General features: G+C 42.3%; 2 protein-coding genes across 2 annotated transcripts in view; one reads left to right on the forward strand and one right to left on the reverse strand.

The window, feature by feature from the left end:
* The window catches only part of apba1a (amyloid beta (A4) precursor protein-binding, family A, member 1a), a gene marked incomplete in the record, with an annotated part of 144,079 nt that extends 135,372 nt beyond the window's left edge, over window positions 1-8,707 (forward strand). Inside the window, 4 exon segments of the mRNA XM_034199257.1 lie at window positions 243-455; window positions 1,761-1,880; window positions 1,964-2,104; window positions 3,588-8,707. Coding sequence (XP_034055148.1) covers window positions 243-455; window positions 1,761-1,880; window positions 1,964-2,104; window positions 3,588-3,659 — 546 coding nt within the window.
* Window positions 8,708-13,472: 4,765 nt separating this feature from the next.
* On the reverse strand, window positions 13,473-43,126 carry fam189a2 (family with sequence similarity 189 member A2). The gene is made up of 12 exons (XM_034199275.1): window positions 42,577-43,126; window positions 37,822-37,878; window positions 35,239-35,349; window positions 23,335-23,454; window positions 21,590-21,697; window positions 20,840-20,973; window positions 20,611-20,746; window positions 19,929-19,998; window positions 17,183-17,337; window positions 16,725-17,139; window positions 14,443-14,774; window positions 13,473-13,975 (listed from the first exon to the last, which is right to left on the reverse strand). Exons 1-12 carry the CDS (start codon window positions 42,853-42,855, stop codon window positions 13,691-13,693), a joined length of 2,202 nt encoding a protein of 733 aa, XP_034055166.1. The 5' UTR covers window positions 42,856-43,126; the 3' UTR covers window positions 13,473-13,690.
* Between the last annotated feature and the right edge of the window lie 28,963 nt (window positions 43,127-72,089).

Here is a 72,089-nt window from a genome sequence, read left to right on the forward strand (position 1 = left end):
CGACGAACACAGGCCACTCGATTCACAACATTACCCTAACCCTAACCCTACCCCTATACATGTACCTTTTTTGTAATCTGATTACATAATGTAATTTATTACTCCCTAATCCTGAATAAAGTAACCTCTTACACTAAACTATTTGATATTGCTGCATTATGATGTGGGCAAATGTTTTGCGGTGAATAGTCATCATTTATTTCACTCTAACTTCAAATGGTTTTGCGGTTTTGTTCCCTCAGGTGTTCGTAGAGAAATCAAAGGGGGAGATTCTGGGTGTGGTCATTGTGGAGAGTGGGTGGGGCTCCATCCTGCCCACCGTCATCATCGCCAACATGATGCATGCTGGGCCAGCTGAGAGGTCTGGCAAACTGAATATAGGAGACCAGATAATGTCCCTCAATGGGACCAGTCTGGTGGGACTGCCACTGTCCACCTGCCAGAGCATCATCAAGGTATTTATGGCCCTTCTACACCTGCACTCTACCTCCAGCCTGGTTGTGTTTCCACAAAACACAATTTAACTTAAAGGTCATTTCTACTGATCATAATTCCATTGTTGAGGTCTACTAGAATAGATTTACATTGTGCAATTTTCCAAACTCACATTGGTTTCTCATACAGCATCTCTGTATAGTATGTGTATTCACTCTCTGAACAAGCGAAACTCATCCTGAGCACACCCAAACACTCACAGCCGAAGTAAAAACAATAAGTGTGGCTTGATATTAAGAAAGAAAAAGGTTTATAACGCTGTGAGAATGGGTCTGCGGAGAGCATTTCTCCGCCATCCCAACTCGTCTATTACCAGCGTTCAGGGAGCTCTATGCAAATCAATGGGGACTCCCTGTTAGTTAGCCAAGGGATCCCGGTATGTGAGGTGCTCCGCGGATTGGTCCATTTGGGCCAATCCGGTCATTTGTTGTTGATTTGGGTGTTCACACGTCACAGAACCCAGGAAGAAAACAATGGAAAAAGAGAAATCTCCAACGAGGCGTTCTGGGGCAGCACAGACAGGTCTTCTCTGTGTTAGAGTTTTACTCGCTACAGGGTGTACTTTGAGGGTTTGTGACTGCAGACCGTTTACATGCAGAAAAACCTTCATAACACACAAGGGGACGGGTAATAACCGGAAAAGCATGACATGGGGCCTTTAATTAATATACTACTTATTACCGAAGCTCATTAGGTTTAGTTGGATGCAGTTTTGGCTTTATTTAATCAAAAAAGTAGAAATACATTAAACGACATGCCATCGCAAATATATATATATATATAGAGAATTTTTTTTATCATCGACCAATTTCCTTTGAAATATGAATAGACAATTTTGACTCATAATATCCCCCTGCCAAACACAATGCAATTGTTTACTGCGTCAAGCATGAGAGTGATTGTTAAATAAATAATAATTGAATACTAATGCTGATGAAAGCTATATTCAAACTTTTCAAGTGTTATCAAAGACCTCAAGTTGTTGCCTGGCAACGACTTTGTCCAGATATTTAGTAATTAAGGAGAAATGAACATTTTGAGAAAGAGAAAAAACACGTTGAGACTTTTTTGTCCCAAGCAGTGAAATCTTTTTATTCTGCTGTGAGGTTTGGCACTTTAACATGAGGGTCTGTGGAAATATATTTGGTTCCGTCCTGTGAACTGCAGCTTCTGTCTTTCTGTTCTGCTGCTGGGATCTGATCTGTGTTTGCAGTGATGTGAACCCTGTGATGTTTCGCTGATACCATGTGCATTTCTTTATGTAGGGTCTGAAGAACCAGTGTGGGATCAAGCTGAACATCGTCAGATGTCCCCCAGTGACCACTGTGCTCATCAGACGGCCAGACCTGCGCTACCAGCTGGGGTTCAGCGTCCAGAACGGCATTGTGGGTGATACTGAACTGTGTCTGTATTCTGTTAAATCACTTTTTTATTTGTGATCAAAATTAACTCATCTGTCGATAAACAGATCTGCAGCCTTATGCGTGGGGGCATCGCTGAGAGGGGCGGGGTCAGAGTGGGACACCGCATCATCGAGATCAACAGCCAGAGCGTGGTGGCCACGCCCCATGAGAAGATCGTCCACATCCTGTCCAACGCTGTGGGAGAGGTGAGACGTCCCTCTGCATTCTGACATCACCAACACTGAGCTATCGATCCTCTGCCAGACTTATTCAAGAACATAGTTACACACAGAGGTGGAGGATGTACTCAGTTGTTGTACTTATATGTCAAAGTAGCAATACTACAGTATAGGAATACCGAAATACTCTGTTACAAGTAAGTAACCTGCATTCAAAATGTTACTCAAGTAATAGTACAAAACCATTAGCATTAAACATGACTTACCAACGTAAAAATACTCTCTATGCAGAGGTCAGAAAGATATTTCATGTTTTTGGATTATATTTACTGATGAATTATTGTGTTTGTTGCAGCTGGTGAGCGGGAGCTAAGTAAATGACTGTATACTGCAGGGTAGCTTGTGAACTTATTTCAGGTGTAATCAAAGTATTATGTATGTGTTGATTATGTTTCATATCATTAATCCAAATCTGCAAAGGAACTAAAGTAATTAAAAAATATGGAGTTGTGTAAAAAGTATGGTATTTTCTTCTTAATTGTAGTGGCCTGGAAGTATAAAATATGAGAAAATAGAAATAATCAAGTAGAGTAAAAGTGTCAAAATAGTAATTAAGTTCATGACTTGAGTACATTTACACCACTGGTAACCAAAGCGCTTCTGCCACCTAACACTTGAAAGAACTAAGGGTTAAAAATATCACATGACTTCGGCTTGGCCATATGATTATGAGAGTTATTAGCAGGGAGTGACAGAGCTGGGTTGCTGAGCAGAAGCATCAGATGTCTCCGGACGGGCTGCATCTCGCTGTGTGCTCGGCTATAAACAGCAGCAGCAGCTACATGACACCCAAAGGTGAATGCCAGTGCACGCAGTGTAAGCAGCACAACACTTATTGCAAGCTTTAAATCACCAGCCTGACCTCCCAGTGTAGAGTTCATACGTTTTATTTAAAGGGACCATATTCTTCTCACTTTCAGGTTCATATCAGTATGTAGTGTCTCTACTGTGACATGTCTCCATGTTCAAAAAGCTCTTTATTTTTCTCATGCTCCCTGTGCTGCAGCACCTCTTTTCACCCTCTGTCTGAAACCAGAGCCCAGTCTGATCTGATTGGTTAGCTGGTCAGCTCTGTTGTGATTAGTCAACTGCATGTCCTGCCCTTTAGCCTATCACGTACAATGTGTTGGAGCGCTAGCCAATAGAAGTGTTTCATAGTGAGTCCGATGGAGGAGTTGGAGGGAACACAGGGATGTTAGCCTTTGCAGACCATTGCACAACAACCTATATAACACACTACAGGAGAGGGAGACCCGCCAAAAAGCAGAATAAGGCCTCTTAAATAGTGCTTAGTATGACACAATTAGTTTCATCGTGACTGTGTTTTTTCTTAAACTTGGGGATGTCTGGGATGGCAATGACTGCTACCCTTTGGCACTTGACATTCAAAGGCATTTACCTTCAATAAGTCCATCAATGAAATGCTTTGCTCTGTTTTTGACTGTCTCAGATCCACATGAAGACAATGCCTGCAGCCATGTACCGCCTGCTGACCGCCCAGGAGCAGCCTGTTTACATCTAAGAAGACCGAGCCCTGACCTCACACACCTCTAACTCCCCCCCCCCCCCCCACCCGCTCACCCTGCACCCTTCTGGTCCCAGCTGGTGGACTGTAGTGAGTTGTTAGTGGGATTGTTCTGTTGCTCTGCCTCATCTTCAAGTGACAACATAGAAACCCAGAGTATCTGTCGTCACTAAAGGATTTGTTTTCTTACTTTGGCTAAATGTACAAAGGGTGATAGATGTTTACACCTGTTGCTATTTCTGCGCCTAGTAGTGCCCCGCAATCCTCAACACATTTCACACTTTCAAACTTGGGAGCAGTTCCTCAGCGCATCTCTAATGTTCAGTTTAGGCAACTTTTAACTATATGGTCATTGTTTAATCAGAAAAATTTGAACTTCTCACACACTATAAACCTTATATTTAATGAGCAATCTGCACATCTAACCCTGACTGTCCTTTCTGCCATGCTGCTATTTCATTGGCAGACCACTGCCTGTGTCTTTATATACGTAGTTCCTCCACCAACTTATGTGTTTTTATCTTCAGTTTTCATGTTTTAGCTACATTTCATGGGACCAAGCTGGAGCCTGCTACTGTAACTCAGTGCGAACCATGCTGACAGATGAGTGTGAGCACACACTTCCCCTTGGCACATTCCATATGTCCGCTGCTTTGGAAGAGTTGACGCTGCACATTTCCAACAGATACGTTTCTGACTCCATTGTCACAGTCAGTGTTGGCTGATCATTTATTACATTTTTGTATCCTCTGTACAGAGCACAAGCTGTAGCTCCGTCAGGTTGGTGTTGTCATGTGACAACACCAACTAAAGTAATGCTGTCCAAACATGGGGGCGTAACATCACACCTGCACCACCATGTCCCTGTGTCAAGGTGTTGGAACACAACAGGGAGGGAATGATTCAAAAATAATCCCAGGCAGTTTTTCTCAAACAAAGTGAACCATATACTGTATGAAGTTCTATCGCTTCACTCCCCTAAAACCTTAAAAAGAAAAACTCTGCCTATTCTATAGAGCGTGATGTACTTTTGTTGGCCGACTCTGAAGTTAGAAAAAAAACAATGGGATTTTGGATTAAAATGTGCGTTGGTAAACACATGTTCATGATACTTTCACCTTCTGTTCAGCAGGGTAATCTCCAAATCTGAACACCACTTTTCTTATCTTTGAAGCCAAAATGCAATCCCCAGAAGTAAAAAACTAACATAATGCTATAATCGGACTACATCAGGGTCACATGACTGAGCCAAACATTAAGCAAGGTGGCTAATGTTTGGCTAATGATGTTAAGCAGTCTTATTTAGACTCTGGACATTCACCAGTAGGTTTTTTACTATATATGTATTTTATGTCTTAGAACAAAACATGAAAATCTTGTAAGCTTGTGTTAACCATATACCTTATTTCAGGCTTCTAATCAAAGCATTTACAAAGAAACAGCACCGGAAATGGTAATACATTAATAAACTCATTTTTGGGTTTTTTAGCTCATTCCTGCACCTCTCTTTTGAACGCAAACAGTTCCAGGAAATCAAGCCTTTATAATTTGGCCTCTATAGAAATGTGATTTATTCATTGCTGGTTTGATAATGTAGTAATAGGTAGGTAATGGAGTGTGCTCGGGACTACGTCATACCATTGTATGTGGATGCACAAAGCACTGTACATGTATATAGTCTGTTTCCTTAACATTGTACAGGGTTTACTGATCTCTGTACACAGGACACTGCTCGTAGTGCATACAAGCCACTTTAAATGGTCTAGCTATAGGCGAGTATGGCACCAACAAACAAAGGCTGGCCCCTAATTATTATTCCGCAGCTCAACAAGAGTCGTGGCATCATGTCACTGACTTTCGCTTTCTCTTGCCAACAACAGTCTTATTCAGTAAATCATTCCAGTGGCTTCTACTTGCTTTTGTTTCTTTTGTTAACTACTGCTTATGAAACTTGGCTGCAGTTTTCACATTAAAAGTCTACATTTTATGGCTTTATTCCCTTTAAGCCACCGGTTTTTAGCCAAGGTTTTTAATGTTAACTGTGGGTTCAGGAGGTGTTTCGTGTAAGTGACAGCAGCTGAAAGTTTCAATCCCAAAGATCTCTCTCTGTGTTTCTGTGTTTTGTAGATTTCACTTCCCACGAGATCCTGCAAATACCCAGTTTGTAATACTGCAAATATATACATTTTGCAACACATTTATCAGGGTTTAGTCTGCATTGACAGAACATTAAAAGAGGAGCAAATAAGAACATATTAAGGCTTCTTATATGATGACTAATAACAAAAAATACAATCCTCCTTCAGGAAAGGCCTGATTCATTTGAGGGAGAGAATGGCCTCCAACAGTCCAACAGAGAATGTACAATGACAAGAAAAATGCTGCCTTTATTCAATTGGAAATAAGAAACAGTGAATTGTTTTTGTTAATACGCTTTCCATTAATATAATTATGAATAATGCCAGGGAGACATTTATCAGCATCATATCAGCGAAGATATCCCATATACAGCTTTCTATATGTAGCACTGTTTGATTACCCAATTTGTGTTATTTCTATTATGAGTTTAACTGTGTAACTGTCTATTTGCTTTTAAATGTGATGAAGGACAAAACATGTTTAAGGGGAAGAAAGAGTAGGAAGGAGGGGGAGACATCAGGATTATTAGCATATTTTGAGTTATGAATACCTATAACCCAGCAGAGTACAGATCCCTGAAGTGTTAACGGCAATGAGATGCGTAGTATTATGGCATGCGGTAGTTTCTCTCACGTTCCTGAAGGAATACAGACTTTCTGTTCCTGCACTGCAGACAGTTCACGGGTTATCCAAAGTGCAATGCTTTATTTTGTTAACTTGAAATATGATTATTTTCATTACCTTTTTCTTATTTAAATGTTCTCTGATAATTTGATACTTTTATGTTGTATTAATACACAAAATGAGACTGTCCATTAGGATTTTTTTCAAATGTAAGTGGTGCCTCTTAAATGACTCAACTGGTATTTTATCCCATTCGATTTTAAATCACTGGAAATCAGTGTCTGCCTCCTAAAACTAGAATTTAAAAACAAAGGTTCAGCTGTGGAACGTGGCATATAGGTAACAGACATACCGGCATGTTATCTTCAAAATGCTGTGGATGATCTTGACTATCTGCTTTTCAATTTGAAGTAATTTTTTATAGTAAAGGTGCTGATATCACATGAGACAAGGTAAGGGACTAAAGTGAGCAGGTCTTTGCTGCCGGTCTTCTGGGTAAAATATTTGACTCTTCAGTGATTAGAAGGATTTGTGTTACAACTGAAACAGATATAAGCACCTTTAAAACGGCTTTACTGACAGAAGAGGGTTCTCTACATCATTTGTGTTATGTTCCAGGAGGTAATGAACCAACAGGATAATGAACCTGAAATATAAGTGACTCTCAGACTGCGACTCACATATACAGTAGCAGATTCAAAAAACGTTTCTTTTTTCACACTGCCTTCTATGCCATTTATTTAACACGATGATTGTCATTGGCTACGAATGTTCATGTGGCTCAGGTTCTGCACATGTATTATAATCACAACATATTTAGTGTCAAAAGACTAAGCTTTAAACATTATTTAAAAAGGGAAAATAAATGGTTCATGTTATTGCAGCCTCTTACAATGTTGCAGAGCCATTGTGCTCCATTTCAAACTAACTCAATTCAAAAAGGAAATAATGTGTAAGATGTAATTTTTATTTATTTATAAGATACAAATCAAATTTCTGAATTCAATTCAATTGAATTCTCTCTTTTTCAAGTGTTCCTTTAAACAGAACACATCCCCTTGACTGCAATAAGACTGTCCTTTAAAATGTAGCACACCAAGAAGGTCTTATTGTTGTCTCTCTCCAGTCCAAATTGAGGTTTTACGGGGAGGGAGGGGGCGGTGGGGGTGGGGGTGGGGGTGGGGGTGGGTGTGGACTAATGATGGACTCTAAGGTTTACTAAGGATTGCGGGTTAATCATTGAGGTTAAAACTAATGTTCCAAGTGATAAACAACTCGGAAACAAGAACCTTTTAAAGGCCAGTCAATTTGGACTTTCAATCTTTTCGATCTTATCAGTGTAGACTTTTTTCCTCCACATCCTAAAGCGCTATTAACTCAAAACCTACTCCTCTGCATCTCTGGGAATGTACCTGACTACACCAGCCCAACTGTTTTGCTTTGAACAGCTTTATTTCCACTGTTGGACGACGATGTTTACATCCCTCTTGAGTTTAAGGCTCAACCACATGTACCCCACTGTATATTCGATCTTTAAAAGCCAATGCTTATTCCATATGTATGACCTCATTGATGAAGCTCATCTTGGCCTTACTGCTACTACTGGACTCTTTATGATGGTAAAACGGACCCTGAAGAGGAATAGGGGCAAGGGCAGCCATTTCTGGATTTACAGAGATTACGCTGTACTGTTCTTACATCTAGTGTGTGTGTGTGTGTGTAGTGTGATTTAAACCAATGTACTCCATGTTCAAACAAAAACCAGCTGGATATATAAAATACACATATAAAGTAAATATATAGAAAACTATGTAAAGGTATATACTTCTAATGGTTTTGTTTGTTTGGTCTAAAGGCAAGCTTCATTAGAGAGCAATGTGAACGGAATGTACACAACTAATATGTTAAAAGACATAAAGCTAGAGCACGAGATAATGTAAGGTGTGAGTGATAATTTCCCTCCATGGACTGTCAGGCTAGCGTGACACGATGTAGCTAACAGAGGAAACAAGCACTTGAAGCTAGCACAGGCAGTAGGGTTGGCTAACAAGTATTTTTAAGTGCACTCATTTTGAATGTAACTGAAACATTAACTCTCAATGTGTCGGAAGATTAAAAAAATATATACATATAAGGAAAATACAATTTCTGTAAAGCAGCAGCAATGTTTTATTTATTTGCTAGCTTTTTTCTGTGATGTTCTAGCTAATGGAGCTACATTCCTGTACCAGAGCCAGAATGTTTGTAACAGTATTTACCACAATAAATGACTTGCAGAAGCACTTTGGTTTGGACTGGAATATCATTTAGCACTGCATGAACACCAGTGGCGGCGCCAGGGTATGGCTGGGGTAGGCTACAGCCATACCAAGAAATGGCTTAGCCCCACCATGAAAAATGATGTTAAAGTAAGCAAATTAAATTGAATAATAAGCAAAATGCTAAATGTTGAGAACACGGCTAACGAAAATATACGGGTCGTGTCCACAACACACAAACTGATCCTGCTGTAACAACAATGAAGTGCACGTTACTGATGCAATATGGTTGACACCATTCAGGGTTATGCTAGAAGAGGGGTGCGTGCAAGGAATAGTCTAAGTCAGTGGTTCCCAAACTTGTTGTGCCCAAGGCACACCAAAGGACAAGTAAAAATCTCAAGGCACACCTATTGTGCAAAATAGCCCTTATAACACGTGTTATCACTCATATCATGTAAAATATCTGTAAATGTGCATAATTATTTACTAATGCCAAATAAAATGGCTATATTACTCATGAAATACACTGAGCAAAAATATAAATGCAACACTTTTGTTTTTGCTCCCATTTTTCATGAGTCCATGAATGGTCCTACTAACAAAAGTAAAACACATTCCAAAAGATGTGGTGTTGTGTTCAATACGTTTCTGTGCATGTAAATGTTTCCCTCCAGAGGGCGTTTCTCTCCCAAACAGCTTAATATGTTTTAAAGGTCTCCTATTATACTACACTGACCAAAAATATAAATGCAACACTTTTGTTTTTGCTCCCATTTTTCATGAGATGAACTCAAAGATCTAAAACATTTTCTATATACACAAAATAACCATTTCTCTCAAATATTGTTCACAAATCTGAAAAAATCTGTGATAGTGAGCACTTCTCCTTTGCCGAGATAATCCATCCCACCTCACAGGTGTGGCATATCAAGATGCTGATTAGAAAGCATGATTATTGCACAGGTGTGCCTTAGGCTGGCCACAATAAAAGGCCACTCTAAAATGTTCAGTTTTATCACACAGCACAATGCCACAGATGTCGCAAGTTTTGAGGGAGCGTGCAATTGGCATGCTAACAGCAGTCAATTTGAATAGGCCTACAGCCAATCAACGAAACGTTGGGTATGCGTCATGCATTACTGAAGAGATCAATCGGAACCGCCATTCAGTATCGCCATTGGATCTTCAACGTGTACTATCATACATCACGTTCACAGTGATCCCTTTTTATTTACTACAAGACAATGTGCCGTTTTATTTCATACAGTTCCATTTTGATTGAGACAGGGAAATAATCTAAATCTCAAGTGTGGCGTTTCACTGTCAAGGGGGGCGATATAGCGTGTATGTAATTACATTGCAAATACTGACTTGAGCCCCACCACTGTATGGGTTAGCCCTACCATAGATTACCCAACAAAAATACTCTGGCACTGACACATGTTGTTATTGTTTTATTCGATTCTGAGTTGTAAAAAGTGTAATTCTTACTTGAGCATTTTGGTGTGACGCTTCTCTCAACAGGTCTTGAATATAGTCTGATGGGATCCTATACAGTGGCGGTTCTAGACCAATTTGACTGGGGGGGCCACTGGGGGGCCAGTTATTTTCTGAGGGGGGCACAATAAATGCAGGACGAAAAAGAGAACTACAGTATGAAGTAATTGCGCATAAGAAAACAATGCAATACAGTTATTGGTATTTGTTTCAATACACTTATTTATTTCAGATATATCTTAGTTATTACTGTTAGCTTCAGCTTAAGTTATAGTACCATTTTTGCACTAACACCATATCATATTTATATAAAAATAAAGGCAATGAACAGTTACATCTCTACTTTCCATCTACAATTACCCGGATACAATAGTTTAACTCACCTTCAATTATCCTGGTAGTCTCTCGAAACGTAGGTTTCAATCAGTCTTTCTTGGATGCAACAGCCTCTGATGATCCTAGATGAAAAGTGTTTGTTTTTCGCGCGCTTCAGCCGGACAGTGAAAGTGAGTGCACCGCTCTAATGGGCCCTGAGTGCACCACTCTAATGGGTCCGACTAGAATGACGAATAACGTTAGTTCCGCCTATTCCGTCATTCAATAAATCGTGTAATAAATCATACATTTTTTTCACTTTTCATTTTTAGGGGGGCCACAGGTCAGTGTTAGGGGGGCACTGGCCCCCCTGCCCCCCCTATAACCGCCCCTGATCCTATAGCTGTACATTGATGTAAACAAATCTATTGCTTCAAAGTCACAAAATTGTTCTTTAGAAATGAATATCTGTTTAAGCTTTAGGAAACTTTTCGATAATGCTGGTTATTTACCAAAGTGCATCCAAAACTGACCTCCAACCCCTCAACAAAGCATACAATAATCTCTGTAAGTTTGCTCAGGTCAGTCAATCGACTGCTTTGGTTAAGGCTGAAATGCAATAAAACTGTAGCTGTATATGAGTCCTCAAGCACCATTATCAGATCAAAATGTGTATCAATACTTTTGTTTATGACCATAACTTGAGAAGCAAGCAAGAAAGATGAAGAGACCATAATTGCAACTGCAAAAGAGAAGTATTCACATGAACTGTTTCACCATTGTTTGTGCATGTAAGTTGAAAGAGAAAAGTGGCACAATGTCTGCGGATGTGTAATCATTTGTTGATTGTTGTAATAATTATCTCTCAGAGCGTTCTAAATTGACAGAGGAATCCGAGTTATACTTCCAGCATCCAGCACCATCATTTACCATGACTCACATAGTTGGTGATGAGGAAGAACTCCAGGCTGTTTTAAAAATGGCATCTGAGAAATATGGGTGCAGAGATGTAATGTACAAGAATACTTTTCAGTGGGGAAGGAATGAGCAGCAGCAGCAGCGGAGATAGGCCGGGCACAATGTATGAAGAACTTCCTCCTCACTCGTACAAAGCTGTGCTCGAGGCCTTCTTCAGAAATGTTCCATGATTCAGGCTCCTTCTGTTTCTGTGGTCGTGGCTTCAACCCTATCCCTGCAATAGCCGGAGACATAGCAAGAAGCAGCAGGGTCCTCCTCGGCACAGAGTCATGTAGCTCCTGTTGTAGTACCCTGCTGAAACCTGTATCAGAGGGATTGTGTTGCAAGCTAACGAAAAATGATTGCACGATTAACTGAATACGAGGCAACACAAAGTGATTCAGAAAGAAAAACAATTGCAACATGATCTCTTAGGGACTTTATAGAATCAGGACAGTGTTAATAACGTTTAATATACAATGATCTCTATGTGCACATGTTCATAAAATGCATGACAACAGCTGAAATGTCCAGTCAGTAAAAGGCACATACAGGAATAACACAACACCCTGGCCCTCTGTATGCTTATAGAAGGTGTACTGTACTGAGGGTACTGACAAAGCAGGTTTCATTTATTGGCTGAAGTGCCGTTCCTCGGTCAGCTCAAACTGAAGGAGCATACTGAACGTGGCCTGACCTCCATCATAATCCCGCTGTGACGAAGGTAACTTCGTCACTATGGACTGACGGCTTCAGGCCGGGTAATATTGCACTTTATTAGCGTGATTGCTGGATTGTGTGCACCTAGTGCCCGGTGTTGTCTCCTCCCCCCTCACTTGTGTCTAGTTGCTGATTAGTGTGTGTGTGTATTTAGGCTCTGTTTCCCTGTCTGTTGAGAGGCAGGGAGTGTGTGTGAGATCCTGGTGGCTGCAGGCTGGGATCACGTGAACAGCAGCAGCAGGATTGAGGCTGTGTGTAATGTGTTCATGTTTTAATAAATGCCCACACCGGGTTATATTTTTGGACGTTCTGCCTCTGCCTCCTTGCTTGGTCTGGGCTGCTCAACGGTCAGCTTCACACCCGCTGTGCACTGAGAACCTAGCTTGACAGCTTGTCCTTGTGGTGTGCCAGAAACTTCACATTTACCATTCAGAAAAGGTGGGCAATGTCCTCAGAACTCCTCTCCCCACAGTTTGAACCACGAGTGAAGATGGGAAACCCCTCCCACTCAAGAATCTGCTTCAAAGATTAACACAGCAGTGCACTCCAGTGACATGGAGAATGTGAGAAGTAGTATGAGAGCTAAATTAATCAACCAACATTTGTATTTCCAATCCGCAATGTTCTAACTTTGCTTGCCAATAAATAACAGGGACAGTCATTGTAAACACGCTTATCTTTGTCATCGTAAGCTTTACATGCGTTCCCACACTTCAACGTTTTTAACGTTTTGGAACGTAATCAATGAATTGCACAAGTTAACTGGGACAGAGGGTCCGTGGTCTATAGCCAGAGGGTCCCTGGTCTATAGCCTTTTATAATTACAGTACTGTATATAATTAAGTATTAAAATAGTTTTATAATAATAATTATTATTAGCAAGATCTTTGAGCTGTTATCACCACTTTGTTCTATTATCTAATATATGTAAAAAATTCAAAACGTACATGTTTTTGTTTAAATTCTGAAATATTAGTAAATATCAGTAGAATATCTGAAATATTTAGCCCATTGCATCTGACCATTAGAAAACAACATAATATACTGTATGGTGAACAACTTAGCTGTATGAGTTGAGAGGAACAAATGCTAAATTATAACAATGTTAAAACCTTAAAGCATACACAACTTTGAATGCTAAAGTACAGTAGAGCAAAGCAATTTAAAAAAAGATTAAAATACACACACACACACACACACACACACACACACACACACACACACACACACACACACACACACACACACACACACACACACACACACACACACACACACACACACACACACACACACACACACACACACACACACACACACACACACACACACACACACACACACACACACACACACACACACACACACACACACACACACACACACACACACACACACACACACACACACCCTCCTCAGTGGTTATACTACAACAGTTTTCTCTCAAAGTTTAGCAACAGATTAAGCAGCATCTAGCTGTGTTGCCTTGTATTTGAATACATTTGGTTTTCCCCTTTAGAGAACCGTCTCTCTGCAGACTCCGATCAGACTGTGGGGGCGCTCAGGGTGCTCCAGTCGGGACCCTGCCCTGGACCCTGCCCTGGACCCCACTCTTCTGCTTCCTCGATGTTCTGCAGACTCGATCGCCTCACAGGTGAAGGAGCTGAGGTCGCCGCAGCTCTGCAGGTGCAGCAGACCGGCCCTTCTCCTGGGGGGGCGAGGGAACGTCTGGGAGTGGCTGCCTGCTGCCTGCTGGGAAGGTTTGGGCTGCCCGGGACCCATCTCTGAGTCTGTGAACACCTGAAGGCAAACAGAGAATACAGAGATCTACAACAGCACAAACTACATCCTCCTAAAGTATCCAACATTTCAATCAAGTCCTTTTTTAAATAGTTTGAAAACACAGTGAACATTAAAAAGAGCATTTTATTCAGGACATCCAGGTTATAGTCAGGACCAGGGTTTCTGTTATCTGGTAATAACTGTTTATTTCTGGTAAAAAGGGAATGTCGCTAATAAAATTGTAAAATAAAAATACAAGTAAAAACCTATAAAATCTATAAAAGTAAATAAAGCAATATAAAAATAAATAAATAATGAAGATTCAAAGACCAATAAAGTAGGGTGTCGCTAATAAAAAGCAAATCTAAAAAGATGTCTCTTTAGCTGTCGTTTAAACATGTCCACTGAGTTGGCCTCTCTGATATTTCCAGGTAGGGTGTTCCACAGTTTGGGAGCATGGTGGATAAAGCGGCTTCACCTCCTACCTGTTCTATGTAGCTGGCGCAGCGTACCGCCTCCTCCATGTGCTCCTGGTCGGACTGCAGGACGGTCCGGATGCTGTCCACCAGCTCCTGCACCTCGGGGGTCAGGCCCTGGGCGGCCGGCTGCTCCAGGATCCTCCTGACCAGCTGCTGTGTGTGTCGGTAGCTCTGGTAGTCCACCATGGAGGAGGGCCGTGGTCTCCGGGGCGTCCTGCTGTCGGTGTGGCCCCGCCGCAGTGTGACCTGGCCCTGGGTGCTGACAGCCAGCGTGGGCTGGGTGGTCTGTGTGGAGGAGTCTGTGGTGTTAGGAAACGCAGCGGGGGGGGGCGTCGCTGCTGCTCAGCACTGCAGACATAAGGGGGGGAGAGGTCAGCTTCTCCAAGTATACATGTACTGGTACCCAACTTAAGCAAATTATGGGATATAATAAGGGAATTCCTGGACTCAAATCAACAAGACTGCCACTCTTGTGATAACAGACATTATTGGACCCATAAGGTTCACTCTGGATATTTGACACCCAGTGAATATTCTGGTGAACAATATGTAGGCACTTGCAATTCAATATTTGGCCATTTCAGTTTGACCAAATACAGTAACCAGTGTTGGGAAGTGTTGGGAGTAACACGGAGTAATTAGTCTGGAACGCAGTAATATAACGCATTACTGTTGGTTCAGCAGTAATTATGTAATGGCTGAGAAAACGGAGCAGATATGTCAGGCTCAGCAAACATCGTGGAGGACATGTTGCCAGTTTCATTATTCATCCATGTGGAATCGCCATCTTTCAGAAACATATTGATAGCAGGGCCGTATCCAGGATTACCTACATACCGAGGTCCACACAGTATGTGGTGTACCCCCCCGAGATTTTTGGGATTTTCATGATCTAGTTAGGTGCTTTTTAAGTCCTGTGGGGATCACATTTCATTCTGAAATTGTATATATTGTATAATATATGTGTGTATATGTCCGCATCTGTAGCCTGTTATTGTCTCATTATACCGCACTGTGAATGAATTAAAGTAAATATATAAGTCGTCATGAACACATCTGTCCATCAGACAGAGGGCTGCTGTGCCTCCTGTCATCATTAATGGACGTCTCTTTAAAATGACCGCTCAGAGGAGAGGAGTTCTCATTTCTCTAACCGCCTGCTGCTTCCCCTCCTCTCTCCTCGGTTCCCCTCCTCAGTCCTCCGCTCGCATCTCCTGTGGGCGGCACCAAGTCTCGAGGAGGGGAGTCGAGGATAGGAGTCGAGGAGGGGAAATTTGAGTATTGAGAAACCTCTTTTGAAACATATCTGTTCCCGGAAATGCATCCACGAAGGAGCCGTGGAGGAGCGTGGAGGACCCATCAGTGTATCCTCGGTTATAGCTCCTCCAGAGAGCCTCCTCGACGCTCGATCCTCGAAGTGCATTTAGAGAAATTAGATGTCCTTCAACATGGCGCGCGCCGGGTCACTACCGGAGGACCGAGGGTTCGAGGAGGGGGATTTGATGAAATGAGAAAGGGCCCGGGCTGCGGTGGTTTGTTGATACATGTCGTCTTCTTCTGTTTGCTTTAACCGAGGCTACGTAGCTCTGCAGCGCCCCCATCGTCAGTAAATGGAAGTACTACAAAGAACCCCGTTTAGTGCCGTTATTTCACAAGTGTAGTTATACACAGCTCGGAAAAAATTACCGAGGTCCGGACCTCGGTGACCTCAATGGTGGATACGGCCCTGGATACAGGTAACGCGGGGGGGCGGCCGCCATCAGACAGGAACACTTGAAGCTACCTGGACCAGAGTTCTGATAACTGAGCTACAGAAAACATGATGTTCAGACAAAGAGCAGAAACAGAGCTCTGTGATCAGTGCTGTCCTTATTAGATTAAGGATTTGTGCTGATCTGGCAGAAATAAGGTTTAACTTTATATTGTTATTTGTCATTTGATTTATGGTGCATCTCTGGCGATGTTACAGAGTAATCAAAAAGTAATGTAACTAGTAGTGTAACTAATAACTTTCAACAGTGAGTAATTTAGTAAAGTAAGGGATTACCTTTTTGAGTAACTACCCCAACACTGACAGTAACACACCTTTTGTATGCACGTTTGGTGTTAAAGTGGTTGGATAGCTTTTAGATTATATACTGAATAAATGTTGGTGGACTTCTATAAATCCTCCAGTAAAGATGTTGAATTAAATGTCTTACTGATGTCCTTAATAAATAAGTTAATCCTTCAACATTTGTATACCAACTTCCAAAAATGCGTAATTCCAAATGAGAAAAAAAGCCAACCTTTAGCAGCAATGTCTATCAACACCGGGTCACTGTTGGAGCGGCGCATCCTTTCTTTCCTCCGGTGGCTCAATGCTGGGGAGGGAGGCTGCTGCTGAGGAAGAGGAAGAGGAGGCTGGAGCTGAGGCTGGAACTGGAGCTGAGGCTGGAACTGGAGCTGAGGCTGGAGCTGAGGCTGGAGCTGAGGCTGGAGCTCAGGCTGGAACTGGAGCTGAGGCTGGAGCTGAGGCTGGAGCTGAGGCTGGAGCTGAGGCTGGAGCTGAGGCTGGAGCTGAGGCTGGAACTGGAGCTGAGGCTGGAGCTGAGGCTGAGGCTGGAGCTGGAGCTGAGGCTGGAACTGGAGCTGAGGCTGGAGCTGAGGCTGGAGCTGAGGCTGGAGGTGGAGCTGAGGCTGGAGCTGAGGCTGGAGCTGAGGCTGGAGGTGGAGCTGAGGCTGGAGGTGGAGGTGGAGCTGAGGCTGGAGCTGAGGGCTGGAGGTGGAGCTGAGGCTGGAGGTGGAGCTGAGGCTGGAGGTGGAGCTGAGGCTGGAGCTGAGGCTGAGGCTGGAGCGGAGGCTTGACACGCAGAGGGACGCCTGGTGATGCTGATACCACTCGGGGACTTCTGTCTGAGACTAAATAGAAAAAGATCAACACACTTGGTTTCAGAACATTTATTTACAATGAAACAAAAGACTTGGTGAATGGTCCTACTAACAAAAGTAAAACACATTCCAAAAGATGTGGTGTTGTGTTCAATACGTTTCTGTGCATGTAAATGGTTCCCTCCAGAGGGCGTTTCTCTCCCAAACAGCTTAATATGTTTTAAAGGTCTCCTATTATACTATTTGTAGGCATATATTATAGATATATCTCTCTGAAGGTAAACATCAGATAATTACAAATATATAAAAAACATGTCTATGAAGTGTTTTGCTCAAAATACCAAACAGATCACCCATTCTAGGCATGCCTCATACCCCTCTATTTCAGCCCCGTTACGGCCCGTCCACACGGCAGCGTGCGTTGCTTCAACGGAGACGATTCCCATTCACTTTTAATGGGGTGATGTCACGCTTTGCCTAACTGCATTGTGGTTCCGTCGCGTCGCTTTGCCTCCGTTGCTCGCTTCGAAAGTTGAGAAAAGTTCAACTTTTCAAGTGTTGACGGAAGCGCCAGCCAATCAAATAATATGCCAGTACAAGCGCTAGCCAATCAAACCACGTGCTTGTGTGTCCAGGGCGGGAGATTAATGTGATTGGTTGTTGGTCGCAGGCCAGATACGCCCACCGGCAAGCTTCAACGCACGCTGCCGTGTGGACGTACCGTAAGAGAAACGCTGATTCTGGGTGTAAAGCTTTATACCATTTTAAAAAAAAACTAAACTAAACGCTGCCGTGATTAAACGCCAGATCATGTTCAAAACTATTATTATTTCTGAAACAGTATGGAGCTCAAATGCTTCTTTTCTTGCAAGTTTACTACAAGGTGAGTTCCTTTTTTTATTTCCTGCTTTTTTATACATACTCTCTCCAGTACAGGTTAGCTCTGAGTGTTAGCAATGCTTGCTAATGTAAACACAGACCATATTACGTCCAAAACACGTTGCGCATTGTTTCTGATAGCGAAGTTTCTGATAGGGCCATGGGTGTAAACAGGCCCGGACTGGCCATCGGGAGGACCGGCAGGTTTTTTTATGTATGTATTGTGAATGCAACGCTGCGCAAATGTGGGTCTGATTCTGCCTCACAGAGGGTGACTGGCTGTCTACATGATGTGGCCTGCCGACATGGCCACTTTTATACAGATCATACTAATGCCCTCGATTGGTCTCTGTGTGTCATTCAAGCTCGAGAGGGTGTGTATGTGTGGCGCGAGCGAGCGAGAGAGAAAGCGCGCGCACCGGTTACGTGTATTGTTGTTGTTAGCATCTGGTGCTAGCTAGCTGCGCTAACGGATATAATGAGCTGGCAACAAGGTGGAGGAGAGTCCTCTCCTGTCAGACTGAGAGACTGATAACTACAACTCAGGTGAAGTAAAGGACTCTCTGAGTGTTTAGATAGTTAACTTAGTCTAAGTTCTCTGTGGGTCTCAAACGGTTTGGTCACCATTTATGTAAACACATATTTCCATTTGAAGGGGGAGTGATTAGTAAAATATGGATGAATAATAAAAACAAAATGTTGACTAGGTGAAAAAAGGTAAGATAAACTTTAAAACTTGTTGAGAGCTAAAACTAGTATTTGCTGCTGCCTCAAAGAGGAGCAGGGGGAGAGGAGGGAGACAGGTGAGGCTGGTTCAGGAGCACAGACACACTCACAACTATAAATGAACCAAAAACAAATAAATAAACAACTTTCAATGTTTTTTCATATTGGATATGGTATGTTATTGGTTATGGCCATGTTCTTATGATTTTATGATTATTTAAATGTATACGGTTATGTTTCATATGGGTGTAGTCTCTTTATTTCCCCCTCAAAGTGCACCAGATTGATGCATTTAAGTTCAACATTTAAAAAAAAAATCTTACCGGGGGAGCATGCCCCCGGACCCTGTTAGAGGATTTGAGGTCCACCTCCACTTAAAATATGTTCACATGGACAGGTTCCTAAATAGATTTGCAAATTTTTTTTAAATAGTAACCCATGTCCATATGTTTATTCTGGGGCAGTAGATTTAAAGTTTAGGGCTCTCACTATGGGCAGCAACGCTGTAGCCTACAAATTGACAAATAAATCCAGAAAGATGGCACAAAAGAAAACTGGTAGTGGCCTGGCTGGGTGTATAATTCCCGGCCTGACTTATTGTCCCAGTCCGGCCCTGGGTGTAAAGCCAGCCCACATTTTAGTAATGTCGTCATGACGCAGCTAATCTGGATCAGCTCCGTTGTATCCCCGTTTTTTAGAGATTTGGGTATGGAGGAAAAGAGAGAGGGTTTTGTTTTCTGACAGTTTGTGAGTTCCCTTACACACCGGGGACACATATTTATGTGTAAAAGACATCAAAAAGTGCATTTTGCATAATAGGAGAGCTTTAATTGAGTTAGCCTGGCACAAGAAAACAGCTTGATAGTAGGATACAGCAGGAGTTACTGTACATGACACTGGAGAACCACTGTCACAGCGTTTTTGTTCCCCCTGATCATCCTATCAAAGGGCAGTACAAAGATTGAGAGCCGTTATCAGCCAATCGACACTCGGCCTGGTGTGTAAGTATGTCCTACCTGGATCACTGGCTTCTGAGGGAAAGGCCGTCGTGTATATAGTCAGCTCTGTCAGTGCAATCTCTGTCTCCTGGGAGAAACACACATCCACACACTGCTATAGTTATGACCACTAGTGACAAATGTACCTTTATTCTTCACTGATGGAAGAATGGTCGGTTCTTGCAGTAACTCAGTTTATAAATTGAGAAAGACCTGGGATGCTGGTGGGATGAAGGAAAGGTTTGTTATATTATTATATAGTTGTTATGATGTATTGGATGGATTATTGTTCTGTAATGAGATCTCATAGTTGGCACATGGAGGAAAAAAATACATTTTATTCATGTATTTCTAATATTGTATCTTAGTGTGTACATCACAGGTAATTTTTTTACCACACCTGTGTCACCTTCAATGTTTGAAGACAATAACCAAAAGTTATGTTGAGAAGATACAAATCTCAGATGTTGCAGAGTTTGTAGCTTTGACAAAAATTCAAGATTGACTGTCATGGATTTTTGTATCTAAAAAAGTTATTTTGTTTAGAGCTGGACCGATATACCAGCCTGGCTGATATCCTCTTATTGCAGATATTTCAGTATGGATGTATGCGAAACAAATATTTGAGCCAATAAGTTATCATGTCAAACATCCAGTCTTCGTTGGCCTTTAGAGTAAAGGAGGTTCATTTGGAGTGTACCTGTATGACTGCATTGGCAGAGCTTCCAGCAACAACCTCATATGGAGGTGGGGGGTCCAACGGACAGAAGACCTCCACCCCTTTGATTCGAGCACCGTAGATGTGAGGGAGAGGGATCACACTGTCCCCGAGGATCCTGAAACAAACACACAACAAACTAGTTATCATGTGACACATAGACACTAAAACTAGAGTAATAAAGATGTATGTGTGTGGGGGGGGTAGTTACCTGCGGGCCAAGCGTGGTGTGTACGAGTAGAAAGTGGAGAAGTAGGAGGGGGGAGGGGCTGGGGCCACAAACTCATCTGGGTCAGGGACCTGAGCAGGCTCCTCCCTCTCTTCAGCTGTGGCCCTTTGCTCGTCCTATCACAGAGCAGTGACATCATACACCATGTTAAAGGTTATAGAGTGGTGCAGGAATGAGTCCTACAACTCGAAAATGAGTTAGCATTTTAGCAAGTCCTGTTTGCTTTTCTCAAAGTCAATCTTTCTTTTTTGTTTTTTTTGGTTAGAAGACTGAATATTTTAAAGTTGCAAGATGAAATGCATCAGTAAATACTCCACTGGAGAAGGTTTACTAACATCATCAACCCGAATATAGGCGGGGGTACCTGAAGTCTATGATATAGTTCATTTTTAAATCGTTTTATTTTTTACTTCTGGGAATTGCATTTATGCAACAACGATCTTACAGTATAACTGGTGTTATTACACGGCTTAGTTGAATACTCGATTCTGATTCAGAGGTTGTTAATACTCTATAACACACCACTGCAAATAAGGAGGTTAAAAGACAGAGCATTTGATGTCAGATAGATCAACAGAAGAAGACAGACAGGAAGTAAACAATAAAGGGAACAGCAGAAGAAGACAGACAGGAAGTAAACACATTTGGATGTTTCCAAAGAGTAAACTACGGTGCCAGCCCAGTAGGTGAAGGCCAACATGAGCCTTGCTGCTGCCTGTAGTGAGATCGTACCATGCAGGGTGTCCTCGCCGTGAAGATCTGCAGGTATCTCAGCGCAGAGGCCATCAGGCACACAGCAGTGGTCAGAGCGTTCAGAGCACACAGTGCAAACAAGACTTTCTGAGAGAGAAAAACACACCATCAGATTAGACACAGAAAAAAAAGAAACCTGAGAAGAAGAGTGTAGTACAAAACGATGACTGATGAGCAGCATCATATCTCACTCTGTAGCGCTGGTGATTTACTTCACTAGATGCCGGTTCAGATCCCGCCAATGGTCCTTCACTCATGTCATCCCCTTTAATCTTCTCTTTCAAATCGATCTCAGGAAAGGTAGGAGCGTTTTTTTTACCAGGGGTTTCCCTATTTCGACTTCCCTTGGACCTTACTTTCATCAGCTCATTTTAGTCAAAATAAGTAACCTACAGAAATGTGTGTATTTTTGTTAACCTTCACATAGCCTAACATCTGAGGAGAGTGCTGTACATCACTATATGCTCATTAACGAGCTGATGTCAGATCTCAGGATGAACTAACATCTTGGATGGTGATTTTTATCCTGTAAATGTTTCTGTATAATACATGAACTCTCTCCAATTTTAGATGTGTAAGTAGTATATAATGTAATTACTCTGTTTAGTGTCTGGGCCCCTACTTTAAAGCTTTGGATAGTTGATCAGGGTGTCCCATTTCATACATCTCTATTGTGTGCTATGACTTTTTAAAACTTACAGCATGAACAAATGAATTAAATTAAATTAAATTGCAAAAAAGCAGATAACACCTTATAGTCTCCGTCTGATACAAAACATTACATCAGCAAAGTAACAGTGAGTCTCCATCCACAATTGAATTGAATTTGGATTTTGGGGCATGTCCATAGCACAGGTACCGGAGTGTTATCAACATTTCCAGCAGGCTGCACAATCTTTTAAACCAACTATAGGAGTGCACTTGAACAATAAACTGGACTGGGCGGACAACAGGGATGCTCTCTTCAGGAAGAAACAACCAAGTTGTTCTTCCTGAGGAGGCTCGGGTCCTTCAATGTTTGCACAAAGCTGCTGCAGATGTTCTACCAGTTTGTGGTAGCCAGTGTGCTATTCTTTGCTGTGGTGTGCAGGGGGGGTAACACCAACAAACAAAGACAATCTGTTGTGCCTGTAGCCATCAGGCTCCACAATCAAGGACTAACCAAGTAACCCATCACAAATAACCTGCACTGAATATTATTAATATTTGCTAAGTATTCACATACCACTTTCACCCATAATGGTACCTGCACATTTCAATGTATATGTTTAACTCGCTCACATACTGTATGTGTATACATTTACATTTGCCGGATCAGAGTTTAACTCTTATTTATTTTTTGTCCTTTTTTCTTACTGTTAGTATATGTTTATTCTTTATTTTTATTATTGAATTGTTATTCTTATTATCCCTGTGTATATTCCCATCTGTGTACTATCTGTGTTTCTTTCTTATTCTGTTGCTGCTATGACACCTGAATTTCCCTACGGGGAACAGCAAAGGTCCATCTTATCTTATCTTACAAAAGGCAGGTGGGGTTCGGTCATTATCAAAAAAACGTCTGGCCAGATAAATGAGAAAACACTGTAAGAATATTTAGCTGGCAGTGTAACCGGCTGCAGAAGCACTACGACAGCACAACCTCTGTGCATATACTGTAAGTGTAAATGTATTAAATATATGTTCCTACTCAGGATGTGTTCACTCATTAGCTCACAGGCTACCTTGAGCAGGATCCTCATGGTGCTGCAGGAGTGGGCCGGGTGGAGCTCCAGAAGCTTCTCCTCAGGACAATTGGAGCTGGGGGAGAGGGAGCAGCAGTAACACACATCTCCGGCCTCACTCTGAAACACACAAACACACACAGGGTGGAGCTTAATATCATTTCAAACATTTCTTAATTCATGACATCCCATCAGGAGCAGACACCAATTATACATTGAACACAGAACCACAGTCACTGGAATTTGATTATGGAACAGCATTGGAAAAAGTATGCAAAACATAGACAAACGGTAAATAACAATCATGGTACTTGTAGTAAATAAAGAGATCAAATGAAAGTCAAGTTGAATGTCCTAGCTTGCTAAAATAAAGCATTACATACATTTGTACAGGTGGATAGGCAGTCATCCATTAACCAATTTCCTTTCTTATGAAACAATTTCACAATGCTCCACTAAAGTACTTTTTACATTTCTGTTTGTGTCCAAGTTATACAAAGAAGATCCACTAGGGAACTTAAGAGGAGCTGCTAGTGTGCTTTTTAACTTTAGACAGAGCCAGGCTAACAACTGTATGTCCTGACTGCACTCTATGAAAGGTGAACATATTTTCAGAAATGTCAAATATATTAAATGTATGAAGTATAATAATGAAGTATGTTTGTGTAACACAGTGGCTTCAGAAAATGAGCGTTTTCAAAGGAAAAAGGTCAGTATACTTTCCTCTACGATCAGAAATATGTTTTACTTTTCTCTGTATCCAGGTCAAACAAAGAAGAAACATGTAAATCAGTGATCTTTAGAGGAGCTGCTCGTGTATTTCTGAACTTATTTCTGGAAAGCTAGCTGTTTCCTTCGGTTTGCAGTACTTGTGCTAAGCTAGGCTAACTACGTGATGACTAAGCATACATGCCAACCTTTCCAAATCCAAAAGAGGTAGGTTTGCACGTGGCAAATGTGCACGCCCAAACGAGGTAATCAGAAGAAATGGAACCCCAGTAATTACATGTATAAACCATGTATTTAACATATATTGCATCATTTTCAGAAAAAGTGGTAGTTTGGTAAACAGTGACATCAACGACATGTCTGGTCTGTAAAATGCCCGAAAAGTAAAAGAATGGGAGATAAATCTCCCAAAGTCTCCACATTTTATTATATTTGTAATGAGCTTCTGGTCCTCTTTCAGTTGAGACAGTGTAGATGAAGGATGTGTTAGGATGTAGAACTCCTGTGTGAACATTGGATAAAGCCAGGTTCATATTCTTGTTTCATGTTGTTGACATATTAGAGTCAAAGGTTTGCACAGAGCGAAATATCTTTGTGTTGCGCCACAAATCAGAAAATACTGCATTAAAAAAGTCATTTCCTGCATTTTTCTACTGATAAAGTGTGATATAAATAATGTACAGGCTTTCAGATTGCTGGAGTTCACTAAACAGAGACATTAACGACATGTTTGGTGTTGAACATGTCAGAAAAAGTGAAAGAATGGGAGATAAATATCCCCAAATCTCAAAATGTTATTATATATTGTGTGTGTTTGTGGGTGTTACGTGCTCTATGTGTTTTCTCTGTCTCTGCTGCGCAGGTACACCTGGTCCGCTCCTGGCTCCGCCTTCCCCAGGTGTCCTGATGACATTCAGCTGGGGATGACTTAAAGAGAAAAAGCTGGAGGAGAAGGGGTCTCTTTTCCCGTCCTGAAACCAAGGGAATACGACCGTGGATTTCCTCTCACCTCGTGTGGATTTATATATATTTTGCTGTATTTATTTAGTGTGAACTCTGGAGGATATTAGTATAGGTTTTTCGCGGCTTTGTTTCCTTCATTCATTCAAACTTCCTTCCTTCCCAGTAGGCTGTGTTTGGACCTTTGGGTAGAGGAGGGAAGTCTGGGTCCTACTGGCCCAGGCCCCCTTCTTCTTTTTTGGTTTGTTTTACGATCCTCCAGACCTGGTTCCTTATTGCCGGGAGGCATGCATGTGAGTTACGGCTGTGCTGAAAATAAATGCCCGTCGATAACTCAATTCTGTGTTTGGCGTGGTTGTTTTTATGTTGCAGGTCTTCCCACGAGCCACTACCGCTTGGTAGAGGGACGGGACGTAACATATGGGGGCTCGTCCAAAGGCTGTCTCGGGCAGGTGCCGGTGTTCTTTCTAGAACGGCCCTTGACAGCATATATATTTTGCTTTGTGTGTGCAGTGTAGGGTGGCTAGAGTGATAGCCTGGCTGGTTTCAGTTTTGTTTGCTTTTTTTTTTTCTCTTTGGAGTGAGTTTAGGTTGGATTTTTGCACCATGGAGTTTGAGCTAGAGGGGTTTGCTAGTGGTCCGACTCGGGAGAAGTCGGACGCCTGTAGTAAAGCCCAGCTGGAGCTAATTGCAGGCAGATTTAACGTTGCAATTAGCAAACGGCACAAGAAGCAGGTCATCAAGGAACAGCTGTTGGCGGCACTTGAGAAGGAAGTGTTACCGGAGGAAACGGGCGCTACCTATTTTTACATTACATTGCATTTAGCTGACGCTTTTATCCAAAGCGACTTACAATAAGTGCGTTCGACCAACAAAATACAACTTGAAGAAAACAGAATCATATAAGTACATCAGGTTTCATAGAGCAAAAACATTTCAAGTGCTACTCAACTGGCTTTAGGTAAGCCAGTCCTTTATTAGTATATAAGTGCTTTGTTAATAGTTCTATCGCTCGAAGTGGAGTCGAAAGAGATGAGTTTTCAGTTTGCGCCAGAAGATGTGCAAGCTATCTGCTGTCCTGATGTCAATGGGGAGCTCATTCCACTATCCTGGAGCCAGGATAGCAAACCCACGTGTTTTCGCCGTTGGGAACTTGGGTCCCCCTCGCAGCGAGGGCGCAGCGAGGGGGCAGCGAGTCGTTTGGCTGATGCAGAGCGTAGTGCACGCGCTGGGGTGTACGGTTTAACCATGTCCTGGATGTACGAAGGGCCAGATCCATTCGCAGCATGGTAAGCAAGTACCAGTGTCTTGAAGTGGATTCTAGCAGTTACTGGAAGCCAGTGAAGCGAGCGTAGGAGCGGAGTAGTGTGGGAACATTTAGGAAGGTTGAAGACCAGACGAGCCGCTGCATTCTGGATGAGCTGCAGAGGTCGGATGGCACATGCAGGTAGACCAGCCAGGAGGGAGTTGCAGTAGTCTAGGCGTGAGATGACGAGAGCCTGGACCAGAACCTGCGTGGCTTTCTGGGTCAGCTGGGGACGTATCTTCCTGATGTTGTAAAGCGTGTATCTGCAGCAACGGGTTGTAGCAGCGATGTTTGCAGTGAAGGACAGGTTGTTATCTAGGGTCACACCCAGATTCCTTGCAGTCTGAGTCGAGGAAACAATAGAGGTGCCGATGTTGATTGTTAGGTCAAGAGTGGGACAATCTTTTCCCGGAAGGAAAAGCAGCTCAGTCTTGTCAAGGTTGAGCTTGAGGTGAGGATCAGACATCCACTGAGAGATGTCAGCTAGACAAGCAGAGATGCGTGCGACGACCTGGGTCTCTGAGCGGGGAAAGGACAGAATTAATTGGGTGTCGTCAGCGTAGCAGTGGTAAGAAAAACCATGCGGGCTAATGACTGATCCGAGCGAGTTTGTGTACAGGGAGAAGAGGAGGAGACCAAGAACAGAGCCCTGAGGGACCCCCGTAGTTAATTGACAAGGGTCGGACTCAGACCCTCTCCAAGTCACTCTGTAGGTACGGTCTTTCAGGTATGAGGTGAGGAGGGAAAGTGCAGAGCCTGAAACTCCAAGTTTTTGGAGAGTGCGAAGGAGGATCTGATGATTCACCGTGTCGAATGCAGCAGACAGGTCCAACAGGATGATGACAGAGGAGAGGGATGCAGTTTTGGCAGTGTGCAGTTCCTCCGTGACAGCAATGAGAGCAGTTTCTGTGGAGTGACCTGCCTTGAAACCTGACTGGTGCGGATCCAGAAGGTTGTTCTGATTGAGATAACAGGAGAGTTGTTTAAAGACAGCGCGTTCAAGTGATTTAGACAGGAACGGGAGGAGAGAGACAGGCCTGTAGTTTATAACATCTGACGGGTTGAGAGTGGGTTTCTTTAGGAGAGGGTTTACTCTTGCCTCCTTGAGACTGTTTGGAAAGTGACCAGAAGTTAGAGAAGTGTTGATGAAATGGGTGAGAAACGGTAGAATATCAGGAGCGATAGTCTGAAGGAGGTTTGAAGGGATAGGGTCCAGAGGACAGGTGGTAGGGCGGGCAGAGGTAATGAGGGTAAGAACCTCACTTGGAGAGAGAGGGGAAAAGGAGGTTAGTGTGTTGGTGGAAGGAGGGTCTGGTGACCCAGCGGTGAGTAAAGGTGAGTCAGAAAAAGAAGAGCGAATATCATCAACCTTTTTTTCAAAGTGGGTAAAGTCGCTTGACAGAAATGAGGAGGGGGGAGGAGCTTTTGGAGGGTCCAAGAGGGTGGAGAAGATGGAAAATAGTTTTTTAGGATTGGAATAGGAATATTTATCTAAAGATGAGGAAACCGAGGTAGCTCCGACAATGAGCGAGCTTCAGCTTCAGCTGGAGATACGTAAATTAATGATTAGAGAGAAGGAGATTGATAACAAGCTAGAAGAGAGAAGGAGATCGACTGTAATATCGAAATCAGGAAAATAGAGGAGGAGTCAAATCGAATGCTTCGTTTGAAGGAGCTGGAGGTATCGGCAGTGTCGCACCAAACTCAGCAGTTGGGATCCGCACATTCTCATGAGTTTGATGTGGGTAAAAACACCCGATTCATTCCAATGTTCAATGAGAGGGACGTGGATATATTTTTTATTCTTTTCGAACGGGTTGCAACAACCTTGAAGTGGCCTAGGGATGTGTGGACTGTGATGCTGCAGTGCGTTCTAACGGGGAAGGCTCAGGATGTATACGCTGCATTGTCTGACGAGGTCAGCCGGGATTATGGGCAGGTGAAAGCAGCAATTCTGCGCGCTTATGAGCTCGTGCCAGAGGCGTATCGTCAGAGGTGTCGCAGTTTCAGAAAAAGGGATTCTCAGGCTTATGTGGAGTTCCCTCGTGAGAAAGAGGGACTATTTGATCGGTGGTGCTTGTCGACAGGGGTAAGATCTCTAGAGGACATGAGAACATTAATGCTCATGGAGGACTTTAAAAACTGTTTGCCTGACAGAGTAGCCACATACATAAATGAACAAAAACCTGTGAAACTGTCTGATGCTGCGGTTCTGGCTGACGAGCATGTCCTCACTCACAAGTCTGTCTTCGGTGGGAGGGTTATCGCGCAGGCCCGGTTTTGTGACAGCAAGGTCAGGGAAAGCTCCGCTAACGTGCAGTTACAGGGCAGCATGTCAAGAGCTGTGGAGGAAAATGCGAGGGAGGTGAGTTGGGGACCCAGAGATAGCCCAGTGTGTTATTTCTGTAAGAAAAGAGGTCATATTGTGGCGAATTGTTATGCGTTGCGGGATGAGAAGAAGCCTGTAAAGACGGTCGCCTAGGTCAATACTCCTCAACCGGGTGCTCCTAAATCAGAACTCGAAGTGTTTGCTCCGTTTCTTATGCAGGGAGTGGTGTCTTCGCTTGGGAAGAACAACGGGGTTCCGGTTACCATTTTGAGGGATACAGCAGCATCACAATCTTTTATCGTGAATGGTGTGTTGCCCCTCTCGGAGGAGTCTGCTGTTAATTCCGGTGTTCTTGTGAGGGGGTTGGGGATGCAATATGTAGGTTCACCCTTGCATTATATTCACCTGGAATCAGATCTAGTTACAGGTGATTGTCGGCCTTCGGTCATGTTTTCCTATCGAGGGAGTAGATCTGATATTGGGGAATGATTTAGCCGGTGGCAGAGTGCTAGTTAAGCCGGAGGTGACTGCGGTTCCTGTGGGGGAATGTTCAGATACAAATGTCCAAGATGATGTCCATAATGTACGTTCCTCCTGTGTTGTCACCCGCGCCAAGTCCAAGGGTGGGGGTGAAGTTGACGATGAGGTGGATCTGTCTGACAGTTTTATGGATATAGAATTAGACATGCCAATCAGTGACCCTCCCCTGCCCCAGCGGCGTGACGGTGGGAAAACTTATACGGTAAAAATTGGTGCTGTGCCTGTGGCACGTCAGCAGCTGGTGTGTGAGCAAAAAGCGGATGCAGAATTATCATTGATATTGGAGGGTGCGGTTTCAGAAGGTGTCGCTGGCTCTCGCGGGTACTTTGTTAAAGACGGGGTGGTACGACAGGCGGGCTAAGGACAGAGTGTTTGCACCAGGAGATAAAGTGCTAGCTTTGTTGCCGATCCCTGGTTCCAGTTTGCAAGCCCAGTTCATTGGCCCCTATGTTATTACTAAGAAGGTCGGTGACCGTGACTACCACATCGCTACTCCTGAACAGGGTCGTAAGAGCAGGCTTTGTCAAGTTAATATGTTGAAGCCGTACAACGAGAGGGCGAAAGCGCCAGGCTCGAGCAGGGGCTTAGCTGATGATACTGCCGAGTCTATTGTTCTAACAGGGGAGCTGTCCGGTGCTGATCTCTATAAACCTGTCGCTGCCTGTGTGGTGGCGCTGTCCAGCCCTGGAAATGATGCATCTGCCACCTCTGAAGCTCCGGTTATTTGGGGGGGGGGGATGAAGACGTTGTGGTCCCGTCGAAGGCGGTGTTACAGGGGAGGCTGCGAAATTCAGAGATCCTGGTGAATATCGAGGCTCATTTAGCGCACTTACCTGATACGCAGCATTCAGACCTAGGTGAACTGATCTTGTCCAACAAGCAACTGTTTTCGGACGTACGTTCCTGCACGACGGTTTTGGAACATGATATTGATGTCGGTGACTCACTGCCGATTAAACAACACGCATATCGGGTGAACCCTGACAAACGCTGTCGATTTAAGAAAGAGGTTTATTATATGATTATGAACGGGATCGCTGAGTACAGCCTAAGCCCGTGGAGCACGCCTTGTTTACTGGTGGACAAGTCGGATAAATCCGATCGCTTTTGTACAGACTTCCGGGAAGGTTAACAACGTGACAAAGCCCGACAGCTATCCTTTGCCCAGAAGGGAGGATTGTATTGACCAGGTTGGCAGTGCCTCGTTTGTTACCAAGATCGACTTGTTAAAAGGGTATTGGCAAGTTCCACTAACTAGCCGCGCTAAGGAAATTTCAGCGTTTGTGACACCAGATAATTTACAGTACACTGTCATGGCGTTCGGGATGCGCAACGCGCCAGCAACTTTTCAACGGCTCGTTAATATTGTGCTGTCGGGTCTGTCAGGGTGTGCGGAATATTTGGATGACATTGTGGTTTATTCAGAGTCATGGCAAAAGCACAGGGAACAGTTGGCGGAGGTGTTCGAGCGTTTGCGCAGGGTGAACTTAACTATTAACTTGGCAAAATGTGACTTTGCTCAGGCAACCGTGGTCTATCTGGGAGAAGTGGTTGGCAACGGGGAAGTACGGCCGGTCCAGGCCAAGGTGGAACCAATCCTGGCATTTTCTGCTCCGGCTTCCCGACGTGACTTCCTTGGGATGACTGGGTACTACAGAGGGTTCTGTAAACATTTCTCAGCTGTTGCTGCTCCGTTAACTGATCTGTTAAGCCCAAAAGTTCATTATGTGTGGTCTGAGCACTGTGACCATGCTTTCCAGCAAATTAAATTGCTGATGACTAATGCTCCGGTGCTTGTAGCGCCAAACTTTGATCGGCCCTTTAAACTAGCAGTTGATGCAAGTGAATTTGGGGCTGGAGCTGTCTTGCTGCAGGATGTCGATGGGGTGGAGCATCCAGTATCATACTTCTCAAAGAAATTCAATCGACACCAGCGGGTGTACTCCACCATCGAAAAAGAGGCCCTGGCTATGGTTCTGGCCTTAAACCACTTTGAGGTGTACGTTGGGTCATCGAACATCCCTGTCACTATTTTTACCGATCACAACCCCCTTGTGTTCCTGCAGAGAATGCGTAACACAAACCAAAGGTTGATGCGGTGGAGCATTTGTATGCAAGCCTTCAATGTTGAGGTCAAACACATTTGTGGCAAGGACAATGTGTTGGCTGATGCATTGTCGCGCTTGTGATATGTAGCCTGGTTGCTGGGTGGACTGACTGGTGGAGCACGTCTGTCGACTGAAAGTCGATTGTTGTGATTGTTTTGTTTTCTGTAAAAAAAAATATATACATTTAAAAAAAAAAAATCACTAACTCATGGTGGGGGTGTTACGTGCTCTATGTGTTTTCTCTGTCTCTGCTGCGCAGGTACACCTGGTCCGCTCCTGGCTCCGCCTTCCCCAGGTGTCCTGATGACATTCAGCTGGGGATGACTTAAAGAGAAAAAGCTGGAGGAGAAGGGGTCTCTTTTCCCGTCCTGAAACCAAGGGAATACGACCGTGGATTTCCTCTCACCTCGTGTGGATTTATATATATTTTGCTGTATTTATTTAGTGTGAACTCTGGAGGATATTAGTATAGGTTTTTTGCGGCTTTGTTTCCTTCATTCATTCAAACTTCCTTCCTTCCCAGTAGGCTGTGTTTGGACCTTTGGGTAGAGGAGGGAAGTCTGGGTCCTACTGGCCCAGGCCCCCTTCTTCTTTTTTGGTTTGTTTTACGATCCTCCAGACTTGGTTCCTTATTGCCGGTAGCCATGCATGTGAGTTACGGCTGTGCTGAAAATAAATGCCCGTCGATAACTAAATTCTGTGTTTGGCGTGGTTGTTTTTATGTTGCAGGTCTTCCCACGAGCCACTACCGCTTGGTAGAGGGACGGGACGTAACAGTGGTCCTCTTTCAGTTAAGACTCTGTAGGTGAAGGATGCTTCCGGAAAAGACCAAACACTGGATGTCTTTCAGTCGCCAACATGTGTTTTCGAGACACTGATCTTAACGGGGAAATCCTGCAGGACTCAAATGCCTCGTCTCTGTTCCCCTAAACTCATTTGGGAGTGATTACTGATTATCAGTCCCGGGGGACTGCGGCAGGCTGGCTTGACTGTTAACGCTGCCCTTCCTCTGCACGTTGTTTCTCTTGTTGAAATAAAATAAATCTAATTATAATGTCATCTGCTAAGGCAATTTAATTAATTAATTAAATAAACATCTAATACCATTAGATATTATTCTTTGACCAAACTCTCTAAGTGGCTCCAACACAGTTTATATACAAAATGACCCTTTTTGGGTAACTGCAGTTTGGCTTTTGTGGAAAACAAACAACAGTAAATTAATGTGGAGGCAGCTAAGCAAAAGAAAGTGAGTTTGCATTACAATCTATTTGCTTAAATTATCTTTCCAATAATGGGATTTTATTTATGTTAAAGTATATATTTAGTGCATTTATCTTTTCCCCAATACCATCTTCCTTGTGGCTGTTGTAAATCCCGGACAGGCGGACAGCTTTCTTAACAAAATTGCATGACTTAAGTATTTCCAGAGAAACACTGTTAACATGTCTCTGCATATTATTGCACAATCCAAAAGCTTTAGAACATCAGGGAACTCGTTTATAAAGGGATATACGCTCAAAAAATGGCGTACGCCAGTTTCTACGCAATGTTTGCGATTTATAAAATACTAACTTGATGGGAAAATGTTCGGTCCTCCACGCAAACTCTAACCCATGCGTACGCACTAAGCACAACAACGGGAGAGACGAGAAACTGCGACACCGTTGGCAGAAGGAAGAATGGAGAGAAATATGTGGCAATAATACCATAAATAAAATGTTACCTCTCATTTATCATATATGAAGAATTCATTTTCAAACATTGATTAAAGCCAATCTTAAAATGATTAAACAAACGCCTGTTTGAGACTCCTCAGTGCACACAAAAACATAACTTGGAGAAATAAATAAATACGGATATGTTATTTAAAACCACCCCGAATATGTTGTGTTAATGTTATGAAATGTTTTCTCATAAATGATGCGGTAAGCAGGAGGACAGAATTACTTTAAACTGACGCCGTTTAGCATTTCTATAGGTTGTATACGAGCATGGTTTTATATACTATCATGTTTAATCGTGTTTTATGCCGTTTGCCAAGACTTGATAAGTCGCTTATAAAACACAGGAGGTATGGAAACTAAGAACATCATATGTGGTAAATTGTACAGCTAATATAACACAACACATTAGTTGTATTTCCTCTAACTGGTGGATATAGAGTTGCTGCGGGGGGGTTGAGACGCACAGGCTGCAGTGGAGACGCTGCGCACAGCTGATCGACAGCTGGAACACAAACCACCAAATACAAAAACATAATTCAGATCCAGTCGTCATGACTCCACACCGGGGGGATTCCCCATTCACTTCTTACAGTTTCTCATCAAGGGGGGGTCTCCTGTCCCCGGTACAAACACACTGCCTGAGGAAGGCTATGTGTATTGTTTTTGTCATGAACCTTTTTCGGACCACTTATTTATTTATTTTGGTGATGATCCGACCTCCATGCTGCTACTCTGGTTCAAACTGCATCCACCAAACAATATGATTGATCTCGACCTCCCCAAAATAACCAAAATCTGACACGGTGTGAGATGTCTTTTTCAGCTGTTCTGTCGTCATTTCCTGCTATCTTCTTCATAAAGTCAGTCAGAATGAATGGGCGTTTCTTTGACTATTTATAGGCAAATATGGGCGTTACGTGAAGCCCGCAAAAGCTGCACCGCATTTCGAGTCGGTTGTGATTTATAAAGGGAAACCGGCGTAGGAAGTGCCGTACGTGCCCATGGTGGTGGTGGGGTTATGGTATGGGCAGGCGTATGTTATGGATGACGAACACAGATCACTCAATTCACAACATTACCCTAACCCTAACCCTACCCCTCACACCAGATACTGACTGGTTTTCGGACCCCCCCAGACCCCCCAAATAAAGGAAAACTGCACGTTTCAGAGTGGCCTTTTATTGTGGCCAGCCTAAGGCACACCTGTGCAATAATCATGCTGTCTAATCAGCATCTTGATATGCCACACCTGTGAGGTGGGATGGATTATCTCGGCAAAGGAAAAGTGCTCACTATCACAGATCTTTTCAGATTTGTGAACAATATTTGAGAGAAATGGTTATTTTGTGTATATAGAAAATGTTTTAGATCTTTGAGTTCATCTCATGAAAAATGGGAGCAAAAACAAAAGTGTTGCGTTTATATTTTTGTTCAGTGTAGGTCCTGGTCCGTATAGGTCTGGGTCCGGATCGCGGTGCGCCTGTTGCCGACCCCTGTTCTACGGTATTGTTATTTTATAGTTATTTGTTAATATAACCCAATTTGTGTTCTTTGAAATTGAAAAGGATATCGATTGTGTTTGTTACTTTCGTTGCAGTTGTATATGTCTTAAGTGTAATTTGGCTTGGCTTCCTATTTATGGAAATGCTTTTATTTTGAAGGAGAGTTAGCGCAGTTGACAGGAAGTTGTTGTTGCTATGAAAACAACGTGACGGAGATTAACGGAGAAAAGTCATATCTACATATAAAGACGGAGAAAGTAAATGATAACATTTATGGTTAAGTGTTAGCACCCCCCGAAGAGGCACAAGCTCTTACGTTGATATTGGAGATTTCAATACATTACATTTGAAAAAAAAAACGGGAAAAAACGAAAAAACAAACAAAACGAATATCCGAATAACAAAATTGAAACCCGAATAGTACTCCAACGAACGAATATTCGGATATTCGGGTACAGCCCTAGTGATTATCCTGCTGGACTAAACATGTAAGTATCATTAACAGGTGGGGGCTACAGATATTATTTCCCACAGTATTCTGAGGGAGCCCTTGTAATGCTAACTTCCGGATCGGACAACAAAAAAACATCATCAGTGCACCACAATATATCCTCCTCCAGTTAACTAGTTCAACTGGTCATATATCAAACTAGTAAGCAGGGTTTCATTGCATTCACTGCAGAGAGCAGCAGAGACAGCTCACCAGTTGGCAGCTGGTCATACTGGACACCAGCTGGGCTCCCTGGCAGCACAGGATGAATCCAGCCAGGTTAAGGAGCACACACACCACAGACAGCAGGACAAACACATTGACCTGGAGATGGAGGGATGGGGACAGGGGGTGGATGAAAAAGGAAGGGAGAATGGATTATTGTGGTGCTGTGGACATATTCTGTAAATCAAGACAGAATAAACATGATGTGAACACATGTTGGGAGATAAACAGTTGCTGTAATGGACCATGTACAAACAGGGAGGTGACATGACATTATCTTACTAAACAGTCCAATTCAAATCATCAATAGGATAACACTTTATTGTCAGATCAAGTCTGACGTCACCACAGCAGCTCCATTTGGAACATCAAACAAGGACAAATATTAAGACACGATACTCCTATCCTTATGCTCTTTCACAGGAAAGAGCAATGTTCAAATGTATAGTAAATATATTTTAGTAATGGTAGTACTGATACTGAAACCCGGTATTAACCGGTCCCCGGGGCTACATTTTTAAAGACTGTGGTATCGATATATTCCGACTTTATCGGTTTTGTTATCAGTACTGGAGAAAAAAAGAAAATATATGTCATATTTATTATTGCTACACAAACGTTATATTGCACATTTTATTTCACCATCTGTTTCTAATTTGTAATAAGATTACAGAATGTGTCTGTGATGCACTTGCACTCATTTAAATCCCTACGCTACTGCTCCTTGCCATACAATTAGACAGAGATCTGAAAGAGACAATGGTAGAGAGAATAAAACGTTATAAATTGTGGTTAACCTTCACAAGGATCAATGTGGATGATGCTTGTTATCAGAACTGCGATAAGTCGTTTGCTTGCAAGGGTGGACCCATCTTTTGAACATCTGGCAAAGGTGCACCACATTCAGACTGAGAAATGCACAGTTTTCGACTGTCTATCTTGTATCTCTGTTTCCCCGTCTAGAATTACGTGAGAAAAGTAAAGTACCGGATAGATAAGCAGTCAATAGGATAACACTATTGAAGAGGAGCACCGTTAAAATCCTAACGATACCCATCCCAGTAGGAGGTAAAGAATACGTCCACATTAATCCAGTTACATTTTTAAAGGCCTGTAGTCCTACAACCAGACTACAACATTTGTTATAAAAGAAAAAGAAAAAAAATCATTAATTTTGTAATGAGAAATGCAAAAACATCCATCCCTCTTATATCATAAATGATATCCCAAATGAGATGAGAAAACTCTAAAATGGTATTAGGACAACTGTACGTTGACAAAATGTTATTTAGCTGTTGTTGTTGTTGTTGTTGTTGTCGTGTGTTGTTTGCGGCCCGGATTTCCTTCACACTAAAGACTTTTTGATTTTGGGAGTTGACCTCCAGTGTTCAAACGCACGAGAACAGGAGGACGTCTCTATCAGTTTAGATTCAACACACCCTTCCGCATGACGAAAGCATTGAGGTATTTCCACGTGACTGCGTCATGGATGAACAAAGAGAACGTCGCCGCCCCATAAACACAACTCTCAAGTAATATCAAGTCCAAAAAACAAAACAATATGAGGCGCCCAATTTGATCAACGTCATGTTTATGAGACCACAAATAATTAGCTAACTACCCCTCCCCACAGTCCCTCTCCCTCACTTCCTGTCGCTGAGAATGTCTATTTTCTGCCACTTCATATTGGATTATAACATTAAAGTAATGAACGAGACTATCAGAAGCAGCTTTAATGGCCAAGTAAATGTTCACCCACATGAAATAAGGGCAGGCCATACAAATAATGGTATTTTATGTAGCTACATCGATGCGGGAGTACGCAGTGGGTTGGGTACTGAAAAACCATAGAGGCCACAACGTTCCTGTTGACATCACCACTATCACAACTGCATTAATAGAACCGTCTGCTGTTGTCTGTGAAAAATTATCTGAAGACAGTTACTAGATATTTCGGAAGTTTTAAAGATGGACTTGTTGAAGAACACTCCCATTACATCATGGTGCTGCTCTGCTGTCACACATCTTACTTTGTTTTAAGCATCATACACAAACATTAATAACTGTTGGTGAGCTCTCCCAGTCTCTAAACATGTATTTACATCCACGATTTAATGGAAATTCTAGAAGACACACAACTCATTTCATAAGAATCCTTAAGAACTTCAAAAATGTTCAAAAAGCAAAATAGAAATTCCTTTTACAACACACTGACTGAGTCAGCCACTCTAGTGTTAAATATGTTGCTACCATGGTAACCGCCAGCATCACTAAACTGACCATAACAGAAACCTTGAGGAGAAAGAGGTGATCGAGGTGGAGGCATCTTTTTGCCACAGAATGCTGTTCCATATTCTTCCATATCTGTCTTTTCTTAATCTACATCTGTCCCCCCCCACCTCCCGAAGGAGCACCGATGAGGGGAGGGAGCCTGGAAACCTGCTGACCGTGGCCCTGCATGGAACATGGTTGGACATCCCTAAGTGACTGGACTTAAATGTAACGGCAACACAAACATTGTAACCAATGCAATCACTTCTTTGTATAAAGAGCAAAGAGCAAATATCTTACCAGCAGCAGCATGGGTCTTCTCCATGTTGTGAGGCCTACGATGCCGGACAGAATGACCTGGAAACACACGGTGGAAAATGTGTTAAAAAGGGAAAATTGATCACCAATATATTTATTTATCCTTAAAGAGTACCCTAAGACTATCATGTTCAATGTGTTGGAGCGTCAGCTAATAGAAGGTAGATAGTGATTTCACTATGTTGCAGAATTAAACAAAGGAGTCCAATCGAAGCATTTCAGAAAGAGAGGGAGGGGTGGGTGTAACTAATTATTATTACTACTGACAAATGTAATCTGACCTCCGCCCTTTGTTGCATTTCCTCTGTCCAGTCCCTTTTCAAATGTTCTATCCAATGAAAAAGGTAAAATGTAAAAATGAAATTAAAAAAAGAAGGTTTATTATGTAGCACAGCATGTCACAGCATATCTGATATGTGTTTGAGTGTGTGTTTGTTTGACAGATATGCTACACTACATCCTGGAATATGGGTTATTGGCCCTTAAAAGTGCTGCTCGGTACCATCAATTGGGAAGTTGTGCCATTTGCATTTAAACAAGTCAAGCCATAAGTCCGGGCAAAGCCAGTTGTATTTCAGAAGCAACAAAGTCTCAAAATGAACACCTACACTGAAAAAACTGAACCGTTGACTTCAATTTTCACATAACTGAATTAGGTTAGTTAAAAGCAAATATATTAGGTTGAACCTAATATTTTGTATTTTTAACTTAATATTATTGCTTTCAACTAACATAATGCAGTTATGTGACATCTGTTGACATCATACATTTAATTAAAGTCACCGTTTCAGTGTTTTCAGTGTGTGCTCATGGTCAGATCCTTTCAGCTGAAATCGATTCTGTTGACACTTTATTGAATAGCACAACTTTGTTTTACTTCTATATGTGTTTATTTCTTACCAGAATTGTGGCATTTCCACAACACTAATATAGCTTAACTTTAATATCATGATTTAGTAGTTGATCTATATCCTATCCTATGTATATATCCTATGTATGTATGTATATATATATATATATATATATATATATATATATATATATATATCCTATGTTACTGAAGCTGTAAAATAAATGTAGTGGGGTAAAAGTATAGAGTAGCAAAACATTGAAATATACTATTATGTTTAAATACAGAAGATGAATAAATAATGTGACATACTTTCCACCAATGGTTTTAACTACTAACGAAGTATTATAAATGTATCATAAAATAAAGTGATACCAACAATATTATTGGCCTACAATTAGTTTTATCCAAAGAAAATACTTAACTTAATTAACTAATAAGCATGTTACTAGCAATTCATACAAAAATCAAGTCTGTAGCCTACTACCTATTCATTATATCCTATTAAACTCTTTTCTGATATCCTTTAAGTACTCAGAAAATGATGCAGTGACATTCCACATGTAACTTTCTCAGTGATCATGCTGGACCACAACTTAACTGCAGCGTTAAGGAGGTATTTATTCATTCATAATAAGCAGAGGTTGAAGAAGTATCAAGTATAATATAGACCAATTGCTCTAGCCAGTGTGTTATCCAAAGTCCTGGAAAGAATTTTGTTAGATAGACTATGTTCTTATTTATGTACCTCAGATAACCAGTTTGGCTTCAAGGCTAAGCATGGTACTGAGCTATGCATCTATGCTTTGAAGGAAATGGTAGAAACATATAGAAGACAGAATTCCACTGTTCTGATTGGTTTCATTGATGCCTCTAAGGCTTTTGACCGAGTTAACCACCATAAACTGTTTTTAAAATGGAGACAAAGGGGTGTGCCTAACAGTATAATTATGATCCTGGCTTATTGGTATGCCAACCAGAGCATGCGGATCAAATGGGGGAATGCAGTCTCTGCGCCATTTGGTGTTGGTAATGGAGTCCGCCAGGGGGGGCTCCTCTCACCATGCCTTTTTAATATCTATATGAATGATCTATCAGATGATTTAAGTGTCTGTAAAACAGGGTGTGTGATTGGTAATGTGATTGTAAACCATCTTATGTATGCCGATGATCTGGCTATTGTTTCTCCTAGCAGTGCTGGTTTTCAACAGTTGCTAAATGTTTGTTCTGATTACGGAGTCAAATTTGACGTTAAATACAATGCTAAGAAGAGCGCTGTAATGATCTGCAGAGCACAAGGGGATAAGAACCTTTGTTTTCCAACATTCTACCTGTCAGGACAGGTGCTGTCTGTTTGCTGTAACACTAAGTATCTGGGACACGTCATCACAGATGAAATGGCTGATGATGATGACATGTATAGACAGCGGCGTGTCTTATATATGCAAGCCAACATGTTGGCTAGAAAACTCTCTTGGTGTTCAGATAAGGTTAAGGTGAACCTCTTTAGAGCTTATTGCACTCCTCTCTATACTGCCCCCTTGTGGGTCAAGTATAAGAAGGCGAGCCTCAAGAAGCTCCAGGTTGCATAATAATGACTGTTTGCGTATACTGCTAAAATGCGAAATGTTCTGTAACGCACGAGTCAACACGTTCCATGCTCTTTTGAGAAATCTAATGTACAAATTCATCTGTCGATTGAATGTTTCTCATAACTCTGTCATTATGCTGCTGTCAAATCCGTGTTTCAGTGCTGTACGATACCAGTCACCTCTGTGGAAACATTGGGATAACTGCCTTTTTTAAATTTATATTTGAGTGTTGTACATCTTTTAATAATGGACCAAGAGTCTCTTTAAATAAAGCTGATGATGATAATATCCAGAGGCTTTACTTGAGTAAAAGTACCAATACATTAGTCAAAATATTTCATTAAAACCAAAATTCCTGCATTCAAAATCTTACTTAAGTAAAAGTACTATCAGCAAAATGTACTTACGTTTTTTTTTAAAAAGTAATCATTGTGCAGAAAAATTGCCTTTGTGTGTTTTATATGATTATATATTACATTACATTACATTTAGCTGACGCTTTTATCCAAAGCGACTTACAATAAGTACATTCGACCAGGAAGACACAACCTTGAAGAAAACAGAATCATATAAGTACATCAGGTTTCATAGAGCCAAACATTTCAAGTGCTACGCAACTGGCTTTAGGTAAGCCAGTCCTTTATTAGTATAAAAGTGCTTTGTTAATAGTTCTATCGCTCGAAGTGGAGTCGAAAGAGATGAGTTTTCAGTCTGCGCCGGAAGGTGTGTAAGCTTTCTGCTGTCCTGATGTCAATGGGGAGCTCATTCCACCATTTTGGAGCCAGGACAGCAAACCCACGTCTAGAATATTACATTTCTAGAAGATATTTGTGCATCAAGTAGAAATGTAATGTTGTTGACAAACAAAGTTCTGATTTACTTGAAAAAATTTCAATTCAGTACTCTTAAAGAGTCCACTAGTTTTAGTGATGCATTTTGTTTAAAGTAGCTAAAGCTGTTAAATAAATGCAGTGGAGTAAAATTACATTATTTCCCTTTGAAATGCATCGAAGTAGAAGTACAAAGTTGTATAAAACGGAAATACTCAAGTAAAGTACACGTACCTCAACATTTTACTTAAAGGTCCCATGTCATGGCCATTTCTACTGATCATAATTCCATTGTTGAGGTCTACTAAAATAGATTTACATTGTGCAATGTTCCAAACTCACATTGGTTTCTCATACAGCATCTCTGTATAGTCTGTGTATTCACTCTCTGTCCTACATGGCTTGTTGGAGCTCCAGCCCCCCCCCCCCCTCCCTATGAGCCCACTGTGCTCTGATTGGTCAGCTCGCCCACTCTGTTCTGATGAGTCCACCACCGTTACAGCGGAACATCAGTGATTATGTGTTACAATGGCGTTTGTTAGCAACCAGGAAATGACACCAGTAATGACAAACAGATGAGAATGCTGCGTGGGGTCTGGGTGCCGTGTTAGCGGGACGTTGCGCGGCTCGCTGCTGTGAGGAGCGGACAGTGTGAGCTGGATTCATTGTTCCTGCTTGCTGCGTGGACAGCGCGAATGGACGCGGGAAGGGGGGGTGCTGAGGGGGCTGCAGCACCCCTATCTGCGAGGCTCCACTAGCACCCCCCCCCCAAACGCGGCGCACCTACAGTGACCCCTTGATTCCACCGGGTCCGCCTGCGCCGCGTCACGGCTGCGGCGCGGTTTTTGTCCGACCTCCTCCCGTTTTTGTCCGACCTCCTCCAGCGTCATTACCCACCGGGCTCACAGTTTCGCCGCTGAGAGTGTGTGTGAGGAGCTCCACGGATTGGTCCATTTGGGTATTGTCACGTCACTGTACCCAGGAAGAAAAAGAGAAATCTCCAACGAGGCGTTCTGGGGCAGCATAGACAGGTATTTTCTGTGTTAGAGCTGTACTCGCTACAGGGTGTACTTTGAGGGTTTGTGACTTTGCAGACCGTTTACATGCAGAAAAACCTTCATAACAACAAGGGGACGGGTGATAACCGGAAAAGCCTGACATGGGACCGTTAAGTACAGCACTAGAGTAAATGTACTTAGTTACTGGTAATAAGACCTATATATTTTTGTTTTGCCACCCTACACTCAGTGAAATAATAGCCCCTCTCCAGTGGCTCTAGGGACACATGTGGAGGCATCTGACAGATCCATCCTGCTGGGTGACACTTCCTTTTTGAAATATTAAAGTGTTCTTACACAGTACCGGATGTAGGCTACTATACATAGGCTATGCCAGGGGTGTTTGGTGACCTGCTATAGAGTTACAGGCACAATTGTCATGAAGTGCCATGCACACTAAAACTTACCGAGGAGCCTGCCCAGAAGGGACATGAGTTCCGGATGGGGGGTGAGTTGCTGAGGGACAGAGCTCCGAAGCACAGCGCCACCATGGAGCCGCCGAGCAGCAGCTGCAGCAAGCCCAACGAGAGCAGCGGCCGCCCGGGCAGCAGCAGCCGAGAGCCCCCGCCGGCAGTGCGGGAAGAGGCGGACAAGCCACGGGGTCGGTTTCGGTAAGGCGGCTCAGAGAGCTGCGAAGCCCCGATAACCGGACAGCAAGACCCCGGCAACACCACCGGGAGCGACATGAGAAGCGTCGAGTGAATCGCAGAAGGTTTCGGAGCTCTAGTCCTCCACAGAAGCGATGTTTATCGGGCTAAAGGGTGGATACTCGCTGAGCTCAGTGGAGCTACCCGCCGCGCCTGCCATGATGGTGTCCAGTTTTAAATAACATGCGCATGGAGCCGCAGCTTGGATTGACTTTCACATATTTTGGCAGCGGGTTGAGAAAAGTGAGGACGGGGGAGGGGCATAGCAGCCATGTGTAACATGTAAACAGGCAGGGTGTCTTCTTTATACCTTCAGATTATACCACCTCGAAATAAAAACGACACTTGAAGCCTTACATTGCACCACAGGCTATGTATTCAATACAGTACATTGTTCACTAAGCAAGGAGGGGTTCTGTATCAGGGCCGTGCGCAAACTTGGGCAGAGCACGGGCTTGAATAGAAAAAGGGCACCCCCCCAACCTCCCACCACACCCTAAACTCTACACATTCCTCTCATTTTATTTGACATATATCAACATCAGAATTATGTTATTAGTCCCACAGCGGGGACATTTACAGTGTTACAGCAAAGTGCAGATAAAAAGTTAAACAATACAATACAGTACTCACCCATAGCTAAACAATTGTAAGAGCATTTAAATAGATACGTGATCATATTAAGGTTTGACATATTATAAAACTTTTTTTTACACATACAAATTATATTGATTATTGCACAGTAGAATTCCCCAAAACAGTGTATATATTGCACATTACAGGTTTATTTGACAACATTTCAACAGTCTGTTTTGTGTGAGGGTCGACCAGGGGCTGTGGTGTTGTCTGACTGCTGCAGAAAGGATATACTTACTTATCACCATTGTTGAGACTTCTGATTTATATTGCTACGACTGCTTCCACTGAAACAAATCCATGCAAAGGCGCCATGTCATGACGTCACAGTTTATATCGCTGCTTTTCTCAGCAATGCCAGTGTGAATATCACTCACAACAAAACAATAGTGAACTGAATTGTTGCTGAGCTTCAGTTGCTCTTATTCCTATATAAAGCCATATTCAATTTAAGAACAACTTTTGTATTGTTCTTCAAATTGACGTGGTTAATAATCTGCCACATAGTGTTCAGCAACTGGAATGCTGCTGGAAAGTTGTGATTAACGTTCAGTCTGTTGCACAAGTAACGTCCCCTGATACATATTTCCTCAGATATTATAATGTTTCAGTTTTAATTGGCAATGTTTGGCAACATAGCACTGTAAATAAAGTGTATCTTGTATTACATGGACAATGTTAGCCTAGCCACCAAAGCAAGTCTGTCTAATCAATAACGAGATTAAGAGGCAACAAATTAACTTTACACATTATATACACTCTATATAAAGCTTTTGTCACGGAACATTACCGGCATATTTTACAGACGTATTTTTGACTATGAGCTTTCTTCTGACATAAAAACTTGAGAGCCTATGTATCGATTACACCTTATTGCTGGTGTGAAAAAAAGGCAATGATAGAAAATGGGTGGTCATTAAAAGTATGGTGAAAAATTAAAAATATGTAACACATATACCTGGTTAATGTGATGTTTATAAAGAATGTGACAACATATACACACATACAGTTATATACGTGTGTGTGTGTGGTGTGTGTGTGTGTGTGTGTGTGTGTGTGTGTGTGTGTGTGTGTGTGTGTGTGTGTGTGTGTGTGTGTGTGTGTGTGTGTGTGTGTGTGTGTGTGTTCTAGCCACTTGGCTTAACAACTTTCTACTCTTTGCCATGCTTACCATGAGCCGTTATTGCTTTGGTTAATCTCACCCCACAGATGAGAGAGCCAAGTTGGGGCTGGAGTTGAACCAATTTTTAAGGCCATGAGCGAGCCCTGCGTCTGCGGAAACACGAGAAAACTGATTTGCATGGAGGCACAGGCTCCAAACGGGCCCTGGAAAGTTGGTATCTGAAGGCTTGTCTTCGAACCAAATTTAAAAGCAATAATAGTGCAAGATTTTATTGCAAGACCAATTTGCAAGCAATGCAGATGAAGTAAACTATATCAACCCTGTCTCCTAAAAATTACGTTCCCACAGAACTAAACTGCATTCTCAACTAGAGAATGCAATTCCTGAAGAAATTGCTAGTGGGAATGCTTTATGCTGAAAATCTGATGCTAAACTGCTATGCTGAAATGTAATGTGTAAGAAGAAAGTGAAGAATTTAGATTGAAATTATACATGAACACTGGGGGCTTGAATGTGTGATGAGAGAAGAAAAGAAAGTAAGAAGGCTTGGAAAAGCAGCAGAATATTTGAACTGCAAACTTTTGAACTAACTTAATGGCGAATGATCTGTCGCCATCAAATTTGATGACATCCCATAATACGCTTAGATGCGTTGATGGCTGCATCGTTACCAAACCTGTGAAGTTTTGGGCCGTTTGGAGCATTTTCACTGAAGTTATGAGAAAACCGTGTTTCATGGTGAGCATTGTGTTGTCATAGCAACGGCATTTGAAGACATCTCAAAGCTGTCCCGTAGATGTCTTCACGGCTGGACTGTTAGCATACATGTGAAGTTTGAGCACTTTTTGAAAATGTTCATAGGAGTTATAGCGACATCATGTTTTATGGCGAGTGATAAAAAAGATTCCATGGAAACGGCATATGGTGAGATCTCAGATTTGGCGTAGAGCTGTTGAGGCATGGACCGGTGATATACAAGCGAAGATTGGGGGACGATTGGACCGTGTCGATTGGACTTACAGCCACATCGTGTTTCATGGCGAGTTGTCTGTCGCCATGGGAACGACATTTGATGACACCCCATAATACGCTTAGATGCGTTGATGGCTGCATCGTTACCAAACCTGTGAAGTTTTGGGCTGTTTGGGGTATTTTCACTGAAGTTATGAGAAAACCGTGTTTCAAGGCGAGCATTTTGTTCCCATGGCAACGGCATTTGAAGAAATCTCAAAACTGTCCCAGATGTCTTCACGGCTTGACTGTTAGCACACTGCTATCTGAAGTCTGCTGCTCTGAGCATGTCAGTTGGAGTGATGACATCATCGTGTTCCATGACACAGGTGTTTATAGTTGAACTAACGAGCTCTGTAGAGATCACAGGTTTTCATTGTTCTGAATGAGAGATGAACCTCTTACATGTGAACGTTTTGTGGAAGAACCGTAACAGATATCTGTGCAATTTCAAAACGTGAAGCATGTCAAGGAAGTTGAGTATCTGAAGTGTAATTTTTGTGTACTTTCGGGTTAATAATGTGGCCTTTTTGGCAGTTTAACTAAAGGTGTGCGGTTGCTACCGTGAGGAAATATCAGCCTGAAATTACAATGGGCTTTAATGGAGGAATGTTTAATGTTTTTGTCACTTCATGCCCTCAAGAGGCATTTTGTTGAATTATTTGTCATTTTTCAAGCTACGAGATGTTTTCCTACGTTTGTTATGAAAAAGTATGTCTCAGACAGGTAGCAGCACCTCCCACTTTACTGTCCCATGTTATGCCGGTGTAGGTACCATATATGCACGGCCTACCAGATTAGCACCGGGTCCGTTATGCTTACTAATGACGTCACACATTGGCTGTACGGCAACCCAAGACGACATTTTACACGGCCAAATTCCGCAAAGAATATTAAAAATAACAATCGACAGTGAATGTATGTTAGTGGAACTCTGTCAGGAAAGTGAAGTGTTAATTAAGTAATGTTATTGAAGAACTGAAATGCATAAAATTGAAAGTTAATATGTATCATATCCATACTTGCCAACCCTCCCAATTTTCGCGGGAGACTCCCGATTTCATTGCCCTCTCCCGGTTTCCTCCCGGGGTCATATTTGTCCCGCATTTCTGACAAAATCAGATTTACTCAGGACTGTTTCCACTCGGACTTTAATACAGCTACACCATTGTTTGGTTTCCATGGTAGTGTGTCTCTTTAGTAGTGCGCGCAACTGACAGTCTGAGAGGGTGAGGAAGATAGTCACAGTAAACTGAACAAGAATCGACAACTCTACCCTCTGCTCACTCCTTTCCATGCTACAGGCCGCAAGACAGTGCACTAACAACTACAATAAGCATGTTAATGTTAATCTAATACAGCTCCGGCGATTGTAGGAGCAGATATCTCTGCTCTGCGCCGATCCTATATGAGTTTGTTTTAAAAGAAGGAAAACTCAAAACAACCAGGATAGGGGTTAAACAATAATCTGTTTTAATGATAAAAGGTAAGAATACAATACACTTCTCAAAGGGGTAGGCCCACCCCTGCCCTGGTCCTAATGCCGGGAGAACATCCTCATCTTGACGGCAAGAGGAAAAAGAGAGTGAACACACGAACACAAACAGGAGGTATAGAGGTACCACGGGGAGGAGTCGGGTGAGATTCTCCTCCCACAGAGCCCATCCTGCAGCATTCCACAAACTTCAGTTGTGTCTAAAGAATATTCCCTTGCTCACAAAGATAACACAAAGATTTCATCTCTCATATCTCCAACTTCTGCTTACACAGACTGCTTATTATTAATACAAAGTAATTAAACACACACATCTACTATTCAAGATATGTAGACTTCCCTGACATGGTGGAGATTTTAAGAAGAATGTTTCCTTCCCCTTTATACAGAGTAATAAAACATGTTTAAGCCAACTACTCCACAATGTTTGTAGCAATTTAGTCCTCACATTTATGAAAGAATAAAACAGAGAAATCAATATAAAACACAAACACAGGTATTGTTTGAGCAGAATTCACATATAGCTGCTCAAATAGACACACACTCCTTAGCATTAACAGAAGTTAATTGTTCTTGTTGCTTTAAGGGCTTCTGTGAACTTCCTTTCACCTCCAAGTCAGCGTTTACTGGAATGAATGCATTCATTGACAATTCAGACCGACTATTGTCTTGTTAACTGTGTGACTCAATTCTCAAGGCCTGCAGGATGTGCATTATTAACTTAACAAGAATTTAACCATTATATCTGAGGAAAATCCCCCTTTGGCTTCCCCTGTTATTTACACAGACTATTGATAATTAACAGGGAAACTCAAGGGGCCTCCCTCAATATCTGGAAATTGCAACAACACTTTCTGCCATTCAAACGTAACACTTCTTATATAGCAGGTGATAAAATCTTCAATTCTCCACATTTCCCCCTTTTTATCTCATTCTCAAGAGATAAACTTACACAAGGCATTTTGAAACATATCTACTGTCCTTCTTTTCTACTGTGTCTGTCCCCCAATATTGTATGAATCTATCAGAAACTGAGACCCTTTGGGAACAGAACACAACTTTCCATGGCAGTGAGGAACCATGAGAGGGCAACCTGAGTGCTAGAAAGCAGTCTCCTTGTGTGGTGAATCATCAGCCCCGCATCCCTCAGAGGAATACGGCAACAAGGGCAGCTGATAGGGAGGGGGAGATGCGGCTTTCCCTTTACTGGTGGAACTGATCAGAGAGAAGTAGACTCCTCTGCTGCCTTGACAAGTCCCCCAGCCCGCTGACAGCCGCTTCCGAGTCGTCTGCTGTAAGGATGTCTTCGAGGTCGTTCTCCTCCAGTCCACTGATGAAAGCTTCCGAGTCGACCTCCTCTGCGAGGGCCACGTCCGTCCTGATGTCATCCCCGGTCCTAGCAGGTGGTTTCCCCGCCGCACACTGGCACCAGCTGTCCCCCTTTCCTCCTAGGCGGACGGCATGAGAGATCCGCTGGGTCACTCGGTCGGGGCCGGAGAGCCTGGGGTTGAGCCACTTTGTCCTGATGACCTTCAGCCAGACGAACTCCGCTGCGTCGGCCTCCTGCGTCTCCCTTTTTGCATCACCAACCTGTGTGGAGAAATCTGATACAAATCCCTCAAGCCTACGCTCAGGGCTCCGGGGCCCTCAGCTGTTTGACCCACCACTGCGTAGGCCGCTTGGAGCCTGTTGGTGGGGGTGTCTTAAAACAACAGACGTCTGTGAACAGGTTTTCTAAATTAATTGTAGACCTCCTATCTGCCAGTGCAGCTTCAGAATCTTAATACTTGGCCTGTGGCAACAAAACAAAACTCCAACATTTTTAGGTGAACCAAATAACATATTTCAATAGCTCTGAATTTCTGACAAGCATCTGTGTTATTCTTAATGAAATCCTTGAGATCCCATTAAAAATCTAAATATAATATGAACTGCTAATGTTTCTGGTAAAGAAACACACTAATGTTATGGATTCAAAAACAACCCAAATCACGATGCTAACAAAGTGAATGACTTCCTGGTGATACTGCTTCCACCTGTCAGTGCTTAGATATTATCACGCTGAAAAAATGAATACAGAATTCCAACAAACTGTCATCAAATGTCTTTCTATTATGAACTTAGATGAAATGTATATCCTCATAATGACCTAAACAATAAAGTCTATGGCTTTTACTTCTTTACCAGGCTAGTTACATGATGTTGTCTAAATTAAATTCTGTCTCATTACATTACTATGTTTTAGCTTTAACTGTAATATGTTCTTTCTACATTTCAAACCTCAGTTACTTTTATACCTGTTGAAACATTACTCACAGGTCAACTTCTTCAGTATTCCATTCTGGAATTACATCTCTTACCGTAGCCCCTTGGCCACTGATTCTGCATCTGTGTAACCTGTTATAACTCAATCAATATTAGAGACATGTCAACATCCATCAAACAGTATCTTATCCCCAGATATGGAGCAGGTCAATTCTAAAACCGTCAATCAATGGTCAGATTGAACATCCGAGTTGGGGCAGCAGGTTCCCTTCAGTCCCTAAATGAAAAATGTAGATTGTGAAGTTTACACTCACCCTTTTTACACATGAACTCATGTGTAACCAAAATCCTGTATGGGAAGAAACCCTTCAGGTAATAATGGATTATAAGAAAATACCAATCGTTTTTCCCAAATGTACATCCATCATTTCCACAGTAAACACTTCAGTGAAATGAAGTGTTTCTCTCCATCCTTCAGTCCTAAAAGAAACAGAATCTTCATGTTTTAGTTTGAGTTTCACATTCTGCAAACTGCCACCTCCTGTGGGAGTGAAATATCAAGCAGTTTAGAAACGGGTCACCTGTACGGTTTTCCATTTTTTGTGGAATTGTAGGAAACCTCTCGTTGCCCACAGAGCCCCAGAATAATGTGTTAGTCCAAAAGCATGCTTGATTAGTCATTGTTTTAAATCATGCAGTTGCACTGATCACATGCAGACATACACTCACACTCACACTGTCAGGTTGTAAAGTCAAGTTTGGTCAGGTACACCCCAGAGTCAGTCATTGACAGTGCCTTTCTCAAGTCACACTGTCGGTCAGGGTCAAAGGTCAGTTGGTCTCAGTCTTTTTGGCCATGTGTCGTGCTCTGCAGAGACTTTGATATTTCAGCATAGGCCAGTATCCTTTGTCTACAAAAATCTGTCATATATGGAGCGCCATCATTAATTAATTCACGATTACAACTATAATGTTCAAGATATCTCTAACTTTTCATCGGAACAGCTGTTTCCCACATTCCCTGAAAAGTGTTAGCCAAAAAATGTCACTTCCTTATTGTACTACTACTGCAGTTCATTAACACCTAATCTATATTCAAATGTCTAATAGATCTATTTCAGAAACGTGTGCATATAATTATTATCTTGAGTCAAACCATTACTAGGACCTGTGTAGCTTTTCATAGGTCATTATACTCATTTATCTTCAATTCTGGTCTACCTAAAAACAATGTTAAATTATTTAGCAGTGTGTGGAACCCTGGGTGTCCGAACATGCAACAATTACTCCCTACTTTATCAAGGATTTAAAAACAAAAGTCATTTCGCATGTCCATCTGAAAGCCCTCCTATGGTAATAACTATGGCACAATGGTGAAATCAATACTTTATAGATTGGAATACTATATTTGGCTTGGCACCAGCTGTCCCTTTAGCCTTATCCATACAAATAAAGATGTGTCTTATAGAGTGGTTCCTAAAATGATCCTTTTAATGGTGATCAATATTAACAAATGAGATCAGTACTTTATTCACAGGTGAATAAAAATCTCTTGAAGAATAATTTGTTAACATGATGAAAAGATTGAAGCATATGGTTCTACTATGTCCTGTCTCCCCCTTTATCCCTCAGTGTGTTTTAGGATGATTCTCATTTTACTTTAATAGTTTCCTCTTTACTGCTATTTTTAATTTACCAATTGATTAATTCATGGGTAATACAACTTTTTATCTTCACTTATTTATCAAGTCAATTCAAGTTCTTTAAATGTGCGCTTATAATAAGTGTGTTTATGTGTAAACTCACTCATTCCCGTTGATTCCCCTCCTCTGGTTTATCTCAAGCCTTGGCCCTGGCCACCTCACATTCTGCTCGACCAACTCCTCTGACTCCTCCCCCTTTGTCCCTCAGTTGTTGAATCCATTCGAACTCTTTGAGGCAGCCTTTGGCCCAGTCCCCTCTGCAGCCCCCCATCATGCCACTGTTCTTGTCCTGCTTTGCATTTCATCTCCTCCTTTACAGTCTCTCTGCTGCTTTATGGAGGGCGGATTCTGCTCTCATGTCCCACACTTTGCTCTTGTGCCAAATCTCGTGGCCAGGGCCGGCCCTTCCCACTGGCGAACTAGGCGGTCGCCTAGGGCACCAGATCTGGAGGGGTGCTGCTCTGGGAGAAAAAAAAGAAATTAATAAAAAAGTTTATTTTTTTATTCTGCCTAATTTTATGCCCTTGATGTAATACGTTTACATTAATAATTGAATAAAGTAAACACCCTCTGCACCCCGGGCCGGCGGCAACATTTTGCATTTGCCCTGTACGATGGGCGCTGTAACTGTCAGTGATGAAAGGGGGGGATGGTCGCTTATCTGGCACCCACGGGCCGCGGCTCACAGCCAAAGTGAGCGGCAGCTCCAGCTGAAAGTGTCGGAGATTGCAACGATGCAACAGCAAGAGGCAAACAATTAGCATTATGAAAAGGTCCAAGCCTTCAGGGACAACGGGAAGGAAACGGAAAAAAGAACAGGAGGAATCGAAAGTCAAATACAGAGGTTTGTGTAAAAAAGAAAAAAGTCAGTATGTACTGTACCATTAGACTAGCTAGCTAAGGAGGTAGCCTGCCCATGATACAGCTTTGATGCCATGCTAGCCGCGAGCCTCTGATACAGAATGATAAATACAAATGATTTAAAGTTTTTATTTATGTGTTATTATTCTTATATAATCTTTTTGTAAATAATATACTACTTTTCTATTGCTGTAAATTAATCCTCCAATAGTGTTTCATTTGTCAGATAGTTTATTTTCACGGTCAACTTGTGTGTATATATATATATATATATTTATTTTTCTGTTTATTTTCTATTATATTTTAGAATTAGTTTATTTTCTGCTCTTTTTAATGTCTAATTATTGTGCAATGCTTTGTTTTATAAGCTTCTGTAACGAAATAATGTGAATGTTAGCCAGAAGAAAGCTATCTGGATAACTGCTCCTTTGTATAAAGTGAGACTGACCAACCAATATGGGCATGTGTTATTATTTACATTACATGTCATTTGTTAGACGCTTTTATCCAAAGCGACTTCCATACATTCAGTACTGTGGACAATCCCCACAGGAGCAATTTGGGGTGAAGTGTCTTGCTCAGGGACACAACGACATGCTGACTGCAGTGGGACTCGAACTTGCTACCCCCTGATTCAAAGTCCAGACCTAACTTTTATATTGGCCAGTTGTGAACTTGCATACAGCTGAGGCAGATTGCAGCAGTTATTTTTGCCTGACTGTATATACATGTTTTTGCTTGTAATGTGCTAATATCTACCATATACTTTTCCAGCTGCACTTGAGAAATACCTCAAAAAGCCCCCAGTTGCTGGAGAAGGAACATCTGATCTCCCATGTACATCACACTCTGAAGAATGTAAGTTTTGCCAAACATTTATGGTCTCTGTGTAATCGTTAATACACTACTTTTTTGTCATTATTATTATTGTTATTATTATGATAACTAATGAAAACTGAAGCATGAATAACTTCTTTGCATGTTTGGATTTCCTGCCTGCAGGTGAAGGAATAACGAGCACAGTATGTGAGTCCACCATTGCAGTCCCCTCAGATCCTGCTGACTGCCCAGGCCCATCTGAGTCCACCATTGCAGTCCCCTCAGATCCTGCTGACTGCCCAGGCCCATCTGAGTCCAACATTGCAGTCCCCTCAGATCCTGCTGACTGCCCAGGCCCATCTGAGTCCACCATTGCAGTCCCCTCAGATCCTGCTGACTTCCCAGGCCCATCTGGGTCCACCATTGCAGTCCCCTCAGATCCTGCTGACTGCCCAGGCCCATCTGAGTCCACCATTGCAGTCCCCTCAGATCCTGCTGACTGCCCAGGCCCATCTGAGTCCACCATTGCAGTCCCCTCAGATCCTGCTGACTGCCCAGGCCCATCTGAGTCCACCATTGCAGTCCCCTCAGATCCTGCTGACTTCCCAGGCCCATCTGGGTCCACCATTGCAGCCCCCTCAGATCCTGCTGACTGCCCAGGCCCATCTGAGTCCACCATTGCAGCCCCCTCAGATCCTGCTGACTGGCCAGCACTGAGTGATACAGTGAGGATGGAGTTAGTCAGACGAGGGCCATATCATTTAAAATCCGACTTCACTTTTCCTAAAAAGGAGGACGGGAGAAGTTGCCATCATCACTACTTTTACAGAAGATTAGTGAATGGAGAGACAATCAAGAGGAGCTGGGTTGTGTATTCCAAGAAAAACAAAAGTATTTACTGCTTTTGCTGCAAGCTGTTCTCCCAAAAAGCGTACCAACTAATCAGCAGTGGACTAAAGGACTGGAAAAATTGCACTGACAAACTAAAAACACATGAGAACAGCCCAGAACACTCTAGGCACATGACGTCGTGGAAGGAACTGGAGACTCGACTTCAAAAGGGCCTAACTATAGACAAGGTAGAAATGGCACTTATGGAGGCTGAAAAGAGGAAGTGGCGTGAAGTCCTGACCAGGTTGGTGGCAATAATTCAGTCGTTGGCAGAGCGAAACATTGCCTTTAGAGCAGGGGTACTCAAATACAAATCTTAAAGGTCCAAAATAAATGTTTCAATAAGACAAAGGTCCGTTTATTACGGTCATTCAAACTTTTAAACAATTGCAACAAGAATCTTAACACGAGGTTGCAAAAACAAAAATAATCTGTATGCAGCAGTTTTCATTGTTATTGTGTCTGTGCTTGACCCCTCAGAGTCGCAGTGTAAGAGCTGCACAGTTATGAATAAAGGCAGCTGCACCCTCTTTCATTCAGCATACCCATTATTGCTTTATAAATGTATTCCCCCTTGTGTGTCCACTGAGGTTCGTCAGGCCCAACACATCTTCAACAAACTCCCCCTTTGCCTCATCATAAAAACTCACAAACACCAGCAACTGAGCATTGTCAGTGGTGTCAGTGGACTCACCCACAGCTAAGGAAATGCACTGTGCATTTTTTATTCCATCACAAAGCTGATGAATCAAATCACCAGCCAGTATTTATGTTCTTCTGGTTGCTGTGGAATCTGAGAGGGGGATTTGCTTGATTTGACCTGTTATTTCCTCTTTTTGTTTGCCTTCAACATGGTCTCCATCACTTCAGTCATGCATTCTTTTATACTGCAGTTATTATCCAGTGGAAAGTCCTTACCTACTGGCCTAGTTCAATCAAAGTGGTTACTTTTTTTTGGCTGGGCAGTGTAGTTTTACACACCGTCTGATTTGACTTTCTCAGGACTTGAAACAGTTTTTTGGGGGCAGACCCCCTCAAAGAAAACAATATATTTACACACGTAAGGTCATCATCTTAATAGTTTTGTATGCTCATCCGTGAGCAGAGCATCAAGTTGACATGTCTATTACAGCTGAATGCGGCGATTACCATGTTGTTCAGCGAAACGCCTCACAAACGTATTAAGATCAACAGCTTCAGTGCGTTTTGATTCAATGCTGAGTACAGTCACACTGACAGTCTCTTCTCTGTCAGTGTAGACCGCAAATACCTCATTCCTTCAGTGCTTGGGTCCGAATGCTTCTCGTTTTGCGCCGTCCTGTTCAAATGAAATCGCCGCCAAATCGTATGTCCACGCTCGCGCCAGGACCGGGGGAGGGGTTACATGACGTGCATCTTGTGCTGCATTCACTTGCACTCGGACATTAGAGACTTTCTCTCATAAATGTCCGATGAGCCACAACTTTTCTTTCAAAACAAAGCTGCCAACTGGGGTGGCAGCTGGGGTGGCAAGGCCTATTTTTAGGGTGTCAGTTGCCACCCCGGTAGGTGAAACTAGGCTACTAGCTACAGTACAGATGGAACTAGATGAGCTGTTAACTCTCGCTCTGAATTTTTGTTGTTTTTGTTTTAATTCTCGCTCTGACTTAGACAGGTTGAAAGAGACACACACATTTTTCCCACCCGCATTCCGCGAAGACCCGCCCTACTGTGCCTCTGATTCGCAGATTGTTTGGGGGGAAAAAACGCTGACTGGATGCTGAATGTGATTGGACCAAAGCGTTGACACACACAGGTGGAACACAGTGGAACAGTCAGACATGCAGAGCGCTGTTTGCAGTGGACATAGCGGAGAATTTTGACTCGTTGCGAATGCGTTGTGGCGATGTCTCACATATAATACAGAGAGATCATACATATGAAAAGTATAATTTGCTCAGAGTCCGGAGACAGTGCTGGTTCGGTCCGGATCCGGACCAGAGTCCGTAGTTTGAGGATGCCTGCTTTAGAGGGACCACAGAAACACTTAACCAGCCAAATAATGGCAACTTCCTGAAGGAGGTAGAGCTCATGGCGAAGTTCGACCCAGTCCTCAAACAGCATGTTGCTGAGGTCCAAAGAGGAACCACCAATATTTCCTATTTAGGAAAAATAATTCAAAATGAACTGATAGATTGCATCAGTGGGAAGATTGGGGACCATATGGTCCATGAAATCAAACAATCCAAATACTTTTCAATTATTTTGGATTGCACCCCAGATTTGAGCTATACAGAGCAACTATCAGTCATTATTAGACTAGTTATAACCCAGGACATGCCCCAAATAAAAGAACATTTTATGGGGTTCCTTGAGGTAGAACAGTCCACTGGAGAATGCCTTTCAACCCTGATTCTAAAGAGATTAGAACAGCTTGATATCCCTTTTGAAGACTGTAGAGGGCAGTCTTATGATAACGGTGCAAATATGAAAGGAAAGTGGAAAGGAGTCCAAGCCAGACTTCTTCAAATCAATCCAAGGGCTTTATTTGTGCCATGCGGAGCACATACATTGAACTTGGTGGTAGCTGATGCAGCAAAAAGCTCTGCAGAAGCAACTAGCTACTTTGGCTACCTGCAGAAGCTTTTCACACTCTTTTCTGCCTCCACTCCGAGATGGTCCATCCTATAAAGCCATGTGAACATCACATTGAAATCATGGTCTGATACCAGATGGGAGAGTCGGATCAACAGCATAGAGGCTGTAAGGTATCAGGCTGCAGGAGTCAGAGATGCACTTCTAGAGGTGAGGGATAAAGCCACAGATGGAGTTGTAAAAATTGAGGCACAATCTTTGGCTGAAGAGGTTGGATCATACCGCTTTGCAATATGCACTGTGGTATGGTATGACATCCTGACCAACATCAAACATGTCAGCAAAACGTTGCAATCAGTGTCAATGCAGCTGGATATTGCTGTTGACCTCCTGAGAAAAACAGAAGTGTCTTTGGTCAGCTACAGAAGCAATGGATTTGCTTCTGCCCAAGCATCTGCCAAAGACATCTGTGGCCAAATGAATGTGGAAGCTGTTCTCAAGCAGAAGAGGCTGAGAACAACCAAGAACCAAGAGACAGTTCTCCTATGAGTCCCCGGAGGAGCAAGTGAGTGATGCAATAAAGAAACTCAAAGTTTCTTTTTTCAATATGGTGGTGGATGTTTCCATTGCATCACTGCAGGAGAGATTCAAGGCCTTAGGTGAAGTAGAGGAAAAGTTTGGGGTGTTACTCAACTTCCCTGACCTGCCAAAGGAAGATCTGACGAAGCAGTGTGAAACACTCAGCAACACCCTGAGCTGGGGTGGACAGTCAGACCTGGATAAGAGGGAACTTGCACTGGAGATGCTGAATTTCTCAGCTTTGCCAAAAGCCAACATGACCACCCTGGAACTTCTGACTTTCCTACAGGAGAAGAAAATGAACAAAGTGTATCCAAATATGTGGGTGGCCCTCAGGATCGCTGTCACTATTCCAGTGACAGTTGCTGCTGGGGAGAGGAGCTTCTCCAAATTGAAGATCATTAAAACATACCTGAGGTCGGCAATGGCTCAAGAACGCCTCAATGGATTAGCTTTAATAAGCATCAATCGCGAGGTTTCGGGGCAAATATCATTTGACGATACAATAAATGAATTTGCAGCAAGGAAGTCCAGACGTGTCCGACTTTAAGGATGTGGACTAATTAAAGGACACAATAACATAGCAGAGACGTGTTGTTCTGATTGCCTGTTTCATTTGATTCATAGTGTGTGTAATGTTGTTCATTATCTTAATTTATTTGCAATAACCTCAGTTGTAAGAGCTCCGTTGGCTATATTTGTGTCCACGTTTGCACTTTCTTTTTCTTAAAGTTTTAAGAGAAGCTACTTTTGTTTGATGAGTGATTTTCATTTAATAACTACAATATTAATAATAAGGATAAAATAAATAAATATGTTACATTTATTTGTTATTGGCTGTGGGTTATTGGTTATGTTCACATACTTATTTGGTTATTCAAATGTAAACCGATCTTTTTCATATGGGTGTTTTAGAGTTGTACCTCCTATCAGGTCTCTAGTAATTGTGTGCTGAAAGTGCACCAGATTGAAGCATTTTACTTTAAAATGTTAAAAAAAAAATCTTTCCGGGGGGGCAAACCCCCGGATCCCCCCAGAGGATGTGACATCCATCCCCCAATTAAAACATGTTCATACAATAATGAATACATTTGAAACCTTTATGTATATTACCTATGTCAATAAGTTTCTGTTTTTGTAGTGTATTGGTCTTTTGTAGAGATTTTTTATTTATTCTTTATATATTCTAGTGTATTGCTTGGAGGGGGGGGGCACCAAATCATAATCTCGCCTAGGGCACCAAAATGTCTAGGGCCGGCCCTGCTCGTGGCTCAGCTTGGAACTTCATGCCCTGCCTGAGGGACTGATGAGAGTAGATCTCTGCCTGTCAGCAAGCTGTTTGGTTCTGGATGCCACAGGTGGAGATAGTTCTGGCTGCAGTTCTTATTGTTGTTGTTGGTTCAGCTCTGGTTCTCTGTCTGGTCTATTGAGAAGGAGCAGTCTCCTGGTTGGGATAGGCCTTTGTTTGCTCCGGCGGATCGGGGTCCGTCTGACATGCAGAGAGAGAGAGTCCAGGTCTCGGGACGCATTACCTATAGAAATTCTAGCACACTGAGGTTAAATAAATCCAACCCTTTCCACTCTGTCTCTTTCTAATCATACTATTTGTCTTAGTAGTTAAATGCCATCTAAACAACACAATTAATGTCTACTAATGATATTACAAAAACTCCCTCTAATACTCGTTTCATCCATTGTGACATATTTACCCAAACTAAGTTCTTCAGGAAACCATTTCCTCCTATAAATCGGAACACCTACATGTTTCCAGCATCACATATTCCACACACTATGAAAGAACCCCTCCATACTTTCGCCAATATTTTAAATCCCACTGTTACCTAGAACCATAGTAAACCTGCAGAGCACACTAATCAGATCATAGTAATGTAATTTGACCCAAGTGTAGGCCTATGTCGTTCCTAAAAATGTTAGCAAACACCAAACTCCAACTACAACATTTATAGATAAATTGATTTAGCAAAATTAAATCTTATGTAATTCAAAATGTGACAAAAGAACAATGATTTGTCTTACACAAGATTGTGGTCTAACAGAATGACTCTTGACCTCATGGGGTCAAATAACTTGGATGTGGATCATCCTGAACATGTGGCCTGAAGAACAAGAGGACCTCTTAATCATTAACACAATGGACTCTCAGAGATGAGATCTAGCCATGAGGTGGCTGACTTTAAAATGAACTGTGCCAAATAAACCACATGCGTGTGGGTACATTATAGTTTGGAAATATAACACAAAACAACACTACATTAAAATAATAACCATTCAAATGAGCTTTGGTGAAAAGCATGAAAAACAAAACAACTTAATCTACTCTCATTGTTCGTGTACATCTTTACTCCAACTATTTCACCATCTAGTATGCCAACTGGCTGGCTAACTAGCTTAGCAGTATAGCACTGGCCCCATGTGACTGGGGGAATGGGGAGGGGAACACTCAAACATGTGCAGATAATAACCACACTGCTTGGAGACTGAGTTCAATACAAATTAAACCATACGACTTTTAGTCTGGCTTCAATAAAAATGTAACCAGACAAGGCCAGTTCTTAACACTTAGAGCTGAGCCTAAATGTCCCAACATCTCATCTCCTATCATTTGATCATAGTTCCTTGTCTCTCTCTGTCTCTCTCTGGGCCCTGCAGCTGCCTGCTCCTGTCCACAAGCTTCTCTCATCAATCACCTCTGTGTTTATCCAACCGTGTGAGATGGCTTTTAGCCTCGTACAGCACCTCTGTAATGTTTAAACATTAACAGATTCCCTCTGACTGACAAACTTACACAACCTTAAAAACACAATTGTGGTGAATTGTTTGCGCTTTCAGTTTCCTATCTCACTGTTGTATGATCAATACAACTCCTAAATAACATTACAATATATATTTCTTACAGTGAGTTTGTTATCTAATGTTTAACAAATTCTCCTCTTTCTATGTCTAATCTAGGTGGAATAATCCACTATTATATTTAATTTGAATTGAACCTTAACCTGCATGTATTTCAAATACTCAGTAAACCTCTTTTTACCTTCCCTCAACGTTACTGTATGTAATTAAGTTCCTCTGAAATATAATTAAGTACAATTCTCAGTTAATGACAAATACCACGAAATTCACAATGCAATCAATCAATCAATCAATCAATCAATCAATGTTTATTTATATAGCCCAATATCACAAATGTTACATTTGTCTCAGTGGACTTTACAGTTTGTACAAAATATCAGTATGACAATACGACACCCTCTGTCCTTAGACCCTCACATCGTACAAGGAAAAACTTCCGGAGAAAACCCACAGTTTAAAGGGAAACATGGGAGAAACCTCAGGGAGAGCAACAGAGGAGGGATCCCTCTCCCAGGACGGACAGACGTGCAATAGATGCCGTGTGTAAATTGAAAAGATAATACATTTGCAACATAGGTAGTCCAAATGTTTGGAAATGCATGTGTGTATAATAGGAAGATGAATCCACGAGGATATCCATCCAGGACCTATGATCCAGGACCACAGCCACGACTCAAGATCCAGGGCTCGCGATCCAGGACAGAGGAGCGCAGGATCATCCATGACTCCGGATCCCGGCGTATATAGACACCAAAAAGAAAGACATTTGGGGAAGCTGGGTTAATCGGAACATGAGAGTACACAGGTATAGACAGAGAGAAGGAAGAAGTAAGATGTCCCCCGACAAACTAAGCCTATATCAGCAAAACTAGGGGCTGAATCTAATCAGCCCTAACTATAAGCTTTATCAAAAATACCTATGCAATGCAATAGTAACAATCAGTTCTCAAAACTTCTCATAAAAACCATAATGTGACGTAACTGTATCCCTAAAAAACTATGCTAAAAACAACAAATTATATAGTTTCTTATTTATTTCAATATCTACCACCTCAAATCACACATTGATCTATTAATTTTCAATGTTATTCACTCCAACTTCAGATCACTCGTTGATCTTTCACTCCTTGCTTTAAATTCAACGCTCAGCAGCCATTTTCCAGGCATTAGAGAAAAAGAACAAGCAGTCTGGCTCCGGGCTGCTGCACAGCAATTAGAGCAGAAATGGGGAGAAAGGGGGGCTTTCTTGAAAGTATGGTATCCTTCCATTATGACTTCGTATTTCTTTATCTGACTAAGGCTATTCTATGTTCAATAATATATTATATTCATTCACAAGCACATAAATCTATCCTCCTCGCTGTCTGTTCAGCTTTTAAGATGCGATATTTCTTTCAACAGAATGGGAGTTAAACCCAACAGAACAAGACAGTGAGAAATCCGTTCATTTCAATGGCTTTTGAAGTTGGCGTTTCTGCTCTTGGATTTTTTACATATAATACAACTGCAGCTCCTATGAGACTGGAAAGTATTATTCAGATTGGTCACGGATGGAGACTCAATACTACCATTTGACCCCCCCCCCCAGGAAGTACAGCCTGTGAGAACTCAATATATACACTAAGCTAGAGATGCTATGCCCTTCCAGCCGTCAGAGACTCAATACCTGACGGTGAAATACTTCGCTGCTTCACTTGTAGCTAACGAGTAGCCGTATGATTCTGAAAAATCTACGAAGCTTTTAACCGTTGCTTTATTTATTTTATAACTTACCTACCTATGCTAAAATATGTATTGCATTATACCGTCAATACTATGACACTGGGAAATATCTTTGACAACTCTCAAATTTAGCTTAGCCAATTATAGACCTTCGATAGAAACAGGCGTCCGTTTTACCTTTCAGTTTTAGGATCCTGGTTTTAGTTGTCAGAGATTATTCCAGGCATCTCCCTCCGTCCGCTGGCTGCTAGTGTTTCCTCTAAAAAAAAAACTACTCATGACGTCACCACGTCGGCACGTCCTCACGTCATCACGTCGGGGTCACCATTCTGTAGGAGCAGATATCTCTGCTCTGCGCCGATCCTATATGAGTTTGTTTTAAAAGAAGGAAAACTCAAAACAACCAGGATAGGGGTTAAACAATAATCTGTTTTAATGATAAAGGGTAAGAATACAATACACTTCTCAAGGGGGTAGGCCCACCCCTGCCCTGGTCCTAATGCCGGGAGAACATCATCATCTTGACGGCAAGAGGAAAAGAGAGCGAACACACGAACACAAACAGGAGGTATAGAGGTACCACGGGGAGGAGTCGGGCAGGGGCGGACTGGCCATCGGGACGTTCGGGACCAATCCCGGTGAGCCGGTACTGAAGTGGGCCGGTCGGACGATGTGGGCCGGCCGGTAGCCGGCAGGCCTCAACATTAAATGGCCCGCTGGCCCGGAAGCACTAGACACCCCGGGCCAGCATAACGTACTTTCCACTTGCCCGCTCGGGCCATTAAAAATATTGCTTTCAAAAAATGTTTCCTGTGGTATTGGTATCTTGACTAGCAATTTAGTTAAATTGTTTCGTTTATCAATGCTACAACATAGCGTTCCGTGAGTCGGTTGTCGTTGTTGGGTGAAAAGCAAACGCAGCGCGAGCAGGCTCCCGTGAGCGGGAGCGCGCTCCTTCACTTCAGACTATCGCGCCACCTAACCATTCGCCAAATGTTTTTAATACCAGCGGTAACCGGCCAAGCGCCGTGCAAAAAACAATCTTCAAATAAAAGAAAGTCACCGGAGGAGTTAAAGGAGAGTGACAGGGAGCATGAGAAGAAGAGGGAGAGAAAGTTTCAGCCAGCTTGATCGATGGAGTTGGCTTCTAGTGGTGCAGTGACGCATCCTAAAACCCTTTTATAATCTATCAATTAGATTTATGATTCGAAAATTATAAAAGTAGGGTAGACATGTGGAGATTATCCGGCTGAACAAAACGTGCATTTATCAAACAGGTTTGTTTTCCACAGACCTTATTTCCAGCTATTTTCCAAAACCCTGTGGAGAAATCCCATTGCTTTTTGTCGAGGGAACCAGCAGCTTACTTCCTGGTTTTATGACGCGTCACTGGCTGCACCTCTCAATATGATGCCAATATAAACAAGGTCTTCTGTCTGCTCTGTACATCAATGCCGACCTATGCTGACAAGTAAGTGAAGAGTAGACCATATAAAGGTATTGGCGAAATGTCCAAGCAGTTTAGAATAATGAAGGCTCTAATCAAATCAATTACATGGCCATTACATGTCTAACTCCTAATGACAGGAAGGCAGAAAGTGCACTATACAAATAATAGCAGACATTTTTTAACAATGACCACAATATCATTATTTTAATAAACCAAATATGAACAATTGAGGAAAATGAGGAAGAACTGTTGATTAAAATGTTGTAGTACAAGTAGTAATGTAGTTAGTGCATACATTACTATTGCAACAAATGTGTTTATTTTCTTCATTATTAGTCCATTTTTTTTTTTGGACGAATGCTCCGGGCCAGTGGTTACAATGGTGGGATCAGTGATAATACAAGTCTGCGGTGGGCCGGCGCTACCGAAGTGGGCCGGTCGAGAGTCCCGGGCTGATTTGTAGTCCCAGTCCGCCCCTGGAGTCGGGTGAGATTCTCCTCCCACAGAGCCCATCCTGCAGCATTCCAGAAACTTCAGTTGTGTCTAAAGAATATTCCCTTGCTCACAAAGATAACACAAAGATTTCATCTCTCATATCTCCAACTTCTGCTTACACAGACTGCTTATTATTAATACAAAGTAATTAAACACACACATCTACTATTCAAGATATGTAGACTTCCCTGACATGGTGGAGATTTTAAGAAGAATGTTTTCTTCCCCTTTATACAGAGTAATAAAACATGTTTAAGCCAACTACTCCACAATGTTTGTAGCAATTTAGTCCTCACATTTATGAAAGAATAAAACAGAGAAATCAATATAAAACACAAACACAGGTATTGTTTGAGCAGAATTCACATATAGCTGCTCAAATAGACACACACTCCTTAGCATTAACAGAAGTTAATTGTTCTTGTTGCTTTAAGGGCTTCTGTGAACTTCCTTTCACCTCCAAGTCAGCGTTTACTGGAATGAATGCATTCATTGACAATTCAGACCGACTATTGTCTTGTTAACTGTGTGACTCAATTCTCAAGGCCTGCAGGATGTGCATTATTAACTTAACAAGAATTTAACCATTATATCTGAGGAAAATCCCCCTTTGGCTTCCCCTGTTATTTACACAGACTATTGATAATTAACAGGGAAACTCAAGGGGCCTCCCTCAATATCTGGAAATTGCAACAAGACTTTCTGCCATTCAAACGTAACACTTCTTATATATTAGGTGATAAAATCTTCAATTCTCCACACGATCCACTAGCACCCCCACCCCCCCCCCCCCCCCCCCCCCCCCCCCCCCCCCCCCGCGGTGGTTTTGAAATGCTCCCGAGGTCTCAAGGTTGGCAAGTATGATCATATCCCTCCGAAATGGTATCTGGTGTTTCCATAGCAACTACAACTTCCTGTCAACAGTGTAAACTCCCACAGAGAGTACACACGTTCATCCTCTGAACATGTGTACTGTCTGTTCAAAAAAACTGCAGGAATCCAGAATACAGACAAAAAAACATAAACCCCTTCACATCTCAACTATTGTAAATGTTACGGGTCCGCGATGTGACCACAGTAGCAGTGATGATAACTGTATTAACCAGGTGAAACAGGAGCTGTTGACAGGAAGTTGTTGTTGGTATGGAAACAACATGACGGTATCTGATATTATAAAGACGGAGAAAGTAAAGAATAAAGTTTAAATGTTCCCCCGAAGAGGCACAAGCTCTTACGTTTAGTCTGGAGTTTCAATACATTCTAAATCATCAGTAAAGTCTACGACCATATTTCGGAGGGATATGATACATATTAACTTTCAATTTTATGCATTTCAGTTCTTCAATAACATTACTTAATTATCACTTCACTTTCCTGACACAGTTCCACTAACTGTCGATTGTTATTTTTTTAATATTCTTTGCAGAATTTGGCCTTGTAAAATGTCCTCTTGGGTTGCCGTACAGCCAGGGGCGCCGTAAGGGGGTGAAAAGTTAGGACGATTCTAAGGGCCCGTGACTGACAGGGGACCCAAACATTTTTAGAACATTAAGAAAAAGTGTTTAAGTAACCTTTCATCAATCATCAACAATTAACATTAATATAACAATATATTGATAATGTACTCACTAAACTTACGATTCATTTCACTTATTTTCTTCCAAAAGTTAATTATCCAAAGCATCGAACACCCCCCTCTATTTACATGTAATGGTTTGGTCCTGCCTCCAAACGCTGTGCAGCACCGGTGTAGGTACTGTAAACCGTGATAGTTTTTCTCGCGTCCAGGAGAGAAGCTTAAAAAGGAGACTAAAAGTTCAAAATTGGTACTTTAATTAATAAAAAGCGCGGTAATGTTACAAACAGGATATTGTTCAGTCAGGAGAGAAAGACTGCAGCTTCCTCTCCCAGGTGCTGGCCGTGCAGAAGAGAGCTTACAAGCATTCGTCCTTCCCGCTTGCTGGCTGTTCGCTCCTCCTCTTTGGGAGCTGTGGTGACGTAGGAGACTTCCCCCCTCGTTCTCCTGTGTCCGATATCGCGTTAAACAGAGGATTTTGACATTTTACATTCATTGCTTACTTCCATTGAAATGGATTCACTCCATTTTAACATTTTAGTTTGCTCACTTCTTCACATGATATAATTTAAAGAATCACATCGGCTGGACATTCATTGAACAATCTCATCTCTGAACATCGATATCATTTAACATCATTCAAACTAACTCATAATTTTCCTCCTCATCTGTATATGGGGGTTGATCGTCCTGTTCTGCTAGCATTTGTAACTGTCCCCCATGAGAAATGTACCCTCCCTCCTTTCATACCATTTAAGGTATGAAAGTAATATGTTCTCTGGAAGAGGCCGTCGTGATCAATCGGTATTTTAGGACATGGAATTAATGCAACATCTAGGCCTCCCCTGGGCGCCCCTATGTTATCCTTGTACCCTGTGGAGCCTAAACTCCCCCTGGGACTAGTCTCTTAGCCCTACTGGCTTTGGGGTGTTTCGCCATATTGATTAACTGCATAAAAAACATCACTGGCACAGACTAAAACATGAATCCAGTGTATTTGGAGATTCCCCTAATCTGTAAATCCCCATCACTTACATATCCCGATCACTTAAACCATCATCATTTGATAGAAGAACTGCATATATGGGGGGTGAATCATCTTGATTGTAACCGCCTCACCTTTGGGACCGAGTATTTCTAACTCCTCCTCTTGTTGCTCAGTTGATCTTTTGGCTCTGGGGATAAGTGAAAGTCTCTGAAACACAGCTGGAGTTTTGTTAGTGATGTGGGCATTCTCTATGAGTGGACTAATGGATCCATGTCTTACTTGATATTGTACTCTCCATCCAACCAGAAAGGTGCCAAGTGTAATGAGCACAATCAACAATGCTATTCTAACTCTTATCCCTAGGGGACCCCACAATTGCTTTGGCTTTGTTCTTGACATCATCTCTATTTTCTCCCTGGTTGTGTCAGTTACAGAATTTAAATAATGAGTACTATAATAACATATACAAAAATTGGACTCTTTTTCAGATGTAAAACAAAAAATAGGTTTTCACTTTAGTGTACAATCTATAAAAATCTATAGACAATTCGTCTTTTGAGCTGTTTCTATCTTTATCTTATTTCTATTTATTGTTTTGTTCCAGCTCTGCCAAATCAGTCCTAACTCCCAATAATGTTCTGGAAGTTCCCAGTGAAGGGTGTCAATGTGTGAGGTGGTGTCAATTTGCTCCTTTTTCTTTACCTTTAAACCGGAGCGCGTGTGAAGTTCATTACAACTTCTCACTGTTCCGTCCACCGGGGATCAGCTCACTGTCTTTTGTGAACTTTCATCCTCACCCAATCACCTGGCCAAACAGGAGTCTCTTCTGGTATCTCTGTAGCTTTCCTAGCCTGTGTAGACAAAACTTGGATAATATTACTCAGAGTTCTGACATATTCATCACTTCTATTCGTCTAATATCCAAAACTGGACCACTCCCTCCTTGGAGGAGGCCCAAGCTTTGGCATACCTTTTGTCGTTATGAGACCTATTATTAACTACATGTTATTATTTATTAACTACAACGTCACTGAAATCAATATATCTGTATAATCATGACACTCCCTCCTTTGAGCATAACATGCTCAATTAATATTGCAATGATTACCCTATTCTGAACAGGACATGTAAAACCCATAACGTTGCACAAAATAAATATAACTTCTCCGTGTACCCATAAGGTATACAAAAAATGTCGTATGATGTATAGCTTTCTGATGGTATAAATGCATCTTTACTAAAAATCTGCCATTAGCACAAAAAATGGTTTACTTGTTGCAATAATGGCTTTTGTCCTAGTATTATGCATCATTGTTGCTGCGAAAAACAATACCCCTGGTGTCGCTAATGCGTCTCAATAATTCTAGGATTAGAGGATTGTTTGATACTGCTGAACAAAGATATGATAAAATAATATTTCTCTAAACTAGAGGGAAACATACGAACCATTCTCACAGAGGGTGACATGCATGAAGGGCTGGTGCCCCTCACTCAAAATAAGATATTGCCTTACGCACTACATTATAAATCAGTAAAGTCACTCAAGAATAAATAAATAGAAACTGATTCTTGAAACTGTTGTAAAAACCCTACAACTTCTTCATCCAAGCTCTCAATCAGTGTTATGTTATTTAATCTGCAGCTCATGCCTTAAAACAGATACTTCAGTCAGATTATAAAATTGTGTTTATGAGAAAAAATGTAATCTGACTCCATAAATCACATAATTGTTTGACACAAACTACACTTCCACTAACAATAAATGAAGTTCCCCTTTAAACACAGCCCCGGTCTTCTTACGGGGTCTATCTACGTACTGGCTGGAAAATGTTGTGCCAGTCTCTGTCGCTCTGTCACTGTTCTCCCGCTAACAGTCACTCTCTAGTTCTGCTGGGTTCTTGTTGACTTCTTCACTGGTTTGAGACAAGCGACCCTATCGGACACCTCCCTTTGTAGCCAGACTGTCACCACAGTAGAATCGAGTTTCTGTTTTTAGGTCTCAACAGTCAGGTGTATCGCCGCCCCTTGAACTGCAGTCGGTGTAAACAGGAGGACTTGGTAAGGATCCTCCGTCTTGGGCGAGTACTAGGTTTCCGTCTTCATATTTTTTGGTGGAAACCTGTCGTCTTGACCTCACTAGCTGTGTGGACACAATAGTTTTCTGTGTAGGGGAACAACATCACTCGTAATCTCTTTCCTTCTCATAATTACAAAAATAGTCTGCTAAATGTTCTATTCTGTGGATGCTTTATGTCTAAATGCAAATGCTACTCTCGATTTTGTTTTACATTAAACATTAAACCTCTCCCTCCTGTGGTGACAGATATGGCTCAATGTAGCTGGATTTCAAAATACCCTTGTGCTGAAGGGGCATCACCTGGTGGTCTGGCCCTCTGAGCTTCCTCATTGTTGTGGTTGATACCAGGCTGTCAGTGGCATTTGGGTCATGTTTGGCGATGCTGTTCGTCTTTGACATCCTTGGGACCCCCTGCTTCTGTCGTCATCATTGAAACCTCCCTTGGGTTAATGCATGGAGGGCCGTTGTTTGGTGCATGTGGTGGGTATTTCATTTGTTGTTGTGGACAATCTCTAGCCCAATGGCCCATTTGGCTGCAATGGTAACATCCCTCAAACCGTAAACGTCTTCTGCCTGTGCCTCCTTGGAAACCTCCTGGTTGTTGGTTCTGCTTCTGATTCTCTGGCACTATCTGAGATTTAACTGTTTGAGGTGTCTGCCCTGCATTCTCTGGTTCTTCCTGAGCTTGAATTGTTGGAGGTGTCTGCCCTGCCTTCTCTGGAAGTGTCCCCTCCCTTCTCCTTGTCTTGTTCCTACAAGCTACGGTGTCTTTTGTTTTTTCTGCTATGTCTTCCCTCACTGGCAGGTCTGCTACTCGGACCACATTTATGCTGTGTGCCAATAGGCTGGCATATTCCAGATGGAGTATCAGACTTGTAACTCTTATAAATCTTTCTTCAGCTTCCCTTCATATAGTTATTTTAATTGGAAAGGTTAAAGCATCTGATCAGATTTGTACCCTTTCCTTGATATCTGCAGTTGAGCCTGGCTCTGCGTCTGGTCTCAACTTAGTTTATTTCGGTGACATGCTCTCTTCCTATTCGAATGAATATTATTAAGTTCCTGATAAATAATATCCTATGTCATCCGAACTTAACTTTAAATCTGGGTTTTTTTTGTTTTTTTTTAGTTGTTATAAGTTTTTTTTAAAGTTTTTTTAAAAGTTATAGATTTTATTTTATTTTTTAATGAGAAAGTTTTTTGTGAAATATGAATAAATTAAAAGATTACAAATTATGCAAATTTGAACATCTGAAATGTTAAAATAAAAATTGTTCAGTGTATGGTTTTGACTTTTGAAATATGAAAATAGAAATCTGGTGAAAATCTAAATCCAGTGTGTACAGTGCATACCGACGTGTATGGAATTATGCAAATGCCATAATTTGTGTTAACTTCAATCAATTGGTGTTTGAATATTCTACAGTCTAGTTTGAAAGTCTATTATGTAAAGTTTCTCGTTTTTTAATTAGAAACCACTTTGTAATTCTATCCTGGCGATTGGCGCATGTGTTCATTCATAACACTTAAAATCAAGCTTCAAAATGTTATAGTATCTTTGTAATAATTATGTATTACCAGCAGAGTGCGCTGTTGTAATTTCCAGCTCAATCCACTAGGGATAGCTGTTGCAAAACTAACCTCTTTTTAATAAGAAGAAGCTTATTTCCTTAAAAATGGGAAGAAAATTAGAATATGGTTAAACAACACAGCACATAACCGCCAAAACACATTTGCAAACAAGAATATCTCAAAAGAAACCCAATACACACTTGCAAGCAGAAATACTTCCAAAACCAGACTCCTACAAATACCAAACTTCCCACGGTAAAATAACCTGTCTATTTTATAGTTCCAACTCTGCCAAGAGATATGATTTGTCCTTCTCAATATGGAGTGCCTAGCCTCATGTGAGTGGGACTGAGTGTGTAAAAACAAACAGAGTACTTTCAATTAGCATTTCACGAAATGGCGACTGCCGTGTGGCTTATTTTCAGCATGAGGGCAAGATAAGATGGCAACTGATTTTTCAACTTTTAACCTGAAGAACAAAGGGATTTGAAAACACACCTCGTGTCTCTCACAGGGGAGTTTAAATAATGGCGGGGTGATCTTTAGTATAGAAAATTCAACACAAAACAACACTGCAGTTTAAAATAACATTTCTATCTAGTTTACTATGAAAATGGGCTTTATCTTATTGATATCCTGGAATCCTTATTGGAATCCTTACGCATAAGCTATAAACCTATTTGCGTAATATTTGACTTTATAGTCCACTATTGGTCAACTGCTGCCATTTAGACACGTTAGGTGGGAGTAATATGGAAACCTATCAGCGACTATTAAATGACCGTCGTCAATTTAACGTAATGCTGCTGAAACCCCAAATACCGTATTCCACCCGCAATATCTTGGTTGAAAATAGAACAGTTATAACCACTGATAAAGGCTTACACCTTAATCAAGCCTTTTCTCGAAAAGGACTTCTTTAAAACAGTTCTCAACTGTTTTCGACTAGCACTGACTTCAGTTACTTAACCCTGGGTTAACTATAGGTTACTTACGTAACCCCAGTTCTCAGAGTAACATGAAGTGAGATGTCTCACTATGGGATGTGCCTCATCGCGGAGCAAACAGAAGCATCAATCTCATTACGCCAATCCTGATTGGCTGGAGATCTTGACGTCAGCGTCAGGGAAATCACCCCCTATAAGTAGCTTGCGCCACAACGCATGCGCCATTCAAAATAAGCACCTCTTCTCGCTTCACCATAGCAAGGAGGGCCGTCTGGTGAGACATCTCACTTCATGTTACTCTGAGAACTGGGGTTACGTAAGTAACCTATAGTTCTCATTCATAACACTCCGTTCGATGTCTCACTATGGGAAATTGTAGCTCCCGTATTGCCAGACGAGCTTATCTCGAAAATCACCAAACCAACCAGAACTTAACAGGTAGAGCTCTGACTCAACCAGGTGCCCAGCACTGCTTGAGTCACACTGGGAGCAGAACGTCCAGCCTGTTAGGAGGCAGACAAAAGTGAGCGGCGAGGACCAGCTCGCTGCTGCACCAATGTCTTTGATGGGAGACATCCTGGACAGAGTCCAGAATGCAGCCAGACTCTGAGTCGAAAGAGCTCGCGGACCCGAGGGTGCCTGCGAACTCTGACTCGTATGAGCCCCAAAGCAATTGCTTCCACAGACCAGTGGGAGAGCCGTTGCTTAGTAACAGGCTTGCCCTTATAAGGGTTAGCCCAGGACACAAGGGGTTGGTCATTATGACAAAGCACCCTTGATCTGTCCCTGTACGTGCGTGAAGTACGGGCTGGACACGGCAAATCCGGCCGCTGTTCCCCGGAGGAATACAGTGGCGGGGAGGATGCCTTAATGTCAAATGTGGTACCCGAACCGACCGCCTTAAGATAAAGGCAGGGTCAGGCTTTAACCACACTCTGTTTGCCCTGGGGCAAACTGAGTGCATGAAAACTGTACAGATAGTGCATGAGTGCCACTGGCTCGCTTGGCAGCTGCCAGGGTCAGCGTCATGTCACACTGTATTTAGATTGTACCACTCACGGGCCAGGCCCATAGAGCCAAGCGCTCTGGGTGTGGGTGAAAGATCGCCCCCCCCGCTTGGGACAGTATGTCCCTGCGTATACTGGGAGCTGCCATGGCTGCCCGCACAGCAGCTGATATATCTCCGCTAGCCAGTACATAGCTGGCCAGTGCGGAGCTATCAGGATAAGTGTGTGGCGTTGCTCTCTCACTCTGGCCAGAGTTGGGGGTATCAGAGCCAGGGGTGTGAACGCGTACAGAAGGCCCGGGGGCCACTTGTGCGCGAGTGCATCCACGCCTAACGGTGCATTTAGATCGCGCATCGAAAAGAACAGCTGACACTGAGCGTTGTCTTTCGATGCGAACAGATCCACCGCGGCTCTGCCGTAACGCACCCACAGCTGGCTCACAATCCTTGGATCTAGAGTCCAGTCTGCATAAAGTGGTATACCTCTGGACAGTAGATCTGCCCCGAGGTTCATCACTCCCGGTACGTGCGTCGCTCTCAGAGAGAGGAGACGTCTACCGCTCCATAGGATAAGTTTGCGCGCCAGTGTGTGTAACTGGAGAGAACGCAAAC

Source organism: Gymnodraco acuticeps, unplaced genomic scaffold (assembly GCF_902827175.1).
Source record: "Gymnodraco acuticeps unplaced genomic scaffold, fGymAcu1.1, whole genome shotgun sequence".
In the NCBI taxonomy this organism is placed as follows: Eukaryota; Metazoa; Chordata; class Actinopteri; order Perciformes; family Bathydraconidae; genus Gymnodraco; species Gymnodraco acuticeps.

Excerpts from the sequence above, each read along its gene's own strand:
- fam189a2 (XM_034199275.1), bottom strand. The coding sequence starts at position 42,855 with ATGTCGCTCCCGGTGGTGTTGCCGGGGTCTTGCTGTCCGGTTATCGGG. Across the intron at positions 35,350-37,821 it reads GAAGACCCATGCTGCTGCTG|GTCAATGTGTTTGTCCTGCT; the intron begins GTAAGATATTTG and ends CTCCATCTCCAG. Across the intron at positions 17,140-17,182 it reads ACCTCCAGCCCTCAGCTCCA|CCTCAGCTCCAGCCTCAGCT; the intron begins GCCTCAGCTCCA and ends CTCCACCTCCAG.